This window comes from Stenella coeruleoalba, assembly GCF_951394435.1.
Source record: "Stenella coeruleoalba genome assembly, chromosome: X".
NCBI lineage: Eukaryota > Metazoa > Chordata > Mammalia > Artiodactyla > Delphinidae > Stenella > Stenella coeruleoalba.
The window spans coordinates 108,217,925-108,290,013 of NC_137152.1; positions in this window are offsets into that span (position 1 = coordinate 108,217,925).

The window sequence follows — 72,089 nt, forward strand, 5'->3', positions numbered from 1 at the left end:
TTGGGAAATTTTAGAAGACAAAAACCTGTTCTAGTGAAGGTATTTGCTTTGGAAATTAGAGACATGTTAGCAAAGGCTATGTGTATCGGAGCAGTAAAGCAAATAGGTCTTGGCTTTAATCAAGAGGTGGTGACGATGGGGAATGTGACAGACATTGAAAGCAACGTTGGCAGAAATTATAGATGGCTTTGCTTGGTGTTGGTTGAGTCCTGTCTTTTCCAAAGGGCCCAAACTGTATATTCCTGCTTTCAATTTTAGCTCTAGGAAAAAAAAATTACCTCTAGGATCATAGTCTCTCTAAAACTCTATACCTATCATCATTCTTAGTGGTTTTCATATACTCTGGCCTCTCAATTCCTTGAACTCCTTTCCACCAATGATCTTGTCCTCCATGCTGCCTCGGCCTCTCATCCTAGAATCTCATTTTCAAGCCTCCCACCCTGGGCAGCATCTCCTAACTCTCCAGCTCACCTGCCTTAGAGCCATAACCCAAGAATCCCTCAACCTCATAGGCCCCTAAAGTCTACTGATCTTACCATCTTTTCACTGCCCCTTAGCCCCTCAAATCTTCACTTCCTTCCTGGCCTTAAACTCTGTGGCCCATCCTTCTGGTCATTTTCTTGTACATACCCTCAATTCCCTTGTCTCCATCTTCCTCTCTTATTCTCACCTGGCAAACGCCCCCCCCCCCAGGTTAAATCACCTCTCCACCAGCACTGGACCTGCATCTGTGCAGCCCGTTAGAGCTGGAGAAAACATCAAGCTCTGCTGAATGCTCACACTTTACCTCCAAGACCACAAACCTCCAGGGGCTCTGAGTGCGGCTTAGCATCATGTTATGTCTCCCCAGGCCATTCTCCCACAGGCCTAGGTGATGATTTCTTACCTTCTCTGTTCTTCTCAAACCTACAACTCATCCTTACTATTCTCACTCTTGGGTGATTGATGACCTCGCTTCCTCTTCCATTGAGAAAATAACAGCAGTCAGAAGAGAATTTCTACACTCCCACCACCAAATCTAGAAACTACCTACACCTGAACCACATTCTCTACTTTCCTTCCTGTTACTACAGATGAGCTTTCTGGGTTCCTATCTAAGTCTACTCCTGTGCGCTGGCACATTGGTGTACTAGATTCCCTCCCATCTCGCCTGCGCCAGGTTATAACACCAGAAATTCTACCACCTGTCTCCTGCCTCATCATCTTTCCCTCTCCACTGCATTATTCCCATCAGTACACAATCATGCTAATATTTTCGCCCCTAAAGTGCCAACTGGTGGCAAAATGAAGGGTAGGTGGAAGAAGGGAGAGATGAGAGGCCAAAATATGCTTGAAGAGGCTATTGCACAGTTCAGATGGGAGATGATGTGGGTTGAATGAAGACAGTGGAAGTGAGGACTGAATGGAGAAGATGGAGTCAGGAGACATTTCAGTGACAGAAGAGGTAGAGCTTGGGGTCCCATTACATGGGGATAGCAAAGGAGTCGGAAGGAGAAGAGAAAAAGAGAGAGGGCACTAAGATGGTTCTGCCTGGGTGAAGTGCAAATAGCAATGTCATCAACTAACAAATAGGGAAATTGAGTTGTGTTTGAGACCTGTATTCATTTTCTAGGGCTGCCATAACGTAGTACCACAGACTAGGTGGTTTAAACAGAAATTTATTTCTTCACAATTCTGGAAGCTGGAAGTCTGAGCTCAAGGTGTCACCAGGGTGGTTCCTTCCGAGGTCTCCCTTTCTGGCTTGTCGATGGCCATCTTCTCCCTCTGTCATCACATGGACTTCCCCCCGTATGTGTCTATGTCCTAATCTTTTCTTATGACACCAGTCATATTGGAGTAGGGCCCACCCTAATGACTTCATGTGAACTTAATTACGTCTGTAAAGACCCCCTGTAGTTTCTTAAAAAACTCAAAATAGAGTTGCCATATGATCCAGCAATCCCACTCCTGGGCATATATCCAAAGATAACCATACTTCCAAAAGATACATGCACCCCAATGTTCATTGCTGCACTATTTACAATAGCCCGGACTTGGAAGCAACCTAGCCTAAATGTCCATCGACAGATGAATGGATAAAGAAGATGTGATTGACTAAGATATATAATGGAATATTACTCAGCCATAAAAAAGAATGGAATAATGCTGTTTGCAGCAACATGGATGGACCTAGAAGATTATCATATAAAGTGAGGTAAGTCAGACAGAGAAAAACAAATAAATGATATCACTTATATGTGGAATCTAAAAAAATGGTACAAATGAACTTTTATTTAGAAAACAGAAATAGACTCACAGACATAGAAAGGAAACTTATGGTTACCAAAAAGGAAAAAAGATGGAAGGGATAAATTAGGAGTTTGGGATTAACATATACACACTACAACATATAAAATAGATAAACAACAAGCACCTATTGTATAGCATAGGGTACTATAGTCAGTATCTTGTAATAACCTATAATGGAAAAGAATCTGAAAAGAATATATATATATATATATATATATATATATATATATATATATAAAACTGAGTCACTGTGCTGTACACCTGAAACTGACACAACATTGTAAATCAACTATACTTCAATAAAAATCAAACAAACAAAAAACAAGACCCTCTGTAAATACAGTCATATTCTGAGGTACTAGGAGTCAGGACTTCAAAGGAAAGAATTCATCTGAACTTTGGGGGGCACAAATCAGCCCATAAAATGGCTATATTGGTTGAGGTATTTGTGGGATGTCCAGCTGAGATATCTTCTAGTGGGGGCCAGGGCAGGAGATGGGAGTCCTCTTTGTAATAGTGAACAATAGCTCCCAGGGGAAGACTCTAGAAGGAAAGAAAAGAGGCAAAGATTGAACTTCTTGGAAGGCTTGCATTTGAGAGGCATTCAGAGATAAAGCACTAGGACACAGCAATTTTAGTAGGATAGCAGGGGCCAGCTAATGGCACAAGGAATAGCTTTGACTTCTAGAAGTAACAGTACATTTTGGTAGCTTCCGTTTCAACCCCTTCCCTGCCACCTCCCAGCCCCTGCTATTTTCATCTCGACTATTCCACATTGGCAGCACTATTTCTTCCCCCACTCTCTCACTAACACCCCACCAAATTGCTGAATAAGGCTGCATTTGCAAATTGATTTAGTTCTATTTAAAGAGCACATTTTGCAGCTAAACGAGAAACTCTCTAGGTGCCATTTGAGCGGCATTGACAGATGAATGTTCATGACCTACACATATGTACATAAACCCATACCTGCTCACAATACCCTCACACACTCCCCAGAGGGGCCATGAGAGATGTGTGGCCTTCAATAATGGCAGGCCAGTGACAAATGGCCCTGCCTTTGTCTGCACTGTGTCCATGGCAGGACTCAGAGCTGTGGAGTCCAGGGGCAGAAAATGTTTTCACCCCCAGCATTATGTCAGTTCCCCTTAATCACGGTGGATTCAGCAAGGTTGTGCTTTATAATTTTACCTGGACTGCCATTCAGTGGCCGCTTGGAGAAATACCCAAAAGAGACCTACCAGTTCTGTTAACTCTCTAGTGTTTTTAGGGAGGGCTAAATATGAAGGCTTGAGCTATATTTTATTTTCTTAATTTGTTTATTTGTTTTAAAAAAGCATGCTGAAATCCATGTTAATCGGTGTTCTTAAATTTTAAGCAGTAACGGTCGTCAAGGATAGGATCTTGTAATTGTCCGATTTATTGACCCATTTATTTAAAAGACTCATCAGAAGTATTTTCCAGAGATTCAGAAGGCGCTTTAAGGATTCTTCAGCAAGTGTTTTTTTCTTTCAGGATCCACGAAACACCCACTCCCTGTGAAGTCATTCCACATCTGCTCTCCTCCCTGCCCCTTTCCTGGAGGATAATGTTTCTGGGATACACTTCACATTCTTATCAGTCCATCTGCAATCTTACACACAGCGTTTTCTAAATTTGGGGTGAAAGGGGAGTATAGAGAGTGTTAGAATCAGGAGCAAGGTGTAATAAGGGGAAACACTGAGTTATGGAACAAAATATTCTAAAATAATAACTTTCAGGAAAACCTCTTAATTTTTTAGCTTAACGAAATGTTTTAAACTCACTTACTGCAAAAAAAAAAAGCTTTAAAAATCATTTTATTTTTTACATTGGAAAATATGAATGCTTGTTTCAGTGCAGGAGTTTCCCGAAAGTCTGAGAACCAGATTTACAACCAGCATCCATGATTTTATTGCTTCCAGTGGCTTCTTGTCTCAGTGTAAAAGCCAGATACCTTACTAGATTTTACAAGGTTTTACACAGTCTGACCTCCTGTTACCTCTCTGATCTCATTTCCTGCTACCATCCCTCCCAGTCTGCTCCAGCCACACTGATGGGCCTATCTGGAACACTGTTCCCCCCGTAGCCTCATGACTTGTCCCTGTCCTCAAATATTACCTTCTCCCCAAGGCCTTTACCTACCACCTGAAGTGTGAGCATCCCCTATATCCCTTTCTTACTTTATCGCCAAAGAACTTATTACCCTCTACTGTATCATATATGGCTCATTTCTTTATGATATATCTCCTTAGCTATTAAAAGGTAAGCTCTAGGAGGGCAGGAATTTTTGTCTGTTATTTTAGAGCTGTATCCTCAATGCCTATAATAGTGCAAAGCACGTGGTACATACTCAGTAAATATTGAATGAATGCCCCATGTTCACTGTAGCACTATGTACAATAGCCAAGACATAGAAACAATCTGTGTTCATCAACAGATGAGTGGATAACACACAGCAGTAATATTCAGCCATTAAAAAGGAAATCCTGCCAGTTGCAAAAGCATGGATGAACCTTGAGGACATTATACTAAGTGAAATATGTCAGAGAGAGAAAGACAAATACTGCTTGATCTCACTTATATGTGGAATCTAAAAAACACAAACTCAAACTCAGTAACAGAGATCAGATTGGTGGTTGCCAGAGGCAGGGGGAGGGGGAATTGATTGAAGGTGGTCAAAAGATACAAACTTCCAGTTATAAGGTAAGTAAGTTCTGGAGATGAAATGTACACCATGATGACTATAGTTAACAATAATGTATATCTGAACATTGCTAAGACAGTAGATCTTAAAAATTCTTGGGAGGGGCTTCCCTGGTGGCGCAGTGGTTGGGAGTCCACCTGCCGATGCAGGGGACACGGGTTCGTGCCCCGGTCCGGGAGGATCCCACATGCCGCGGAGAGGCTGGGCCCGTGAGCCATGGCCGCTGAGCCTGCGCGTCCGGAGCCTGTGCTCCGCAACGAGAGAGGCCACAACAGTGAGAGGCCCGCGTACCGCAAAAAAAAAAAAAAAAAAAAAAAAATCTTGGGAATTCCCTGGCGGTCCAGTGGTTAGGACTCTGCACTTTCACTGCCAAGGGCGCAGGTTCAATCCCTGGTTGGGAACTAAGATCCTGCAAGCCGAGCGGTATGGCCAAAACAAAAAATTCTTATCACAAGGAAAAAAATTTGTAACTATGTGAGGTGATGGACGTTAACTAAACATATTATGACAATCGTTTTGCTATATATACATATATCAAATCATTATGTCGTACACCTTAAACTAATACAATATTATAGTCAATTATATCTCAATAAAACTGGAAAAAATTTAAATATATTGAATGAATGAACGAGTAAATGAATACAGGTTCAACTGAAATTAGGAAAAATATGGACCATTTTTTGCATAAGGGAAATTTTCTTCTCTTGTTACATTGAAATGAAACAGTGTCTGATCTTAATAACCAGATGAATCCTTGCCATTCTTTCTTTAGTGAACTCCTATACAACCTTCAACACCAAGTCTGTGACCTTCTCCCTAACCACCTCCTGCCCCAAGATTGAAGTAGTCACTTCAACTGTGATCCCTAAGTACTTGCATATGCCTTGGTTTTAGCATTTATCACTCTATAATCTAATAATATTTATACAATAGTATTGTGATTATTAGTAATGGCAGTATTGATTTATATTGAGGCCCTCCAGAATAGAAACTGCCTTATTCATCTCTGTAGCCTCTAAGCCTAGTGAAGTGCCTGGCACACATAAGGTGCTTAATAAATATTTGGTAAATGAGTGAATATATGAATCATTGAATAAATGAATTCATGAATCAATAAGCAAACAAAAGATGAAGGCTTGTTAGTGCAAGGTTCCTATGCACACTAAACAGAGCTTCCTAAATATCCAAAGGACTACCATGGTACTTACTGCCTCTTCAGACTTGAAAAGACCAATTTCCTGGACCACCCACTGTATTGGCTTATTACATCCTGTTATCAGTAGGAAGCCTGCCTGAATTGCTTTTCCAGTAGCAGAGATGGCTTGCAAGCAGCAACTGGTAAATTCAACTGCTTAGATTATAGTTTAAAAGGAGGCCAAGTTCATGGCTTGGTTTTCATGTAGGCTAGTTCACTTAATTCTGTAGTCTGCCCACAGAATGCATCCCTAACTCTAGGCAGGTAACTTGTAAGTGTGAGCCAGTTTTCTTTTTTTAATTGTCATTGGATTATAGTTGCTTTACAATGTCGTGTTAGTTTCTACTGTACAGCAAAGTGAATCAGCTCTACGTATACATATATCCCTTCAGTGTGAGCCAGTTTTTATGAGAGCCATCACGTATGAGCCTGGAGAACTTGGTGAAGCCTGCAGGTAAAATTGTCTGTCCTGCTGATAGTCTGTCAGGAGCTTTCATCTTGGGACAGGACACCAGGTCCTCCTCATTAGGTCTCTTGGCTCCTTGCGGATACCAAGTACAAAGAAAGCCGCTCGGGATGACTGTGGGGTGAGCGTCCTTTGGGACCATTCTCAGCACAGGGGAGTGCTATGCTGTCTTGCTTGCACTGCTCTGAAATGAAGCGTGCAGCCGCCGTGGACACGGTGCAGCTCCTGGCAACTGAGCAGTTTCTTTTGAACAAATCCTCAGTGTCTTCTCTCATCCACCTGACCTGCCTTGCAAATGGTAAAGTCCTTCCTCTGGCTATTTCAAGATGATAGAGATGTTACTGCTGCACTAGAATCTGTCACAGATATGAAGTGTAATATCCCAATGTTGAATTTGGTTGAAACAGGTAGATAAGTCAAAAGGTTTTGAATAGCCTTAAAGCATCACATCCAGGGGACTAGTCTATCCTCAGCAGGAGACTATATACTTACCCCCCACTGGGAGGAAAATGAACCCAGTTACCAACTCCAACTCGCAAGGGATACAAAACAAATAGATACCAAAAATGAAAATCTCTCCTTTTAAGTAAAATGTACCGTGATGCCAATAGCAGAATATTCCTGACAATCCTCAGACTAACCAGCTGCAACATGAATAAATGAAACGCTGTGGTATCTTGGCAGTGTGTAACAGGGCTGTCGGGTCAGCGCTTCAGGTCAGCGCTTCAGCTCTGTCAGACCACAACAGCTAGGAAATTAGAAAGACGTGAACGCTTGGAGGAAAACAACATAGATCTAGTTCCCTGTGGGGCAAATGTAGAGGCTCCAAGCAGAGGAACCCAGCAGAAGGTGGATGTCTCAAAGATGAAAGTCAAGCTCACTTAGAATCACAGTCCCAAACCACTCAGGTTTATTTCAAATCATATCTTCTATACTAAGCTGAGTGAATAATAGCTGGAACCTGAAACATCTGGAGCCTAAGCCAGGAGGGAATAGACCCTGAAACAATATATACTGATTAAATTCAACTTGGTGAGGTTTCGTTCCAATGTGACTTAATTTATATTGTGTCTGGTTATTGATTTGTGGCCAGAGTGTAGCAGAGCTGTCTTTACGGCTAGTACATTTCGAAGTGCCGCCCACAAATAGGAAAACATGCACAGTTGATGTCTTCTAAAGTGCTGCGGTTCCACGGTGGAATTCTCTATGGCCATTAAAGATGACAAGGATGCAGACTTTGTTGAGCTATGGAAATGTTAAGTGAAACAGTGTGTACGCATTGATTACAGCCCTGCAGGAACCCGGTCTGTACATCAGCCAAGATCATAAACGAACTTGGAGTGACACAAATGAATTAAATGTGCATGAGATCCTGAGTCTTTTTTTTCCCAGTAGAGTTGTTTAAGCTCACAATAAAAATAAATGAAAGGGGTAAAAAAAAAAATACCACTGCAGTTCCAAACCTGTGTAGTCATGAAGCACGTATTGAAATCCAAATCCACCAACTCCAGAAAGGGAGCAAACAGTAGAAGGATGACATGGTGACACAGCAAACAAAGGGACTTGCCTAGAAACACAACACTGAGACAGTAATGGGCTCAAGCGGAATTTTAATGATACCGTAGATGAGCTGGACAGGCAGCATGCATTCTGTTTGAACAGGATTCCCTTCCCCAGAATTGAGGGGGATTATTCACTTTTCATATGCCTGCATTTCAAATCAAGTGTGTAGATGTCCGTGTTTTCAAATGAACCTAAGGAGGAATTGTGACTGGTAGAGAAATGTCAGGCCGAAAGCCCAGGGCCTGGGCTTTGTCTCTGGAGATGGGAGCGAAGGCCCTGTTGGAGGGCTGGGACACCAGAGTGACCTGAAGCCACCACACAAAAACCGCCTACCTAGATTTCCTCACAGACAGGCAGGGTCCATGCCAATGAAGCCGTGGTTGCTCTACCTACACTGCTGGGACGTCCTTTCTCCAAATAACCTGACCAGACACTCGGCCGTGCCTGGGGAGAAGCCGAGCAGCCCTGGCTTATCCATTTTTAAATTCCTTTTCCCACCTTATGTCTTTCTCCTCTTCTGCACCTTTATCAGCAGGGAAGAGGAAGGGGAGGCTGTGCAGTTCCCAGGCCTGGACTGCAGCCAACCCTCCCCCAGTTTCACATCAGAGGCAGCACCATGCGGACCACTGGACTGTTTGCGTAAGTGGATACAACAATAAGTAAGGTTTGCGTGGCTTCCCCAGGGCAGGGCTTGCCAGATTCTCTGTGCATTTTTAAGGCTTTATTAAGCATACTGTTCTCCTGATTGCATTAACTGAAAAATGGTGGTCATTAGAAATTTACTATATGCAAATAAGTCATGTGATTAAAAAAATACAGAGTGACACTTCTGAAAAATTGTGCTTATAAAGTTCACTGCTGTATTTATATTTATTAAGAGACAGATTACTACTAGAAGGCTGCTACCCACAATGCCAGTGATTACTGATATTGTCACACCATTTTCTTCATCTGTAAAATAAGGAGATTGGTACTAAATGATCTGTAAAGATTTCTTGGATTTCACTAGTTAAATAGAGTTTAGTGTGATGTAGGTGAGTTCAAGTTCACGTCCCCTTTCACTTGTTTGTGGTTTAGATTACCTGTGCCATTGTTTATTTCCCACTTTTCTAGTACTCCAGGGTTGCTGTGCTCTGCTTTAATGAGAAGTGACTAAAACAGACACACGGATAATAAACAGGGGGTCTCTCGGAATCGACTTGCAGCAGGTGTTAAGTCCACACCTCATGGGTAACTGTAAAATCGCCCGGAAGAATGGATGTGTGTCATCTCAGAACAGTGTTTGTAGTTTTTGTAAACTTTGTAAACAGGATAAGTTCAGAGGCACCGTTTTTGGAACAGCATCTTCAGTGATGACACCAACAGTGAACTGAGAGGGGACAGAATTGGGATTTCTGGCAGCTTTATGGAGAAGAAGGAAGCCAATGTAATATCTCTGCCAAGGCCCTGAATTATAGCTCTATGCAACAACTCCTCTCCACTGACTGATCAACACAACATAAACATCCATCCATGGAGGTCCTTGATAAAATGCCTGGTGGTATTGCTGTGGAGACCCTGACAGTGCTACACTCCCACATCCAGCCTCCCATAAGTGAGTGTGAGGGGCAAGATGGAGCCTCAGTCAAGGTCTTTATCTTATAGACTGTGAGTTCAGCGAGAGGTTGACCTGCACTAATCCAAAGACAGAAACAAAAACCGAAACGGAAACACAGTCGCTTGTAATGAATATTGATACACCACTCACTGAAGCCTCTGAACCAGGTGACAAAGTGATGGACCTGGTCCAAGGGGACAATGGCAGGAGAAATTGCCTGGAATAATTATCTGGCTGGCATCACAGAGCCAGCCTGTTGGGGAAGCCAGTTCTGACATTTACCCTGGCACAGCTGCTGACTTAGAATTGAGAATCCTTTGTTGTATTTAGCTGACAAGTAGGCTAACACAGGGCCCCAGACAGATCTCTGCAAAGAATGGAGACTTCCAGCAGGAGACATTACCATCGAGGAGTTCATCTAGGCATAGGTGTGGTATAAGGGCGAATGTTTACTGAGCACTTACTATGTGCCAATAACTGGCAGAAAACAGATGGCACATTCAAACCAGGTAAATAAGGAGAATTTAATGAAGAGATTGTTTGCAAAAGTACAGGCAGCATTACAGTATCAACAAAGGATGCCAAAGCACCCGGAGCTTGCATCAGCTGGGGGCACTTACCACACCCAGGCTGCAGGTGGGTGTGGAACAAAAGGTCATCTGTGCCTAAAAGAAGCTATGGGTGGCTATGGGGAGAGGGATGCAGCCGACCCACAGCATTGAAGCAAGGAGGAAGCCTGGTGAATAAATACACTGCCTTCACTCTCCTCTTGTTCTCCCTTCTCCTGTTACTGCCTCCCACCGGTGCGATCCAAACAGAAGCCGGAGGGGATGGGAGCCCATTGATGCCGTCCATTAAGACCTTTCTCCCGGGGAATTTCCTAGAGGTCCAGCGGTCAAGACTCAGCACTTTCACTGCCCAGTTTCGATCCCTGGTCAGGGAACTAAGATCCCACAAGCCACGTGGCGTGTCTAAAAAGAAAAAAAAAAAAAGAGTTGATAAGACCCTTCTCTTGGTAACAAAGCAGGTTGGAGAAGGACCTGGAGGGGCAGGCAGGGAACATCCGGCACACCCTCATGTTACTAGTAAGCAAAATGAGGCAAAATAACTTACTCGGTGAGGGAAGGGAGGAGCTGAGACTTGAACCCAGAGCAGTCTGACTGCAGAGCCCATCCTCAGCTGCCCTGTTGGATTCTTCATTTCTGGGCCCCCCTACCTTTCCCATCTCAACCCCTTCCAGTTCCCTCTACACACACTCCATGCTGTGGCCAGTGGGTTTCCCTCTGTCATACTGTAGGCTTTCACACATTCTGTTTCCACCACTGTTCCAAGAAGTCTCCTTGAGCTGAAGGAGCCGCTGTGACACCTCCCTCTTCTGAAGCCCTGGAGTGCATCGTCTGAACTCTCTGCCTGTAGACTGTGAGCTCCTTCAAGGGAACCACTTTATCCTACCATGTTTGTCTCATGCCCAGGATCCAGTCCAGTGCCAGATAGATAGTAATTAAGTCACGTTTGCTGGTTTGCTGGTTGAATTTCTCAAGCCAGACAAGGGAAACAGGAGCACTATCTCACAAAACTAAGAGAGTTGAAAAAAAAAACACGAAAAATTTTAAAGTATTTCAAAACTCACATTATTTTAGGCTTCAATATTTTATTTATACCCCAAACAGAATTCATTATAATTTTCCTTTGCTGGATTTAATTGAAACAAGCACATCAATGATATTTTCAAAATCTATTTCTGGGGGAAAAAAGTCTTTAGAAATATATGAAAACACGTATATAGGGACACACACTTTTTCTTTTGCCTCAGGCTCCAATATGGCTTGGAACTGTGCTGTTGGATTCTGTACTTAAATTTTTGACGTTTTGTTCAGCACAGATTGTTTTGTTTTAATTTGGATATTAAAAACACTGCATTAGGACTTCCCTGGCAGTTCAGTGGCTAAGACTCCGTGCTTCCATTGCAGGGGGTGTGGGTTCGATCCCTGGTTAGGGAACTAAGATCCCACATGCCGTGCAGCACGGCCAAAAAATAATAATAATAATGCATTAAAATGTGAGGTTTTGGCAAATCCTTAAATTTTGCGGCAGAGGCGAGTGCCTCACTGGCCTCACCCTAGCCCAGCCCTGAGGCCAAGGCAGTAGCTATAGGGCTGGAGGAGAGAGAACTCAAAGGGCTATTGAGGAGCGGCATCCAGGGAAGTGATATTCTACCTTTGGTACTTTCATTTCAGAATCATTCAGTAAAAGGGGTCTTGTAAGTCAGCAGTCCCCAACCATTTTAGCACCAGGGACCGGTTTCTTGGAAGACAATTTTTCCATGGACCGGTGCAGGGGAGATTGTTTAGGCATGATTCAAGTGCATTACATTTATTGTGCACTTTATTTCTATTATTATTACATTGTAATATATGATGAAATAATTATACAACTCACCATAAAGCTGAGAGGAGGTGGAGCTCAGGCGGTAATGCAAGTTATGGGGAGCGTCGGTAAATACAGATGAAGTTTCACTTGCTTGCCCGCCACTCACCTCCTGCTGTGCGGCCTGGTTCCTAACAGGCCTCACAGTGGTACCGTGGCCCGGGGATTGGAGACCCCTGTTGTAAGTCAATCATCAGCCTATCCCACTAGGCCAGGGAAATTAAAGTATCTCCCAAACAGAGGGACCAATAATGAGAGTAAGACCTCTTCATTCAGAATCTCTTAACTTCATGCCAGGTAAATGATTTTCACGTGGGGAAGCTTAAAACAAAGCATTAAACTAGTGGGGGAAGGGGGGGGAAGGGGGGGAAACTCTTTCCCCCTTCCTTATCTGATGTGTACCTTCTGGAGTCGAGGACATGATTTACAAACCACCTGCTACAGGTTCCAAAACAAAGAGCACAGAGGAAGTTTTCAGCCCTTGCCCCACCTGGAAACCCCTCAGGGCTTCGTTTTTCTTCTGGTTATTTTAAAATGTTCTTAAGATGTTTAATTAGATTAAAGAAACACCACCAAAATTGAGCTGAAAAGAAAATCACAGTGTAAAGAATCTATTTGTACCTTATCAAAATATGGTAAATTTCACACACACACACACACACACACACACACGCACGCACGCACGCACGCACGCACCTGACCTCCAGAGAAGAAAGAAGGGCTGGAGTTAGAATCTACTGTCAATGGCCAATGATTTAATCAATCATGCCTACGTAATGAAGCCTCCATAAAGAACGAAAAGGATGGGGTTCAGAGAGCTTCTGGGTTGGTGAACGTGTGGAGATTTCTGGAGAGTGCTGGGCTTTGAGAGGGCATAGAAGAGCCATACCCCTTCCCCATACCCTGCTGTATGCATCTCTTCCATCTTGCTGTTCCTGAGGTACATCCTTTTATAATAAACCAGTCATCTAGTAAGTAAAGTGCTTCTCTGAGTTCTGTGAGCAACTCTAGGAAATTAATCAAACCCAAGGAGGGAGTCATGGGAACCTCCTATGTATACTGATTGGTCAGAAGCACAGGTGACAACCGGGGCTTATGATTGGCATCTGAAGGCAGGGGCGGGGTGGAGGGCAGTCTTGTAGGACTGAACCCTTAACCTGTGGGACCACAACTACTGAGCCTGCGCTCTAGAGCTCACGTGCCACACCTACTGAACCCACGTGCCACAACTACGGAAGCCCGCATGCGCCTAGAGCCCGTGCTCTGCAACAAGAGAAGCTACTGCAATGAGAAGCCCGTGCACCGCAACGAAGAGTAGCCCCCACTCGCTGCAACTAGAGAAAGCCGGTGTGCAGCACTGAAGACCCAACGCAGCCAAACATAAAAACAATAAATAAATAAATTAATTTTTTTAAAAAAGAACTAACCGATGGGAAAATTCCCAGAAGCCGCAGCAACTACCATGTTTAAAGATGCACATGGGCTTCCCTGGTGGTCCAGTGGTTAAGACTCCGTGCTTCCACTGCAGGGGGTGGGGGTTACATTCCCTAGTTGGGGAACTAAGATCTGGCATGCCAAGTGGTGTGGCAAAAAAAAAAAACAACTGATGCACATAACTTTCCAATAAGACATGCGCACTGGCTCAACACAGATATCAGATATTTGAGTAATCCTGTGCCTGTAAATGTGCGCAGAGCGTCCCACAACCTCCAGGGTCCCCAAGTTATGAACATGAACTAGTATAGGGGGAACTAAAGCCCATTAAAGGGAAATGACTTGTACAAGGTCACACACTTTGCCGCGTGGCGGATGGGGGGGACACTTGGATTAAGCTCCCAAACAGATAAAAGAATGTCGAAGGCTACAATTCTTAGCTTCACCAGGGGCTGATGAAGATGGAGAAGAGGGTGCACCAGAGGGGCAAGGAATTATCCCCAGGGACCAGAATTTCCACAAAGGATTGGGAGTAGGTGGGGGAGGGGGAGTCAGGTAGAGGATAGGGTGGGCAAGAAAAAACTGAAAGGTACAGGTCATCCTTTTGGAAGTCTATTAAAAGCTCCCACTCTGAGCCATGAATAGTATTAAGGGTGCTTTATACACCCTGTCTTCTTTACGTTCACACAGTTACTCTACCCTACAATTCCCATTTTACAGCTGAGGAAACTGAGTGGTCAGGAGACCTACTAAAACAGCTGTTAACCCTGGTGGGAAGAGAACCCTTAGCTACCTCAGGCAGACCTGCCTCAGCAGCAACAGGAAGGGCGAGGTCCATTCAAGGTGGGACAGCAAAGGTGACCCATGCAGGAACTGGAAGCCTCAGCTTCCTGGTGCCTGCGAGAGAGCTCCTAGGGCCTGCTCAGGGATGCAACTTGGGGAAGGTCTGGACTGAAGGGCTATTTTCATTCTCATTGGGACCATTTCTGACACCCTGCTGTACTCCACCACTCTATCTTGCCCCCCCACCCCTTCCTGCTGTTATGACCTAGAGAAGCAAAGGTTCAACTCATAGTATATGACAACCTCAGAAAGGACAGACCCTCAAACTCTATTCAATCATCGGTAAGTGTATTGTTCACTGTTTGGATTATCTGCGGAGACACAAGAGTCTCCCATCTCTTTGCTTCACAGAGGCAGTATCCTGTATGCCTAAGAGCACTGATCCTGGAATCCAGGTTCCGGAGCCAAACTCTCTGGGCTTGAATCCCATTTCCACCCCTCGCTGGTCCTGCGACCTTCAACAGCTCATGTAATCTCTCTGTATTTCATGCTTTCATCTTTAAAATAGGGATACTAACAGTAGCTACCTCTCGGGATTGTGAGGATGAATTGAGTCGTTATGCGTAAAGCACATCATGTGGGCTGTATGAGGGAACTGCTATTGTTCTGAACGTTAAGGTCACATCCTGAGTTAGACTGAACTAGGAAAGCAGCCAAGACAGGTACAAAGGATGCTTGTGTGAGAGTGGGTGTATGAGGAGTAGGGAGGTGGAGGAAAGAACAGGAGGGGAGGGAGGAAAACCAAAAGGTCAGGGAGGAGGGAGGAAGAGGAAGATAAGGTGGGAGAGGAATGGACAGGGCCGGGGGAGGGGCAGGAGAGAGGCAGAGAATCCAGCAGCAAACACTCACCAGTGTGAAAGCCAGGTGCTTCTAAGCACCTACCACCGCAAACGCAGAAGTGGTGATTTGATATTAGCCAGGCAAAGTAACAAGAACAACAATGGCTACATTGCTTGAATACTATGTCCCAGGCACTTTACAGGTGTTTTATCTGTGTCAACTTGTTTAATTCTCACTCTTTTCCTAACTGAGGAAGGTTATGCTTAGGGAGATCTGGTAATATATCTTAAGGTAACTGAGTCATAGCAGTAAGTAACACAATATTGTAATTCAACTATACTTTAATAAAAAAAAATTCTTCGTGTTTTCATGAAGCGCTCACTTCCAAGGAGACTCTACCAGATGATGGGAATGAATGCGAGACTAGAGTATGGGCCCTAAACCACAGGGAGCATGACCTTTGTAAAGAGGGAAATGAACTTGAATAGAACACATAGGGCCTGAGATGACAGCTTTTATCCTCAGAGCCGACAGATTCCTAGGAGAAGGCAGTTTGAAAGATGATTTATCGCATTATTTTATTTTTTTAAATTATTTTTTAAATTTTATTGAAGTATAGTTGATTTACAATGTATTAATTTCTGCTGTACAGCAAAGTGACTCAGTTATACCTATGTATATATTTTTTTCATATTATTTTCCATTATGGTTTATCACAGGATATTGAATATAGTTCCCTGTGCTACACAGTAGGACCTTGTTGTTTATCCATCCTATATATAATAGTTTGCATCTGCTAATCCCAAACTCCCAATCCTTTCCTCTCCCACCCACCAAGAGTGGCAACCACAAGAATGTTCTCTCTATCTGTGAATCTCTTCATTTTAAAGATAAGAAAACTAAGGCCCCAAGAAGGGAAATGGCTCTCCCAACGTCATAAACCCGAAAGAGAGCGCAGGCTGTGACTAGAATAAAGTTTTCTGACGGCCAGACAAGCACTCTTTCTTCTTCTGTCCCAGTGATCTCCTTTCCTCCACGAAGTCAGTTGAGTTGAGAGGAATTCCTTTCCTGATTTGCCCAAACAAAAGACACACGTTAAGATGGAAGGCGATGTGCTCTCCCCATCCTGATACAGGTGTGCTTTCTGGCTGATGAGCCTGAGGTCTCGGTCCACAGCAAGGGGGTTTGCCCTGAGTTTTCAATTGAGAAATTATGGAAAGAAAAAACAAATGTCCACACACTTACATTTCAAGTAGGGGAATTTCATATAGGGAAAAGCAGGAATTCTCTGGAGTCTTCCCTTACACCTTTTGGAATGTTTATTCTCTTGTTTTTCCCATGCCTTTTCCCGTCTCCCCACTTCCTTCTCATGAGGGGCCCCCAGGTTTTTCCTTGGAGACTCCATTCCTGGAGGTGCTGAGTGTTTGGAGGGTCCAGAAGAGCCCGCTCTAAAATTAGGCTCTTCCCAGGTGCACATCAGGCCACTAATTCACAGGCCCCGGCTGCCCTTCACCCCAGCCAGCTCCGGGGACACCAACCTGAAGCTCCAGCAAACTTTTACAATGATGTCCTTCAAGCTTCGTCCTTTGTTTGACTGGAAATTCCTGTGCGAGCTTTTCCAACTTAAACGCCCATTGGAACAAAGTACTTCCTCACTTTTCTGCTCAGCTCTAGCTGCAGGGCAACTCTTATATACAATTTAATCACATTGCTGGGAACTACAATTATTTTGCATCTCCCAGAGGCTCGTGAAAGACAAGTGTAAATAATGGCTTACTCTCTTCACCAAACAGGAAGGTAATTGATTGACGCAATTGCCTGAAGACTGGCCTGGGAACTCCTGTTTGGTTCCACAGGGATGCACTTAAGGGCCTGGCATAGAGAATGGAAAACTCCCCCACAGAGGTTGGAATGGTCATTTTCAAGCCATATGTTTCTTCAGGCTGACTCCGAATTTTAATTTGTCTTTGAATACATTCAGTTCTTGCTCTAAAATTCTCTTCTCACGATTCCTCTTTTTTTCTTATCAGTAGGAGGATGGTTCCAGCTGCCTGGGATCTCTGAGGGACAGTTTTCATCTATGAGACCCAACAAATTCAAAATGATCCTGGGAGGCCTGCTAGCTAGCAGTTTACACAATAGATTTCAAAAGAATGATCTTGGGTGACTTTTCTAAACACATTCATGCTAAACCTGACATTTGTTTAGGAGTCTCCCGGACTCCATTAAAAGCTGTCTTCTCTGTTCGGCTCTCTTTGGTTCTGGAACTGGGAAAGGGGGATTAGGAGATTCTCCCCTCCATTTGGAGACTCTAATTCTCAGTAACTGCATTTAGAGTGTAGGGCTCTGATTGGTGGAGATTAACCACAAACAGGTGAGGCTTTGAGAGTTTTCCCACTTGTCTGAATTCTGATGTAAGGCAGGGCAGACTGTTTGGATTTCATTCAGACACAGCCTCGGCCTAAACTATCACTGTGTACACTGACAGCAGTTGGCAGAAAGCAAGGGTAGCTGCTGTTCCCAAAATGCTAGCGAGGTGCATGCTGGGGGTGGGCGAGAGCCAGGACCCACGGTCGTGGGCTGGAAAATGGCTCAGAATTCCCTCTGCTGGGGACGGCGATTCTTGGGCTGCTCTTCAAGGCTCCCAGTGCCAGGCTCCACCCTTCCAGGGACACTGAGTTTTGTCTCCTCCCCGCCCCCTGCTTTGTCCTGGAATTCCTCCACTAGAGCTTCAGGCCTGGTGGGGAGCCCTCCCCTGCCTTCCCACCATTCTCTTAAAAAACACTTCCCCTGGGTAGGATGCCACTTGAAAATGTCACCCCCTAAATTTTGAATGAGGCCCTAGGTTCATTCTCGGGAGGCACTAGAGAGAACTCAGAAGTACTGGACGCAGAAAGGGGTGAAGGGGTCTGGGATGGGGCCTGAAGACAGAGCTGGGGAGAGGGACTCTGCCTGCTTCAGGATTTGGCCAGGCCCACCCTGGCAGTCTAACAGCCCAAGAAGGCCTGGGCCTTGGCCACCAGGAGGGAAGGCACACAGGCCGGTTCCTCAGGAGCTAGGACACGTAAGTGTCCCTCCCCGCCAGCACTCTCGCTACTTCCTCTCTCCCCTCCGCCAGCTGTTAGTCAGGTAACATTTTCTTCCTATACACACACGAGATCATACCCACAAATCATTGATTTCCTTCTGGACTCCACCCTTCCCCTTTGCAATTTGAACATTGGTCTTCCACTTCCTGGCCCATTCCCCTCCTCAGCAGCCAGCGCCTTCAAGGAAGCCCAGAAGAGCCTCTTCTTCCCAAGAGCAAGGGGCACCCTCTGGGGCTGAGAAGCAGAGGCATAGGAAAGGCGACCCTGGCCTGGAGAGGAGCCGCTCCAGCTCCGGGTCCCCAGCCAGAAGGCCACCTCCCACCTGCCTCTGCCAGTACCGTGGCCATCATTCCTAGACACAGAGCCCACTAAGGGTCTTGACCCAAGCCTGCCAAAAGGAACGACTCCTGTAAAGGCCTCAGGGGCTCCTGCTGAGGATCTTGAAGCCTTTGTGGAGTAGATGATGGGCAGAGGAGCATTCCAATAATGCCAAGGGAACGGGGTCTACGATGGCTGCAGCAAATGTGAATTGGGCAGGTAACAGCTCTCTCCCAACTCACACTTCCTCCCAAAGCAATCCAAGCCTGCCTCTGTGGTCAGAAAGGAAAGGAAAGGAGCTGAGAAACTCATTCGTAGAGAGGAGCTAGCAGCTGGATGGGTACTGGTACCAGGGCACCTTGTGTTTTTTAAGATGGCAATGCTTAACCTGAGTATGCTCAGGTGAAGTTGCTGGCATCAGTGGCGGGGTGAGGGAGAGAGTGGGTAGTGAAGAGAGGCTTTTCTGATGCCACTTAAAGTACACCATGCAAATAATTGTCTTCCCAGAAGCCCAGGCCTGGCTCTAGCCTTTCCATATATCTACTTTTCTGCTCCCGTGGTCGTACTTGAGCCACAGAGGAGGGCTGAAATTTCCCTCTGAGATGCCCTTCTTGAACCTCCTCCCTTGGGAACACACAATGACGGATCTCACTGCAAAGCCACAACACTGGATACTCATTCTCTGTCCCCAGAAAACGTTCTCCCTAAACCCACAATTGGATTGCTCATGGAAAGCTGTATTTTCCTGGGAAGTGAAAGTTGTTATGCCAGAGTTGCTCTCACAAAATTTCTGAGAACAGCAAAGCATTGTCTGGTACCACCGGCATTCAGGTTTAAGACAATTATGTAACAAGTCAGCAGCATTACAAGGTTGTCTCTCATATGGCTTAGCCTGCATCACTGTTTCCAAATCTCTTAATCATCCAGAAACCTATTATATCTAGGGATTACCAAGTTAATTGAAGGGGGGGAAATCCCAGAATTCAATAAAACCTCATTGGCCCTAAACCACCGACCACACCTTTCATGATTATTTGAATTATGTAAAGGGTCATTGATACTGTGGTTTTGTTTTAATGGTAGTGAGAGACGAGGAGGGAAGTTATTGCCTCATCTTCTACTAGCAATTTTCTGGATTTAAGGGTCAGAAAATCTGGGTTCACATCTTGCTACGTACATATCAAATATTTCCACTTTAAGATGAAGGACATTATTGACCTGCCCAAGGAAAATAAAATATTTAAAGTGTACCTCCAAATCTTCCCGTCATGCTCTGGAGAAGAAAAAAAAAATCATGACAGAAAGCCTACACAAAACTAAGGGAATTGGAGCTATTATCACAAGGATCCAACCAAATTGAAGTTTCTTTTGGAAAACAATATATTTTATTTTATTTTAACATCTTTATTGGAGTATAATTGCTTCACAATGGTGTGTTAGTTTCTGCTTTATAACAAAGTGAATCAGTTATACATATACATATGTTCCCATATCACTTCCCTCTTGCATCTCCCTCCCTCCCACCCCTCCAGGCGGTCACAAAGCACCGAGCTGATCTCCCTGTGCGATGCAGCTGCTTCCCACTAGCTTTCTACCTTACGTTTGGTAGTGTATATATGTCCATGCCACTCTCTTGCTTTGTCGCAGCTTACCCTTCCCCTCCCCATATCCTCAAGTCCATTTTTAAGATTGGCAATTATGACCTGCCAATACTGCTTTTCTAAGACTTTGTCCATTTCTTCCAGATTGTCCATTTTATGGGCATATAGTTGCTTGTAGTAATCTCTCATGATCTTTTGTATTTCTGCAGTGTCAGTTGTTACTTCTCCTTTTTCATTTCTAATTCTATTGATTTGAGTCTTCTCCCTTTTTTCCTTGATGAGTCTGGATAATGGTTTACCAATTTTGTTTATCTTCTCAAAGAACCAGCTTTTAGTTTTATTGATCTTTGTTATTGTTTCCTTCATTGCTTCTTCATTTATTTCTGATCTGATCTTTATGATTTCTTTCCTTCTGCTAAATTTGGGGTTTTTTTGTTCTTCTTTCTCTAATTGCTATAGGTGTAAGGTTAGGTTGTTAATTTGAGGTTTTCCTTGTTTCCTGATGTAGGATTGTATTGTTATAAACTTCCCTCTTAGAACTGCTTTTGCTGCATCCCATAGGTTTTGGGTTGTCGTGTTTTCATTGTCATTTGTTTCTAGGTATTTTTTTATTTCCTCTTTAATTTCTTCAGTGATCTCTTAGTTATTTAGTAGCATATTGTTTAGCCTCCATGTGTTTGTATTTTTTACGATTTTTTCCTGTAATTGATATCTAGTCTCATAGCATTGTGGTCAGAAAAGATACTTGATATGATTTCAATTTTGTTAAATTTACCAAGGCTTGATTTGTGACCCAAGATATCATCTATCCTGGAGAATGTTCCATGAGCATTTGAGAAGAAAGTGTATTCTGTTGTTTTTGGATGAAATGTCCTATAAATATCAATTAAGTCCATCTTGCTTAATGTATTATTTAAAGCTTGTGTTTCCTTATTTATTTTCATTTTGGATAATCTTCCCATTGGTGAAAGTGGGGTGTTAAAGTCCCCTACTATGACAGTGTTACTGTCAATTTCCCCTTTTATGGCTGTTAGCATTTGCCTTATGCATTGAGGTGCATATGTTGGGTGCATAAATATTTACAATTGTTATATCTTCTTCTTGGATTGATCCCTTGATCATTATGTTGTGTCCTTCTTTGTCTCTTGTAATAGTCTTTATTTTAAAGTCTATTTTGTCTGATATGATTTTTTTTTTTTTTTTTTGCAGTACGCGGGCCTCTCACTGTTGTGGCCTCTCCCATTGTGGAGCACAGGCTCCGGACGCGCAGGCTCAGCGGCCATGGCTCACGGGCCCAGCCGCTCTGCGGCATGTGGGATCTTCCCGGACCGGGGCAGGAACCCGTGTCCCCTGCATCGGCAGGCGGACTCTCAACCACTGCGCCACCAGGGAAGCCCTCCATCTTTCTTTTGATTTCCATTTGCATGGAATATCTTTTTCCATCCCCTCACTTTCAGTTTGTGTGTGTCCCTCGGTCTGAAGTGGGTCTCTTGTAGACAGCATATACATGGGTCTTGTTTTGGTATCCATTCAGCTGGTCTATGTCTTTTGGTTGGTGCATTTAATCCATTTACATTTAAGGTAATTATCAATATGTATGTTCCTATTCCCATTTTCTTAATTGTTTTGCATTTGTTACTGTAGGTCTTTTCCTTCTGTTGTGTTTTTCTGCCTAGAGAAGTTCCTTTAACATTTGTTTTAAAACTGGTTTGGTGGTGCTGAATTCTCTTAGCTTTTGCTTGTCTGTAAACATTTTAATTTCTCTGTCGAATCTAAATGAGATCCTTGCTGGGTAGAGTAATCTCGGTTGTAGGGTTTTCCCTTTCATCAGTTTATATATGTCCTGCCACTCCCTTCTGGCTTGCAGAGTTTCTGCTGAAAGATTAGCTGTTAACCTTATGGGGATTCCCTTGTATGTTATTTGTTGCTTTCTCTTGCTGCTTTTAATATTTTTTCTTTGTATTTAATTTTTGATAGTTTGATTAATATGTGTCTTGGCATATTTCTCCTTGGATTTCTCCTGTATGGGACTCTCTGTACTTCCTGGACTTGATTGACTATTTCCTTTCCCCTATTAGGGAAGTTTTCAACTATAATCTCTTCAAATATTTTCTCATTCCCTTTCTTTTTCTCTTCTTCTGGGACCCCTTTAATTCGAATAATCGTGCATTTAATGTTGTCCCAGAGGTCTCTGAGACTTTCCTCAGTTCTTTTCATTCTTTTTTCTTTATTCTGCTCTGCAGTTGTTATTTCCAGTATTTTATCTTCCAGGTCACTTAGCCGTTCTTCTGCCTCATTCTGCTATTGATCCCTTCTAGAGAATTTTTAATTTCATTTGTTGTGTTGTTCATCATTGTTTGTTTGCTCTTTAGTTCTTCTAGGCCCTTGTTCAATGTTTCTTTTATTTTCTACATTCTATTTCCAAGATTTTGGATCATCTTTAGTATCATTACTGTGAATTCTTTTCCAGGTAGACTGCCTATTTCCTCTTCATTTGTTTGCTCTGGTGAGGTTTTACCTTGCTCCTTCATCTGCTCCCTATTTCTCTGTCAGTAGGTGTTCTGTAGGAGTTGTTCCACGTGTAGATGTATTTCTGATGTATTTGTCGTGAGGAAGGTGATCTCCACGTCTTACTCTTCTGCCATCCTGAAGGTCCTCTGGAAAGCAATATATTTTAGTTCTAGAAAAACTGAAGCAAACTGTCAACAGAGTCCAACAGGGACATTTCACATTTTTATTTCATTGAATGCTCGCAGCATTCCTGTAATATTTGGTTCATATTTAATAGATAAGAAAATTAAGGTTCAGAAGGAGTAGAGGACTTGGCCAAGGTCACACATCTAGAGAATGGGGGAGCTGGGACTTGGATCGATCTGTACTCCAAATGCAGTGTTCCTCTCAGTGAATCACACTGGCAGGATATCCGTTATAGGAACAGTATATATTTGTTGAATTCTCTCCTAAAAAGAAGAGTGATAGAATGACTTTTTAAAAATACAACTTATCACCCACAAGAAACTTATTTTAAATAAAAAGACATAAATTGATTCAAAGTTAAGAGCTAGTTTAAGATCTGTTAATATTAAAATGTAATCCCAATGAAATGTTGCCATTTGAAACAACATGAATGGACTTGGAGGGCATTGTGCTTAGTGAAATAAGTCAGACAGAGAAAGACAAATACTGTATGACATCATTTATATGTGGAATCTAAAAAATACAACAAACTAGTGAATATAACAAAAAAGAAGCAGACTTCCAGATATAGAGAACAACCTAGTGGTTACCACTGGGGAGAGGGAATGGGGGAGGGGCAAGATAGGGGTAGAAGATTAAGAGGCACAAATTATTAGGTATAAAATAAGCTACAATGATATATTGTACAACACGGGGAATATAGCCAATATTCTAAAATAATGCTAAATGGTGTATGACCTTTAAAAATTGTGAATCACTATATTGTACACCTGTAACTTATATAATATGGTACGGCAACTATACTTCAATAAGAAAAAGATGTAAGTGTCAGTAAAACAGTGATTCCTGATTATATAAGACAAAACACATATCACAGCCAAAGAATAAGAGGTTAAACAAGGAAACGATTATAAAAAAGTTAACAAAATCTAATATCATGAATTTTTATGTCCCAAACTACAATGCAACAACTTACATTTGAAAATAAAATGGACAAGCTTTCCCCTTTTTGCCCAGGATGGTGTGTCCCCTCCAAGCTCAATGAAGGTTCAATGAGGGCCCAAATAAGAATTTCAAGACATTTAAAAATTCCTCAAGGATTTACTTTTTTAGTGGATGGGAAAGGAGTTGGGTTCCCTTTTTAGTTTTGCACATAAAATGGTATATAACTGCTAAATTAGAGACATAAAGACTTTAGTAGATACACAACATAAACAAACCATTATCTAATAATACAACATGGAAAAGTCATTCCTAGATTATTTTAAGAATATATCCTGACACATACAGAGGAGCCTGCTGTGGACTTTGGGCAGATGAAGCCCCTTGAAAGTTGGGCATCCTGGGCCCTCCTGAAAAGAGGGAATTAGTGGCAGGTGAACGGTCTGTGTCTGGAATTTTCAGATGCCTTCACCTAAGTGAGAAGCCTGACTCCATCAGGACCTCAGATGTCTGTCAGCCCCATGTGACACCAAGATAAATAATGGTTGAACGAAACTACTGTCAATGGACTTTTGCATCGAAATTTTGGATCACAGCTCAGATTTTGGTCAGGACAACAAAACCCCAGAGGGATAAATTCTGCAGGCCCCAAGAGGGCACAGAAAGGTAGGTCAGTGCCTAGGAATTCACACAAAGTAAAACAACCTGGATAGTCATGTAAATATACTATAGGATGTGTGGCACTGGGGCATATTGCCAACATTTACTGCATGTCCACCATGTTCCAGAACTGCTAAATTCATTCTACATAGCTCTAATCTGCTCAACAGCTCAGCAAAGGACATGCTGTTATTTGCCCAAAGTCATGCAGCCACTGGATCCAGAAACTACAGTGGTGGTCAATGAATTTGGCTCCAAAGCTAGTGACTTGTTTGGGGCTTTCATGTATAGTGTCCTTAAGTCTTTCCAACTAATTCTCAGAAATATCTACTTGTTCAATCATCAACCTCATCCACACCAACGTCTTTCAGGGAATACTGAAATTCCTATCTTCTTACTTCTAGTCTCTTACACCTATTACAAATGCCAGATACCTTGTTTTAGGCCATTGGCATCTTGGTCACACCTGCTGTAGCTTCAGGAGGCTTCCTTTTGCTCTTAACATACACAGAACATATACAGACATACCCATTAGCTGTGCTTTAAAAGGAGTCCCCATCTACTTCATTCTTCCTCTCGTATCACCCACCAGCCCCACACCTGTGAGTCTCCAGGTTTTTTAAAATGTCCCTCTGAAAGACCTTGATGGGTCACACACATCCTTACCACTATTCTTACCCTATGATAGGGTTTATCACATTTTATTAAAATTCTTCAATGCTTGCCCTACTAAACTATGGGTTCAATGAGAGTCCGAATAAGAATTTCGAGACATTTAAAAATTACTCAAGGATTTACTTTTTTAATGGATGGGAATGAAGTTGGGTTACTTTTTAGTTTTGCATGTAAAGTGGTATATACCTGCTAAATTAGGGACATAAAGACTTTAGTAGATACACAACATAAACAAATCACTATATAATAATACAACACGGAAAAGTCATTCCTGGATTATTTTAAGAATACATCAAGAATATTTGTAATTAATTGATCTCAATAAAAGTTACATAACCTGGGACTTCCCTGGTGGCGCAGTGGTTAAGAATCCACCTGCCAGTGCAGGGGACACGGGTTCGATCCCTGGTCTGGGAAGATCCCACATGCCACAGAGCAACTAAGCCTGTGTGCCGCAACTACTGAGCCTGCGCACTAGAGCCCATGAGCCACAACTACTGAGCCCACACACCACAACCACTGAAGCACACGCGCCTAGAGCCCGTGCTCCACAACAAGAGAAGGCGCCACAATAAGAAGCCTGCACACCACAAGGAAGAGTAACCCCTCTTTCCTCAACTAAAGAAAGCCCGCACCAGCAACGAAGACCCAACGCAGACATAAATAAATAAATAAATTTATTATTTTTTTAAAAAGTTACATAACCTCCCTACAAAAAAATAAAATAAAACTGGAAGAAATGTCAGAAGAAAGAATCACATTAAATTTAATTAGAGATCTTAATATTTGAGATAGGACAGTTCAAAAAGCATATTAATTAGAGTGATGCTAGCTTTTATAAACCAAATAAATCCCAACATTCAATGGCTTAACACCTTAGAAGTTTCTCACTGACTGAATAGTAGAATGTAGATGTTCCTGATTGGTGGGCAGCTTTCTTTCTTGTAATAATTAAGAGGCCAAGTTGCTTCCGTTCTGTGTTTCCACCATTCTCCTAGGACCCCGGAGTCCTCCATTCCTGGCCATCAGAAGAGCAAAGAGAGAGTGGAAAAACCCCACGACTTCTCAGTGGCCCCAGCCTGGAGCTGACACAGACCATGTCAGCTCATTCCATTGCATTCCAGAGAACACGACCCCGCCTAGATGCAAAGGGGACCGGGAAACTTAGTGCCTGGTTTTGCAGCTACCTGCCAGGAGCAATTCCATACAATGCAAGAGGGAGCAGGGTTATTTTCGATGGACCAGTTAGCCACTTTTGCGACAGAGGGGCAAAGACCAAACAATGAAACAAAGTCAAACATAGAAAATAAGGTAGCATTTGTCCATGAGTTCATTGCAAGGCTGAAGGGCAGATGCAACTAGGAGACGCATTACCTGAAGTGGCCTAAAGTCAAAGTAGAGTTATCATGAAAGCAGCTCTTTTGCACCTTTCCTGTTTGCCCATTTCTGTTCCCCTCTAACCTTAAAAGAACCTAATTATAGGAATGAGATCACTAGGCAATGTAACTCCTGACTTAAATGCTCTCCAGAATGCCCACCTTGCCTTGTCTAACCTGTTGATTCTTTTCCTAGATAAAAAGAAGTAAGAATGAAGAATTAAGCAGTTAAAAATGACTAGCTCTCTACCCCCCGACAGCCCCCTTAGCAATCCTAGGCAGATCACAGGGATCAAAACAACATCTGAAGAGAGTCAGTCAGTCTGCACTCAATGGAGAATGATGCAGAACCCAATCTCCTGCTTCAATGATTCACTGAGATTCTTCCCCCCTTTTTTCCCGTTAAAAACTGTCATGGCTGAGCAGAATCTCTGGAGTTGGTCTCTGGACATAAGTTGACCTTCTCCCCAGATTGCTGGCTTTTCTGATTACAGCACGTTTCCTTTCTACTGACACTTGCCTCCGGAATTATTGGCTTTTGAGTGGCAAGCAGCCTAACCTGAGTTCGGTAACCATCAGAGCAGCTAAAGTTGTCAGACAGAAGAAAGTGGCATTCATTCATTAGTTCCAAAGGGCCAAAGGCATAATAGAAAATGAATAACAAAGTCAGTGGCTACGAGAGTACAGAGAAGCAACCTCACCCTCGCCAAAAGAAAAAAACCAGGACAAACTTTGAGGTTTGAGTCCAATTAGTTGTTCAGATCTTGGTTTAAAAAAAGGAGGGTAGGGGCTTCCCTGGTGGCGCAGTGGTTGGGAGTCCGCCTGCCAATGCGGGGGTCGCGGGTTCGTGCCCCGGTCCGGGAGAATCCCACATGCGGCTGAGCGGCTGGGCCCGTTAGCCATGGCCACTGGGCCTGCGCGTCCGGAGCCCCGGGTACCGCAAAAAAAAAAAAAAAACAAAGGAGGGTATGCTGCACAAGACCCTCTTTTTTTTTTTTTTTTTTTTTGCGGTACGCGGGCCTCTCACCGTTGTGGTCTCTCCCGTTGCGGAGCACAGGCTCCGGACGCGCAGGCTCGGCGGCCATGGCTCACGGGCCCAGCCGCTCCGTGGCATGTGGGATCCTCCCGGACCAGGGCACGAACCCGCGTCCCCTGCATCGGCAGGCGGACTCTCAACCACTGCGCCACCAGGGAAGCCCAGGGGACCCCTTTTAAGTGGTGGCACCAGGTGAGGGAAGCAGGGGCTGGAGTGACTTTTTAAAGGCACCTCACTGGGCTGGACAGCATTACCACATGCGGACAAGTTCATGATCAGGCAATAGAAGACAGTTAATTTTTGGTTGAGATGGATATGTCACAAAAATCAGTCACATACAGAAAAGGCAAAACTTCATTTGGTAAACATAAAAAAAGATTCTACATAGCACTTTCTCAGACTACAATGAAATAACATTAAAAAATATATAGCAAGAATGAAGCTAAATAATTAACAACAATGTAGAATTTTAATGACTCTCTTAGGTTACTCCCAGGTCAGGGAGGAAATGCAATACAAAATGACAGAATATTTTTAAATGAAAATATAAATAAAGAATTTCATAATACATAGAATGCTGCCAATGAAGTACTTAAAGGAGAACTTTTCACTGTAAATGCCCGTATTAGTGAGTAAGAAAGAGTGAGAGAAACATAATGAACTAAATGTCTAAATCCCTTTAAAAAAGAATAAAGTAACCTCCCTAAATAGAGAAATAGAAACGCCAAATAAAAATCAGCAAAATCGGGCTTCCCTGGTGGCGCAATGGTTGAGAGTCCGCCTGCCGATGCAGGGGACACGGGTTCGTGCCCCAGTCCGGGAGGGTCCCACATGCCGCGGAGCGGCTGGGCCCGTGAGTCATGGCCGCTGAGCCTGCGCGTCCGGAACCTGTGCTCTGCAACGGGAGAGGCCACAACAGTGAGAGGCCCGCGTACCACAAAACAAACAAACAAACAAACAAAAAATCAGCAAAATCGAAAAGATAAAGAGAACCATTTGGTAAATGAACCAATCATTGTTTCTTTGAAAATTTAGCAAATTTGGGGGCAAATGATTCACAAAAAAGAAAAACAAACATCATCAATCAGAGACGAAAAATGTGATTTAGCAACGAATAGCAGAGAAATTCAAACCACTTGGCATTATGTGCCCCTTTTCTATGTTTCCATAGCACTCTGCGTATATCTCTATTAAAACATTTATTGTGTGATACTTTAATTATATATTTATTTGTCTGTCTCCTTGTATTAACCAGGAAGCAGGAAGGGTGTTGGGGAGATGCGACAGAGGGGGCTGCCCAGCAGGAGCTGTGGCAATAGGTAGAAGAATACAGCGACCACCAAAACATAGCCTGGAAGCTGGAAGCCAGGGGAAGAAATATACCAACCTCTCCTACCTTATGACCTCTCACTTCCTGCCATTCCTCCAAAAGGCGGACTCCTACCTGAAACCAGAAGGCCAGAGAGCATTGGTGATGATTGTTTCCATAGGGGTCAGCCTCCCAGGGCACAGAGCAAGGCAGAGAAGGGCGGAGAACGGATTGGGACAGGGATAAGGGAGCCACAAACAGACTAACCAGCACACTCCACAATCGGACCATGGAGTCCATGAGAACAGCGACTGTGTCTTATTCGTTTTTGTGCCACCAGCACCTAGGGGCACTGATTCAAAAAGTGTCTGTTGAATGAGTGAATGATTGGATTGAGTGAGTTATCATTCCCAGCTACATGCTATTGAAAGCGATAACTGAGTAGCTATGAATGAGGACTTATGTAAACATATGCAATGCCAACTATGACACAGAGAATCAGCATGAGTAGACTATTCATAAATGAAACAATAGAAAAGAGAATGTATTGTCAATTATGCATCAATAAAGCTGAAATTAAAATAAGTAAAAATAAAATAATATAGAATCAGGCACCTGGCTTTGATTGATTCACTGGAGAATTTTTCCAAGAAACAATCCTTCTATTAAACAATCTGTTCAAAAAAAGCCAGAAAAGGGTATGCTAGCAAACTTGTTTTATGAAGCAAATATGGTTTTTATTTATTTTTAGTTGAGGTGACATTGGTCTGTGACATTATCTAAGTTTCATGTACACAACATTATACTTTGACTTCTGTGTACCCTACAGCGTACTCACCACCACAAGTTTAGTTTCTAACTGTCACCATACTGTTGAACCCCTTTACTCATTTCACTCTCCCCCATCCCCTTTCCCTTCTGGTAACTGCTCCTCTATTCTCTGTAACTAAGTGTTTGTTTTTGTTTAGTTTGTTGATTTGTTTTGTTTATTTTGCTTTTTTATATTCCATATATGAGTGAAATTACACAGTATTTGTCTTTTCCTGTCTGACTTATTTCACCAAGCATAATACCATCAAGGTCCATCCATTTTGTCACAAATGGCAAATTTTCATTCTTTTTTTGTGGCTGAGTAGCATTCCATTGTGTATATATACCACAGCTTTTTCATTCATCTGTTGATGGGCAATTAGGTTGTTTCCATATCTTAACTATTGTAAATAATGCTGCGATGAACATAGGGGTGCATATATCTTTTCTAATTAGTGTTTTTGTTTTCTTTGAATAAATACCCAGAAGTGGAATAGCTGGATCATATGGTAGTTCTAGTCTCAATTTTTTGAGAGACCTCCACACTGTTTTCCATAGTGGCTGCACCAATTTACATTCTTGATATGGTTTTTATTTAAATGCTCAAAAACAACAATATCAAGAAAGAAAATGATAGGTTGGTTTTATGAATATAGACACAAACATTCTAAGCAATATCATCACAAAAGGAATACACAAAACTGCTGTGAGCTAGGTACAAAAGTGTTATAAACTTAGAAACAGTTTAATATAAGATACCACATTAATGGATAAAGTCTAGGGAATTCCCTGGCTGTCCAGTGGTTAGGACTCTGAGATTTCACTGCCGAGGGCCCAGGTTCAATCCCTGGTTGGAGAACTAAGATCCCTCAAGTCGTGTGGTGTGGCCAAAATAAATGGATTAAGTCTAAAAATTATATTCATTTGTGCCTTCAAAAATATGTATTGAGTGCCTAGCATGTATCAGGCACTGTTCTAGGCACTGGGGATGCAGCAGTGAACAGTCAAAAAGCCCTGCTCTCTTGAAGCGTCCATTCTCGTGGGAGTGAGAGACAAGTAAGGCAATAACTAACTAGAACAGTTTCACATGGTGACAAGCATTCTGCCGAAAGGAGAGAGAGTGATATGATAGAGTGTGACCACAGGTGAGTGGTCACATTAGATTAAGCTATCAAGGAAGGCCTCTCTGGAGCTGTTTGAGCTGAGGCCTGATATTTCAAAAGATGGTGAGAAGACATTTCTTAAAATTCATAACTTCCACTGGCTAAACAAAATAAAAAGGTATGGAAGATTTTCTTTCTTAACAGGATCATTAAATACATATCTAAAATCAAGAGCCTAAGACCTTTCTAAAACCATAAAATAGTTGACTGTGAATTCTTACCATCATTAGAAAGTTCTCTATGCAGACAACTAGAAATGTTTGTTTGTTGATGTACTGATATTACAATATTAAAATGATTTGTTCAGTAAAAAATAATAATGATAAAAATAAAATCAAGAGCCAGAGGCACTGGAGACACTCCATAAAAACATGAATATGACAAGGATGTCTCTCATCAGTCTTAATTAACTTTGTAATAAAATGTGATTGAAGAAGAAAAATAAATGAGTTATAAATATGTGGAATGAAGAAATAAAAATATCACTCCTTTCAAATGACAGGATTACATAAAGAAGTCCAAGGCATCAACATAAAATTCATTAAAAATAATAAATATGTTCAGCAACATATATAACTGACAAAAGTCAGTTGCATTCCTAGTAAGAGTGACACAAAGCTAGACAATATAATGAAAAAGGAGATTCACAATAATGACAAAATATTAAATACTGGGTTATTCACTTAATTTGAGAGAATAAAGATATACTGAAAGAAAATTATAAAATACCAATGGGAGAAATAAAGGAAGACATGAATAATGATGCTATTTACTGAGAAGAAGTAATACTTGAGAGGCCAAATATAAAGATAGCTTGTCTACATATAAATTTAATGCAAATGAAAGCCACTGAGAGAGGTTTTAGACTTTGACAAACTTGTTAGAATAATTGGTCTGAAGAATACAATTATTGTAGATTCGTTCTTTAAGGTTTTTAAACAAATTATAGCACAGGGAGATCAGCTCGGTGCTTTGTGACCGCCTGGAGGGGTGGGATGGGGAGAGTGGGAGGGAGGGAGATGCAAGAGCGAAGAGATATGGGAACATATGTATGTGTATGGCTGATTCATTTTGTTGTAAAGCAGAAACTAACACACCATTGTAAAGCAATTATACTCCAATAAAGATGTTAAAAAAAACTATATGATATATAATTTTTAAATGCTGAAGAAAATATTAATATTCCAGAATAGAGTTGATTAATAACTCAACATACAACAAGCCAGAAGAAACAGAGTAGTAGAAAAAGAAATCACTACTTAATTAATGGATTTCAGTGTGGGGAAAAGCAACTTAGATCGATAGCTTAAATCACAGAATAAAATAAATTCTAGATGATTCAAAGTCTTAAATAAAATAAAACCTCAAGAAGAAAATGCGCTAACATTTTTACCCCAGCTACAGAAGAGGGAAATCATTTGCTATCAAATAAATGGAGGCTATCGGTTATCACGTTTTAGTAGATATTTTTGAAATGACATAAAATCAAACAAATGTTTTTAAAGCTTGCAAGATGTAAACACAAAGGTGGAAACATAATCGATGAGATTGTACTATTGGAATGTATTTAGAATTGAAAAAAAGATATGAAATCAGCATTCAGATACCACTAGAAAAGTGATCAAAGGAGCTAGGCAGCTTATAGGTTAGGACTACAGACAACAAACTACTCTATAGAAAAATGAACAGTCACCCTAGCCATGACAGAGGAGAAATTAAAACCGATGTAAAGTGTTACTGTACACCTTATAAACTAGGGGAGTAAAGGTTAAAATGATAAAACCTAATGTTTGTGAAGCTGTAGTGAATTAGGTACAGTTACACATTGCTGGTGGAACTAGAAATTAATTTGTGTTTTCAGAAAAAGTAGTCTACTGGTAGTTGACATACTTTTTGATGCATTAATCTTGCTTTGGAAAATATACTCTATAGAAATAACACGGGGACTTCCCTGGTGATCCAGTGGTTAGGAATCTGCCTTCCAATGCAGGGGATGAGGGTTCGATCCCTGGTCGGGGAACTAAGATCCCACATGCCATGGGGCAACTAACCCCATGCGCTCTAGAGCCTCATGCCACAACTACAGAGCCCGCGCACTGCAAATACTGAGCCCAGTCGTCACAACTAGAGAGAAGCCCGTGAGGCTCAATGAAGGACAAAAGGTCACGCGTGCAGCAGCTAAGACCTGATGCAGCCAAATTAAAAAAAAAAAAGAAAGAAAGAACATGGCACAGTGGTAGTATATACAAAGATGATTATAGCATTGTTATTTATAATTTTGAAAATTCAAAAACAACTCAAAAGCTCCCGCACCCCAAATAAGGAAATAAATAGTCAAGCAAACTATGGTATGGCATCATGATGCACTTTATTTTTGCTATGCAACATTACAGACAGTTGAGTGTACTCATTTTGGGAAAATCCACCAAGTTGTACTCATATAATTTGTGCACTTTTCTATATATTATATATGCTGTACTTCGATAAAATTTTATTTTAAAAATTGCAAACATATAAACTAGGTTAATAGAGCACATTGAAATGCACGTGAAATGATGTTACAGTGCTCCCTCTTTATCCCTGGTTTTGCTTTCTGAGGTTACTGCAGTCAACTGTGCTCAGAAAATATGAAAAGGAAAAATCCAGAAATCAACAATTTATAAGTTTTTTTTTTTGTTTTTTTTTGTTTTTTTTTTTGCGGTATGCGGGCCTCTCACCGTTGTGGCCTCTCCCGTTGCGGAGCACAGACTCCGGACGCGCAGGCTCAGCGGCCATGGCTTACGGGCCCAGCCGCTCCGCGGCATGTAGGATCGTCCCGGGCCGGAGCACAGAACCCGTGTCCCCTGCATCGGCAGGCGGACTCTCAACCACTGCGCCAGCAGGGAAGCCCAACAATTTATAAGTTTTAAAGTGCAGCTGGTCTGAGTAAGGTGATGAAATTTCGTGCCATCCTGCTTCATGCCGCCCAGGATCCCCAGCCATGACATCATCTGCTCCTGACATCCAACCATCGACATTGCCGTGGCTCAATGATCCAAGACCACCGGAAGCAAATGATCCTCCTTTTGAGGTATTGTCAGAAGGTCAATTGTAGCCTAAGGCTACATCACAATGCCTCCATCATCTACCTCACTTCATCTCATCACGTAGGCATCTTGTCATGTCACATCAGCACATGAAGGGTGACTACAATACAATAAGACACTTTGAGAGAGAGAAAGAGAGACCACATTCACATGACTTTTATTACAGTATATTGTTATAATTGTTCTATTTTATTATCATTGTTGTTAATCTATTACTGTGTCTAATTTATAAATTAAACTTTATCATAGGTATGTATGTATAGGAAAAGTGGTATATGTAAGGTTTGGTTTCAGGTATCCACTGAGGGTCTTGGAACATATCCCCTGCAGATAAGAGCAGACTACTGTAAATGAGAAAGTATCACACAAAATATTGGACACTCACTAATTACAAATATAAAAATGAATATATATGTAAGCACTGACAGGTACTGGAAGTGAATTGGGGTGATAAGACACTTACGTTCATTTCTTTTTTTAAATAACAGCTTTATTGAGATACGATTCACACATCATAAAGTTCATCCTTCTAAAGTATACAATTCAGTTGCTTTCAGTACATTCACAGGGTAGTATAACCATTGTCCCCATCTCATTTAATTTAATTAGTTAATTTATTTATTGGCCACACCATGCAACTTGAGGGATCTTAGTTCCCCGACCAGGGATCAAACTTGGGGCCACGGCAATGAAAGTGACAAGTCCTAACCACTGGACTGCCAGGGAATTCCCATCACCATCTCATTTTAGAAGAGTTTCATCACTCCGGAAAGAAACACTTACTCATTAAGCACTCACTCCTCATTCCTGTTTCTGCCCAGACCCTGACAACTACAAGTCTACTTTCTGCATCTGTGGATATGCCTGTTCTGGACATTTTGTATAAATGGAATAATACATTACAAGGTCTTTTTTGACAGCCTTCTTTCACTTAATATGTTTTCAAGGTTCACCCACGTTGTAACATGTATGAGTACTTCATTTTTTATGGCTGAATAATATTCCATTGTGAAGATATACCACATTTGGTTTGTTTTATATCATAGAAACTTTAATCCAATACATTAAACAACTTAGATGAATAGAAAGATTTCTTGACAGACACAATCAAACCTTAGTAAAGAAGTAATTAACCTCAATAGCCCTATATCTATAAAAGAAATTGAATTTGTAATTAAAAACCTTCCTACAGTAGGGACTTCCCTGGTGGTGCAGTGGTTAAGAATCTGCCTGCCAATGCAGGGGACACGGGTTCAAGCCCTGGTCCGGGAAGATCCCACATGCCACGGAGCAACTGAGCCTGCACGCCTAGAGCCCACACTGTCCAACAAGAAGCCACCGCAATGAGAAGCCTGTGTGTCGCAAAGAGTAGCCCCTGCTTTCCGCAACTAGAGGAAGCCCGCATGCAGCGACAAAAACCCAACGCAGCCAAAAATAAATAAATAAAATCCTTCCTACAAAAAAACCGCCAAGCCCAGATGGCTTCACCAGTAAATTGTATTAAACATTTCTATTTAATTTTAATTTCTCTTAAACATTTAAACTTGTCTTCAGCATTTAAGGAAGGAATGACATCTTGTTTCGAGTCACTTGTTGATGGACATTTGGATTGCTTCCACTATTTTTGTACTTTAATTTATATATATATATATCTTTAAACTTTTTCCAACTTTATTGTGATAGTTGACAATTAAAGTTGTATGAACTTAAGATGTACAACATGATTTGACATAGTATAAATTGTTAAATATTCATCATAATCAAGCTAAGTAACATATTCATCACCTCACATGGTTATCATTTTTTTGTGAGTGGTGAGAACACTTCAGATCTACCTTCTTAACAAATTCCAAATATACAATACAATATTGCTAAATATAGTCAGGTGGCTGTACATTATCTCCAGAACTTATTCATCTTGCATAACTGAAACTTTGTACCCCTTGACCAACATCTCCCCATGTCCTTTTCCCCCCCATCCCCTAATAACCCTCCATACTACTCTGTTTCTATGAACATGATATTTTAGATTTAGACATCATCCAGTATTTGTCTTTCTGCATCTGACTTTTTTCGTGTAGCATAATGTCCCCCAGGTTCATCCTGTCGTCACAAATGGCAGGATTTCCTTCTAAGACTGACTAATGCTGTAATGAAAGTGAGAGTGCACACATCTCTTCAAGATACTGATTTCTTTTCCTTTGGTTATATACCCAGAAGTAGAATTGCTGGATCATAAGGTGGATCTATTTTAATTTTCTTTTTTTTGGCCATGCTGCAACACTTGCGGGACCTTAGTTCCCCAACCAGGAAGCTAACCCGGGCCCCGGCAATGAAAGCGCTGAGTCCTAACCACTGGACCACCAGGGAAGTCCCTATTTTCAATTTCCTGAGGAACCTCCTTACTGCTTTCCACAGTGGCTGCATCAATTTACATTCCTACCAACAGTGCACAAAGTTTCCTTTTTTTCTGATAATAGCAATTCTAACAGGTGTGAGATGAAATGTCATTGTGGTTTTGATTTGCATTTCCCTGATGATTAGGAAAGTTGAGCATCTTTTCATGTACCTATTGGCAATTTGTATATCTTCTTCTGAGAAATGTCTGTTCAGATCCTTGCCCAATTTTTTTTTTATTTTTTAGCTATGATTATTTTTTTAACATCTTTATTGGGGTATAATTGCTTTACAGTGGTGTTAGTTTGTGCTTTATAACAAAGTGAATCAGTTGTACATATACATATGTTCCCATATCTCTTCCCTCTTGCGTCTCCCTCGCTCCCACCCTCCCTATCCCACCCCTCCAGGCAGTCACAAAGCACCGAGATGATCTCCCTAGGCTATGCGGCTGCTTCCCACTAGCTATCTACCTTACATTTGGTAGTGTATATATGTCCATGCCTTGCCCAATTTTTAATTGAGTTTTTTTGTTGTTGCTGTTATTGAGTTGCATGAGTTCCTTATATATTGTTGATTATTTCCACTTTTTAGATATTGTAAATAATGTTTCTATGGACATTCACATATGAGTTTTTGTGTTGAATATTTGTTTTCATTCCTCTTAGGTACATATCCAGGAATGGAATTGCTGGGTCATATGATAACTCTGTTCAATTGTTTGAGCAACACTGTTTTCCAAAATGGCTGCATTTGACACTCCCACCAGCAATGTAGGAGGCTTCCAGTTGCTCTACATCCTCACCAACTTTTCTTATCTTTATTGTTATTATTATTACTATTTTTATTGTTATAGTCATCCTAGTAGGTGTGAAGTGGTATCTCACTGTGGTTTCGACTTGCATTTCCCTAATGGCTAATGATGTTGAGCATCTTTCCAGGTGCCTGTTGGCCATATGTATATCTTCTTTGGGGAAATGTCTATTCAGAGCCTTTGCTCATGTATTAATTGGGTGGTTGTCCTTTTATTGTTGCTTTGTAAGAGTTCTTTATATACTCTGGATGTTCAATCCTTATCAGATAAGTGACTTACAAATATTTTCTCCCATTCTGTGTGTTGCCATCTCACTTTCTTGATTGTATCCTTTGAAGCACACAAGTTCTTAATTTTAATGAAGTCCACTTTATCTACATTAATTTCTTTTGGTGCAGTTAAGTTCCAATTAAATAAATATGGGCTATGCAAACCATTTAGAAAGGAATGATGACTGGTGGACCGGAGAACAGCAAACTAGAGACTGCATTCCGTATATTGCATTAGAGGATGTTTACTCCTGGCTTATGCCTTAGCCACAAATAAGACTTTTTGCTCTCAAGGTGAATCCTTTAGCCTAGAGCATCCATTCATTCAACAAATATGCCTTGGATACCACTACATATTAAGCATTTTGCTAGGAACTTGGGTTACAAAAATGAAAGAAGATAGTCCCTGTTCTCAAGAAGCTGACAAAGTAGGATGGGTGGTAAGACATGGAACCTCATAATTGCAACACTAGGTATCATGAGAGAACCATGTAAGGTTCTTATGGAAGAGTTCAGGTTAGGGAGAGGACACATCTGGTTGGGGGATTTGGTAAATGCTACTTTGGGCTGAAGACATTTTAAACCATGGGGGAAAAGCCCACCACTAAATGACAAAGGAAACCATAGTCACCGAGTAAATAACAGTGAAAGGAATGCTGAAATGGGTGCGGGGGCGCTTTTCCTAGATGCTCTGTCTAAATTCAAACAATACAAGATTTTTTCCCTGAAATATACACTTTTCATTCTGACCTGTATATTTGAATTAGTGTAGCTAGATGTATATCATTATACTCACTGCTGGTGAAAGATAGTCAATCCTTTTTAAAAATGTCTTCCTTATTATAAAGTTAAATTTACCACTGGCACCATCTGAAGTGGTGTGTAAAAAAATCTATCCTTGAATAAGAACTAATGAGCCTCTGAAGTTCAAGTATTCACTCAACAAACAACTACTGGACTCTTCCTGTGTATCAGGCACTGTGGGAAGAGATGGGAGAGGGAAATCACCACGAAAAAGATAGGCATGCTACATTCCCTCTGCGAGCTCACAGTCTGATAGAGGAGACAGAAACATCAATGGACAATTGCAATACGGTGTAGCAGGGAAAGGACAGGGTGTGTGTGTGTGTGTGTGTGTGTGTGTGTGTGTGTGTGTGTGTGTGTGAACATCTAGGCAAAGTGTCCAGCCTGAACTTGGGGTTGATTTAGGATACCGAAGAATGTGACGTCCAAACTAGGACCTGAAAAATGAATAGGAGTTATCCAGTTAAAGGCTTGAGCTGGCAGGAAGAAAATCTAGGCAGAAAGAAAAGGATGGACAAAGGAGAGACTATAAGGTCTCTGAGGAATGGTAAAATTAGGCAACCCCGGATAGGGAAGAGGCTGTTAACAGGGATGGAGAGAGAAAAGCTGGAGCAGAAAGAGATTATGAAGGCATGGCAATGGGGCATGACATGGTCAGTTTTCTCTTTTAGATGATCTGGCAGCTGTGATGAGAAGATGTAGGAAGGGAGCAAGACAGGAGGCTGAGAAACTTTTTCTATTGGATTTCTACTGAATTCTAAGCAAGGTGATAATACCTTGGGGTGGGGCAGCAAGGGAAATAGAAACGAGTAGTAGATTAGAGAGGTTATTTAAGAGGTAGAATCAACAAGACAGGGTGATTAGCTGGATATGGTGGGTGAGAAAGTATATTAACATTCTCCAGAGAAACAGAACCAATAGATTACCTAGAGATATGTACGAGGGGATTTATTCTAAGACTTGGCTCACATGATTATGGAGGCCGAGATATGCCGCAATATGCTGTCATCTGCAAGCTGCAGAACCAGGGAAACGGGTGGTATAATTTAGTACAAGATTGCCGGCCCGAAAACTATAAGCACCAGTGTCTGCAGGCAGGAGAAGATGGCTGTCCCAGCTCAAGAAGACAGAAAGAGCGTTTGCCCTTCATCTGCCTTTTTGTGCTATTGGGACCCTCAGTGGAAGAGGTGATGCCCGTCCACATTGATGAAGGTAGACCTTGATTCTTCTACTGATTCAAATGCTAATCTCTTCTGGAAACACTCTCACAGATACACCCAGAAATAAGGTTTTACCAGCTGTCTGGGCATCCCTTAGCTCAGTCAAGATGACACAAAAAATTAACCATCAGAAGGAGAGAGAGAGGAGTCATGGTGTTTGATGCCTACAAGGAGGCCTCCAGCAAGCACTGGTCAAAGTGCTGGGGAGGCACAAAGATGCTCATGATCTAGTCTCTTGCTCAAGGAGCTGTTAATCTAACAGCTGATAGCACACACTGTGTATCTGTGTTAATTAGAAAAAGTGCTCCCATCAAGTACTCCCAATCCCGCTTGGCAGATGGATTTCAGTCCCTATTTGCCCCTGTCAGCCAGGCACCTTTATTCACAACCCGAACAACTGTGTTTGGCAGTCCTGCTATCAGGGAAGAAACATGAAACACTAATATGCAAGGTTAGAAGAGATTGACACTGCATATGCAGTACATAAAGAACTCGGAAGAGAGGGAAGGAACATGAAGTGGAAGTAGAAATTGAACCTGACCTTGATGGCAGGGTAGGATTTTCACAGGTGAAGATGGGGATGGGTGCAGGGGAGAAAGTAGAACATCCTAGACAGAGCAGATATTGTGAGCCAAAGGGTGGAGACAAGACCAATCGAAGCAAGTTGAAGGAATAATGGTAGTTCAGTTAGTGGCTGCATAGACTAGAGAAGTAACTCTTTCCAGTTGTCTTTTCACAGGAGAAGTTGTCCTCTTAGAGCATGAGAAAAGTTGGCTGGCTTATACACACACACACACACACACACACACACACACACACACACACAAGTGTGTGTACATGTACATACCCATGCACACATGTTGAAATCCCTGTAGTAATTCTCCACTTTTTCTTTCCTACCTTCTCTCCTTCTCTTCCAAAGCACTTTCCAAGAAAGCACATGTTGTATACAGGAAATATTAAACATTAATAAACAGAAACCTCAATTAAATAGAGTTGGGAGACCAGAAGGGGTAGCTCTCATGGCCTGTGATGATAGCAGAGCCCAACAGGAAGAAGAAAGACTCCTCTTCTGTCCAGGCAAGGATTCCGCCAATGAAAAGCCATGGCCTCTTTGTTTACTACAGCCCTCCCAATTTCCCTTTCCCCTCGGTCTCCTTCCCTTGGACTTGCATGTGACTCACTGTGGTTGCAGACCCCAAATTGCAACTCTCTGCTGATCCTGAATAAACCCATCTTTGCTGGAGAAATACATGGCAATCTATTTGTTTCAGGTCAACAGAAATTGACTGCTAGCCATTTACTGATCCCTTAGTTTAGAGCAACAGAGAATAAAACTATAAAGGTCCCAGATGTGGCCTTGACTTCCAGGCTGGGAAGTTCTGAATTTGGTTAGCAGTGGGGAGGGCACTGGACTCTATTGAGTGGGGAAATACTACTCCCAGCTTGGTGTTTCAGGACAATTAATCTGCTGGAGTTGTTTAGAATTGATCGAAGAACCAACCTGGGCAGAAGAAGGAGAGAACAAAGTGTTTTATTAAGTTATATAAAAATTAATTATACTATCCAGACAAAAGTATAATTCAAAAAGATACATGCACCCCTATGTTCATAGCATCACTAGTCACAATAGCCAAGACATGGAAGCAACCTAAGTGTCCACTGACAGATGAATGGATAAAGAAGATGTGGTACACATATACAATGGAATATTACTCAGCCATAAAAAAGAATGAAATAATGCCATTTGCAGCAACATGGATGGACCTAGAGATTATCATACCAAGTGAAGTAAGTCAGGAAGGGAAAGACAAATCCCATATGATATCACTTATATGTGGAATCTAAAATATGACACAAATGAACCTATGTATGAAACAAAAAATGAATCAGGGACATAGAGAATAGACTGGTGGTTGCCAAGGGGGAGGGGTTGGGGGAGGGTAGGAGTGGGAGTTTGGGATTAGCAGATGCAAACTTGTGTATATATAATGGTTAAACAACAAGGTCCTACTGTATAGCATAGGGCACTATATTCAATATCCTGTGATAAACCATAATGGAAAAGCATATATGAAAAAGAATGCATATATATGTATAACTGAGTCATTTTGCTGTACAGCAGTAATTAACACAATGTTGTAATTCAACTATACTTCAATAAAAAATAAATTGAAAAAAACTTATTTCTACAAAAAATATGAGCTAGCTTATAATGTGGAGGAATACAATTGACCCCAACCAGACCAGTGAAGATATCTGTACTCTCCTCATAGTGGAAATGTGTTTGTTGATTAACATATATGAAAAATGCTGCCATCAAAGACCTAATAAAGGCCCCGTGAGTCAATGTTATAGGAGCCAGAGAGACTACCTCTCTTTCCAGTGATTTTTTTTCTTTTGAAGAGACAACCAAAACATACTTCTTCTTTCCTCGCCTACTATTTTTGGAACATTTATTAGGTGTCAGTTGCTTTATATACAGTATCACATTAAATCCTCACAAAAACTCGTCTTATTTTTCAGATGGAAACTAGGGCTCGGAGAACAGTAAGGACCTTCCCCAGCATTCCCCAGCTAATAAGGGGCAGAGCTGAGATTTAAACCCCAAACTGTCTGACCCCCAAATCTGTGTTTGTCTTACTGCACAATAGTCTCGCAGCCCAATTAATCAAAGGAAGAAGGGAAATTAATAGTAACCAAATCGAAGGCGAGCAGAGTTTCACACCCTAAAATACGTCTCTGGCATAAGGATTATTTTGAGCTGATTATTTTTAAGAAACAGCAGACACAGGAAATGCTCTGAAAACCAAGTAGAAGTTAACTTTTTGTAAGACACATTTCCATTTATGAGAGAAATCTCCACTTTAAGAGTGGGTCCCTCTCTGTACCAGGAAGGGAAAAATGACTCTAAACCTCTAGAAACTCTTGTTAATGGAGAAAGCAAGGGCTTAAATCTGCATAATAATCTTATCCTGTTTACTGTGTTTTTCCTGGTCACCTCCCATAATTGGCCTCCTCCACCCCCAAACCTTCTTCTGTCCTTAGCTGGAGACGATTTTTTAAGGTGGTAGCTGAGTCCTTCTCGTGGAGTTATTCAGACTTCCTGGCTCTCTCTCACGTAGACAAAGGTTGTAGATGTTATTAAACTTCCGTTTATTTTTCTCCTATTAATCCATCTTTTATTACGGGGGCCCCAGCCAAGAACCCAGAAGGGTAAAAGGGAAAATCATTTTTCCTCCCTCACAGAATCAAGCATTTTACATTGTTATGCTCAAAGCAGAGACTGATCTGCAATTGCAATTATATTTTGTTCTTTTCTGAACATACCAGAAAACTGGTTTCTGCCACTGCTTAGTATCCTATGGTGCCACGAACTGAGGATCCATTAGATGTGCTCCTCTTGGTGCCAAATCCAAGGTGCCAACCTAGTGATTCCAACAGCAATGGCAGATCACTAAGTGGGTTCAAAGATCTGAAGCTTCTGTTGCAGGAAGGGGACCCCTTCCAGGGCCCAGGAGTGGGCTCTTGTCTAACACTCGGAAATGAATTGTCCGAGGAGACTCACGTGCTGACAGAGCAGGAGACTTTATTGGGAAGGGGCACCCGGGGGAACCCAGGAGAACTGCTCTGCCGTGTGGCTCGCAGTCTCGGGTTTTATGGTGATGGGATTCGTTTCCGGGTTGTCTCTGGCCAATCATTCTGACTCAGGGTCCTTTCTGGTGGCGCGTGCAGCCGCTCAGCCAAGATGGATTCCAGCAAGGAGGATTCTGGGAGGTTGGTAGGACATGTGGACTGGCGTCTCCTCTCTCTTTTTGACCTTTCCCGTATTCTTCTGGTTGGTGGTGGCTTGTTAGTTCCCTGTTCCTTACCAGGACCTCCTGTCGTAAAATAACTCATGCAAATTGTTACTGTCTTTGCCTGGCCAGGGCAGGCAGTTTCAGTCAGTGTTTCTCCTAACACTTCTACTTAAGGAAGAATCATATTTACCTATCTATCTACACACACACACACACACACACACACACACACACACACACACACACACACACACATGCTTTGTGCTTTTCCTTCTGTGCCTATCTATGCATCCACTTGCCTCTCTCATTCTCCAGGTAAATCAGTTTGGTACTTCTACCACAGCTGAGGGGCTGAAACAACTTGAAAAATCATTTGGGAAGGTGAGGACAAAGAGAGGGACTTGAAAGTGGAGATAGTAAGAAACTCCAAACTTTAATTTCACTACCGCACTTCCAGATTGGTTTTGATATCATCCATTATTGCAGCAGAAGGAAAATTTGGCCATCTCAAGAGTTTCCAATCAATTTCCTCAATCTTAGAACAATTTAACCAAAGATTAGACATGATTAAATGCAGATCATTTCCTAGGTCTTATCCTCCATCTCTAAAGGGTGAAAAATAATGAATATAATTTTTTAACTGACAAGCCAGTATAATAATAGTAATTGAGGAGGAGCAAATGTGTCACCTCAAAATATGCCACTTTGGCATATTGATTACTTTGAATTAGAGTTGTTTGAGAAACAGACAGTGCAAGAAGTATACTCTGGCCCTCCTTTGTCTCCCTGAAAGCAAGAAATAAATCTCCCACGTAAAAGGTACCCTCTCTGCGCTGGGAGGTAGAGAGATATCCTTAACACCTAAGATAGGGAATTCAGGGCCAAGAAAGTTGTACAAACAAACTTTTAAACTTCTTCACTGACTAGCTTCCCCAAGCCCAAACCCCTTTGTTTTGTCAATTCTTCACAAATTTATTGTTTCTTTGTCTAAAACGTATAAAACCTGCTTTTTATCTTTGGGGCTCTTATACATACCACATTAAATCTATTTTTTTCCTGTTAACCTGTCTTAGGTCAATTTAATTATTAGACCAGCCAAAGGACCTAGAAAGGAAGAAGGGAAAAGTTTTCTTCCCCTACATCATCTAATTAATACTTATTCTGACGTCTTTCTTTTGGGGGGCTTCTATAGCTCTTATAGAGAATAAGGTCCACGCATCTGAAATTATCATTCCCAGCATAGCATATACTTAGAACAATAAGGCCTCTTTAGTTCTATATACTGTTTTTCAGTTCACAAAGCACATTCATATACACTTATCACATAAGTTCATATCACATAAATTCACTTTGAGCAGTTTATTATTATTCCCATTTTAAGGTTGAGGAAACTGAGGCTCAGAAAGGTTAACTGACATTCCAAAGGCCACATAGCTAGTAAGCAGAACTAGTATTCAAAACCTGTTTTTCTGGTTTTAAGATGAGTACCTGTTCCCTCAAACCCCCAGCTGCCTGTTCACATCTCCCTGCACCCTGAAGAGCAGGGGCTACCTCTCATGCCTCCTGGTATTTCCAAAAATCACTAGGCAGTCACTAAGTTTAATTCCACTGTATTGTAAATATTTAAAATTTTTTGTATACTACAATGATTTTTTGGGGGGTTTTTTTTTGTGGGTTTTTTTTTTTTGCGGTACGCGGGCCTCTCACTGTTGTGGCCTCTCCCATTGCGGAGCACAGGCTCTGGACACGCAGGCTCAGCGGCCATGGCTCACAGGCCCAGCCGCTCCGCGGCATGTGGGATCTTCCTGGACCGGGGCACGAACCCGTGTCTCCTGCGTCGGCAGGCGGACTCTCAACCACTGCGCCACCAGGGAAGCCCTACTACAGTGTTTTGACATCTTAAAACACCTTTCTGGCTGGGGAGAGACTGCCCCTCCGGGGACTGGCCAGTTCTTAGAGAGAGAAAGAACCTAGCTGGGAGCGTGTCTTTGATCTGCACACTAACCAATCCAAAGTGATATCTCTGGCCCTTATGCCCTAGGAGACAATATTCCTCTGCCTTAATCACCCCAGGGCCGGGTGCCAGACAGGTAGGGACCGCCCCTATAGCCCAAAGCCCACGGAAGTTCTTCAAAGTAGCCCATGTGAAACTCCACTGCGCTGCCTCGCCTTTCCCACAGAAACCCCAATGAAGGCCAAGGCCTCAACCTTCCCCTCCCTGCTGTCTTCTGCCCTGTGGGGTGCATGCCAGGCCTCCCGTCTCTAGCACCTGTGAGTACAATAAACGTTGTTTCCCTGAGTCTCTTCTCTTGCGGCCGCATCTGACCAACTATCTCATAAAAGAATACGAAACATTCACAAATATTTCTTGAGCAACTACGGTGTCCCAAACCATGTGCTAGGGACTGGGGCGACAATAATGAACAAGTCACACGTAGCCCCTGCCCTCAAGTAATTTATAATGTAATAAGGAAAAAGACAAGTCAACAACCTATTACTTAGCACGGTATCGTATGTATGCTAATAATAGCAGTTACCATTTTTTAAGCTTTTAGTGTGTGTCAGATTCTAGGCTAAGCACTAGGTATTGTCTCAGATAATACTCAAAACAACCCGATGAGGTAGGCTCTATTACTGTTGTCTGTTTACAGATGAGAAGACTGAGGCATATGTCACACAGCTAGCAAATGGGGCTGCCAAGATTTGAGTCTTGGTCTGTGTAACTCTTAGCCACTGTGTCATGCTGGGTCTAATAGTCGACCTTATTTGTTGGATGAGAAATAAACCCTGAACAAAAATAGTACCTCTGTATCGCTTATCTCAGACTTGAGACAGACCCATTAGTAAACAGGGATTGTGCCTCAAGGGCTTACAAGGTGACAGCAGTCTTGAGGTTATATTTGTACAGCTATCTCATCCCAACAACTTAAGAACAACGAAGACCTCCTTCTCTCTTCTACATTTGTCTATCAGCAGCAGCCCATTACCAAATCAAGGCTTGGATGTATATTAATGTCATCACATAAAATAAAAAGAAATAGAACCCAACTTCAGTCCCAGGAGAGAGGCATTTTGAAAATGGAATGACTGTCACTCATTAGTTCTCTTATTCCAAATCCATGGCCTCATAAACATCAGCAAATATTTGACAGCAATGTGATTTGTGTTGTGCATCACTATGAAATCAAGACCACTAAAACATGTGCAAAGAAAACAGTTCTCAACTTACTTTCATTGCCCGGAGACTGAGTCTGAATTGGCTAAGACAGAATGGACCACACAATATTTTCCATATTTGATTTATTTTAAAAGGAATCTCAGATTTTCCAGTGAAAATGACTATTTGGAACAAGTAAAAGTCACATTAAAACCAGGCTTGATGTCTCTTTTAAAACATCCCCTTATTTTATAGTGAAAGATTAAATAATATTAAATAACATTTTCAGAAAAAGAAAAATAAACCCTTACCCCTGATCCCACAGCCTGATAGCAACTGTATATGTGTGTGTGTGTGTGTGTGTGTGTGTGTGTGTGTGTCCCTTGTAGCCCTGTCTGTACGTAATCATGATCTCCATAATTGCATTCATAGTGAATATACAATATGGTGCTTTTGTTTTTGTTTTTTTTTTGGCCACACCATGCGGAATGCGGGATCTCAGTTCCCCGACCAGGGATCAAACCCGTGCCCCCTGCGGTGGGAGCACAGAGTCTTAACCACTGGACCGCCAGGAAAGTCCCTTGCTTTTATCTCTTGACATCATACCATAAGTATTTTTGATGTTGCTACATAGTCTTCTTAATTACCATTTAAATTGTTTTCATTGGTGGCATCAATATTACATAAAGTAGAGCGACCATAATTTATTTAACCATCTCCCATTGGTTTTTTCTTAATAAATTTATTTACTTATTTATTTTTAGCTGCATTGGGTCTTTGTTGCTGCACGCGGGCTTTCTCTAGTTGTGGAAAGCGGGGGCTACTCTTTGTTGCGGTGCATGGGCTTATCATTGCGGTGGCTTCTCTTGTTGCAGAGCGTGGTCTCTGGGTGCGCAGGCTTCAGTAGTTGTGACACACGGGCCCAGTAGTTGTGGCTCATGGGCTGTAGAGCTCAGGCTCAGTAGTTGTGGTGCACAGGCTTAGTTGCTCCGCGGCATGTGGGACCTTTCCAGACCAGGGCTTGAACCCGTGACCCCTGCATTGGCAGGTGGATTCTTAACCCCTGCACCACCAGGGAAGTCCCACCATCTCCCATTGTTAAACATTTAGGTGGATTCCAGTTGTTCAGTATTATAAATAATAGAGACATGAACACCCTCATTCATGTAGGGTTTTTTCCCTTACTTTTGGATATTTCCTTGAGATGAATTCCCTTCAATGGAGTTACTGGGTCAAATTATGTGGAAAAAAACTTAGAGCTATAGAACCAGATGGATTGTTGTAGGACATATCTCTTGCTCATCCTTCAAAATTTAGCTCAAAGTTTCCCTCCTTCCACTCCTACCTGCACTCCAAGCATGGTGAATTACTCCCTTATTTGTACAGGAGCTGTACCCTGTACATACCTCAATTACAGCATTTATGGTGCAACATTTGTCAATTTATTTAACTTCTCGAAGCCACAGCTTCCTTTTCCACAAAATGGGGATAATCATACCTAACTATGAGGGCTATTGCAAGGATTAAATGAAATAATGTATATAAAGTCCGTCATCACATAATATTCCAATTTTGTGTTTACCTGGCTACTTGACTGTGAGCTTTTTTGTTTTTTATTTTAACATCTTTATTGGAGTATAATTGCTTTACGATGGTGTGTTAGTTTCTGCTTTATAATAAAGTGAATCAGTTATGCATATACACATATACACATATCTCTTCCCTCCTGTGTCTCCCTCCCTCCTACCTTCCCTATCCCACCCCTCTAGGTGGTCACAAAGCACCCAGCTGATCTCCCTGTGCTATGCGGCTGCTTCCCACTAGCTATCTATTTTACGTTGGGTAGTGTATATATGTCCATGCCACTCTCTCACTTTGTCACAGCTTACCCTTCCCCCTCCCCATGTCCTCAAGTCCATTCTCTAGTAGGTCTGCGTCTTTATTCCCGTCTTGCCCCTAGGTTATTCATGACCATTTTTTTTTTTTTAGATTCCATATATATGTGTTAGCATACGGTATTTGTTTTTCTCTTTCTGACTTACTTCACTCTGTATGACAGACTCTAGGTCCATCCACCTCATTACAAATAGCTCAATTTCGTTTCTTTTTATGGCTGAGTAATATTCCATTGTATATATGTGCCACAACTTCTTTATCCATTCATCTGTTGATGGACACTTTGGTTGCTTCCATGTCCTGGCTATTGTAAATAGAGCTGCAATGAACATTGCGGTACATGACTCTTTTTGAATTATGGTTTTCTCAGGGTATATGCCCAGTAGTGGGATTGCTGGGTCGTATGGTAGCTCTATTTTTAGTTTTTTAAGGAACCTCCCTACCGTTCTCCATAGTGGCTGTATCAATTTACATTCCCACCAACAGTGCAAGAGGGTTCCCTTTTCTCCACACCCTCTCCAGCATTTATTGTTTGTAGATTTTTTGATGATGGCCATTCTGACCAGTGTGAGATGATATCTCATTGTAGTTCTGATTTGCATTTCTCTAATGATTAGTGATGTTGAGCATTCTTTCATGTGTTTGTTGGCAATCTGTATATCTTCTGACTGTGAGCTTTTGAGGGGAGGGATTATGTCTTGGTCATCTCTGTGTCCCCAGCACATAGCACAGTGCCTGGCACATAAAAGCATCCAACCAAAATATTTATTGAATAATATGGATAAATGAATGAACATATGAATGAATGAACTGTAGTTGAAAGAAATTTACACTGCCACCAGCACTGTTTGAAAATACCACTTTTGTACTAACCTTACCAGCATTGAGTACTTAGTCTTGATATCTATAAAGAAAAATAAATTTATTTTTCAGCATATCCAAGGCTATCTCCCTTCACTAATGTGAAAAATAAATACTACTTGGGTAGCCAAGACATGAAAGCAACCTAGATGTCCATCGACAGAGGAATGATTAAAGAAGATGTGGTACATATATACAATGAAATATTACTTAGCTACAAAGAAGAATGAAATAATGCTATTTGCAGCAACATGGATGAACCTAGAGACTATCATACTAAGTGAAGTCAGACAGAGAAAGACAAATATCATATGATATCACTTACATGTGGAATCTAAAAAAAAGGAATCAAATGAACTTATTTACAAAACAGAAACAGACTCACAGACTTTGAAAACAAACTTATGGTTACCAAAGGGGAAACATGGAGGCGAGGGATAAATTAAGAGTTTGGGATTAACAAATACACACTGCTATATATAAAATAGATAATCAACAAGGACCTACTGTAGGGCATAGGGAACGCTACTCAATATTCTTTAATAACCTATATGGTAAAAGAATCTGAAAAAGAATGAATATATGTATATGTATAAATGAATCACTTTGCTGTACACCTGAAAGTAACACAACATTGTAAATCAACTATACTGTAATATAAAATAAAATTTAAAAAAGTACTACTTGGGGATAAGTTTCAGTTTTTGCTCTGCTGCAAAAGATTGGGAATGCAGCTCATAACTGTGGTAGCCACTAGGCACATGTGGCTATTTCAATTAAATTTTTTTAATTTAAAATTTTAATTAAAAAATAGATTAAATTTAAAATTCATTTCCTCAGGCTCACTAGTTGCATGTCAAGTGCTCAATAGTCACACGTGCCTAATGGCTACCATCCTGGACAATGAGAAAAGTTCTAGTAGGTAATGCTGGTCTATAATCTAAAAAGCATTTCCTGTTTGATTTTGAAGGCATTTTATGATGAATTTGCAGTAAAACTTACTTGAAAATTACATTGGCTAATTTTTTATTAAATAGATTAGGTTTAAAAGCCAGTTACTATCCCCTGACATCTACCAGCTGTGGGGTGGGAGAATATGGTCATGGAGCCCAGGAAGTGGTCAGGAGAAGCCAGAATGATATTAAAAATTTGCCATACAGTACCTCAAAAAGTTAAACATAGAATTACCATATGACCAAGCAATTCCACTCTTAGATATATACCCTCCAAAACTGAAAACAGCTACCTAAACAAATACATGTACACACATATATTCATAAACAGCACTATTTACATTAACCAAAAGGTGGAAATAGCCCAAAGGCCCGTCAATGGATGACTGGATAAACAATTTGTGGTATACCCAGACAATGAAATATTATTCAGCCATAAAAAGGAATGAAGTAGTGATACTTGCTACAACTTTTTTTTTTTTTTTTTTTTTTTTTTTGCGGTACGCGGACCTCTCACTTTTGTGGCCTCTCCCGTTGCAGAGCACAGGCTCCGGACGCGCAGGCTCAGTGGCCATGGCTCACGGGCCCAGCCGCTCCACGGCATGTGGGATCTTCCCGGACTGGGGCACGAACCCGTGTCCTCTGCATCGGCAGGCGGGCTCTCAACCACCACACCACCAGGGAAGCCCCTTGCTACAACTTTGATGAACCTTGAAGACGTTATGTTACGTGAAAGGAACCAGACACCAAAGGTCATATATTGTATGATTCCATTTATATGAAATCTCCAGAATGGGTAAATCAATGGAGAAAGAATTGAACATTGGTGTTTTCCAGGGGCTGAGGGAAGAGGGGAATGAGGAGTTATTGCTTAATGGGTATGGTGTTTTCTTTTGGGGTGATGAAAATATTTTGTAACTAGACAGATGTAGCGGTTACACAAGGTCATGAACGTACTAATGCCACTGAATTGTTCACTTTAAAATGGTTAATTTTATGTTATGTGAATTTCAGCGCAATAAAAATAATTGCCATAGGCGTTCCACAAAGTGGACCCTGGCACACAGATAAACTATAAAATGGGCAGCGGTTTCTTCAGCTGCGTTTTTGCAGAGCAAGGAAGTTGCAGACTAGGGGAGGTGGTCCTTGGAAGGTGTCTGGTCAACAGCAAGTCTCTCTGGATAATCTGTTGAAGATGAGCAGTCCCCAGGACATATAGCCCAAGGTACTGTATATGGTTGGGCAGAGCTTGGTCCATGGATTCAAGGAAGTCCATCCTCTCCCTCTTCCTCTCTCCTTTTCTTCCATCACCCAGTTCACTCCAGACATACCTTCTGTGAATTTTATGGAACAAACACAGTGTCTGGTATAAGTTTAGCAGAGTGGAAGCCATAATTGGGAGGGCAAGTAACAGGAATTTTCCACCACGGATTAGCTTTTAGCTACAACCAGGGAGACCAGGTGATGGAACTGAACCTGGTGGGAATGAAGGGACCTTTTCTAGCTTGGGGTTCCTGTACCAGTTGGGTCCCTTTAGAACCTTGGATTAGAAGGCAATATTGAGATGTCCTTGGTCCTGTGTTGGATCTCTGTGTGAGCCAATTCTATAGCTTAATTCTATTGCCTTAATTTGGTTCCCCAAAGTTCTTTCCCTGGCAGTGCACTGCCCTGGCACTCAGGCTAGCCCTGGCTCTGTTAGTGATTTACGGGGTAACTTTGGCAAGTTCTTTCTCCTATACTGGCCTCAGTTTCCTCATCCTCAAGAATATTGGTCTAAAAGGCCTTGTTTTCATGATAAGCTGAAAGTGTACCATAGCATTCATGAATGTGCAGAAGCTAAAACATTTAATATTTTGCTCCAAGCCATCACCCAAATTTGAAAGGCCGAATGGCACATATGCCATCCAAGACTCCTTCACAGAAGAAAACGTTTTATATGATTGTGATAATTCCTTGATGCTCCTAGAGTATCTTCCCTAAAGGACATGAATGAAGTCCTGCAAAGTCCTTCTGCCTGTCCTTTGAAACCTAAATAACGCTACTTCATCAGCAGGTGTGGAGCTTCATCGTTCAATTTGCATCGAGCAGTCCAGACTTTCCTGCCAGCCTCCCCTGTGACCAACATTGCGCTCCCAGATCAAAGACACACCTCATCTTGCCAATTGATGGTAAACAGGGTGCATCCTTCAGCTCGCAGACCAGAACCAGCAACTTCGGGGAGAAAAAACAAAAAAGGATTGTGAAAACGAGCCTTTCTGCTTTTTGACTAGAACAGAAAAGACAACTGGGTGCCCACACTTCCCCGGTGGAAATAAGATAGTGAACACCGTGTGGAGACTAACAGAGAGCTGATAGGGCCCCAAAGCAGCCGAGATTGTGCTAAAACTAGACTCGTTATCTGGGACTACAAGCAAATGATGGAAGCCTCAGGAAAATGTCTACCCGGGAAGCCTGTTTTGAGTGCTGCTTGCATTCTTTTTTTTTTTTTTTTTTTTTTTTTTTTTTGCGGTACGCAGGCCTCTCACTGTTGTGGCCTCTCACGGGCCTAGCCGCTCCGCGGCATGTGGGATCTTCCCAGACCGGGGCACGAACCCGTGTCCCCTGCATCGGCAGGCGGACTCCCAACCACTGCGCCACCAGGGAAGCCCTGCTTGCATTCTTCGTGAAGTGTTTCCTTTTGCTTCTCTCCCTCCTGTAGAGAAAAATAATTCTCAAAAGTATTTGCCTGATTCAACTCTATCTAGAGGAATTCCCCTGAAGAAGTCTTCTGTCCACATGAAGGCCAAACCATTAAAGGAGGAACAGGCTGGGCTTTGTGGTGCTCACAGCAGCAATAGTTGAAGTGACAGGCCCTCAAGGCAAAGAGCCCAAGGGGACTGAGGCGCCCACGGGGGGCGGTCCTCCTTTCCTTCCCAGCAGATCTGCCTACAGCTTGTTCTGCTTGCCTGCGACTCTGGAGGGCCCTGTGGCTTTAAGAAAAGCTCCCCACTCCCTTCCTTTGCTTTCCTACCTGCTCTAACTACAAAGTCCTTTTTGAAGCCGAGGGAGGCATTACCTTCCTGGATGGAGTCAGGCTTCTACGAGTAAGTTCCATAAGTAACATCTCTCTCTTTCTCTGAGCGCAACTTCCATTTCTGAACATGGCTCTGGTTCTTTTAAAGACATATCATGCTTTGCCTTCAAATAATTCTGTCCCATTAATTCAAGCATTTCAGCCTTCTCCTCACCTGAAGTTCTCTCTCCCTGCCCACCCAGCCCCGACCCTGAACATATTCCCATGTCTCGCCACCATGTAAACCTGTAATCTTTTTATGCCACTATCCATATTGGTTCATAAAACAGAGGTATGGAACACATTAGAAAGAAAAATGGCACCTGTCAAATACCAAAGCCTATGAAATGCCTGTGCAATTTCACTTTTCACCTAGTAAATATCCAATTATTTTCCAGAATAGCTCTTTCCAGAATTCAAATCTGTTTCCATTAATATTAAAAGTTTAGAGGTCTGGGAGAACAGGAAGGGGCTGATTAAAAGCAGACGGGGTTCATTATCTGGTTAGTCACAATCCAGCATTTCCCACCCCCATTTCCCACTCTCCCCCGAACCCCAAAACGATGTTCTGCCTCAGAAAAGGTCACACTAAGATTCTGCAAAGAAAACCTCATCCTACAACATACCTAAGGGTGTAGCTCTGTTTTGGAGGGGGTGAGACTGGTATCTTTATGAAAGAAGTTTTTTTCATACCATTTCGCCCCCAGGGAAAGAAAATATCTTCCAAAGTATTGCCTACCGTTCTGTTGCACAGAGTGGATGGCCAGTGTGCGCATTAGAGCCAGACTCTGTCTGAATATTAATCACCGAATGTTTAGAGTTGGAAGTGCTCCTTGGAGATTCCCCGCTTCGTTTAGTAGATAAGGAAACTGAGACCCAGAGAGGGGAAGGCATTCGCTGACATCGCACCTCCAGTTAGTGGCAGAGCTCGAACCAGGACACACATCACTGCAGGCAACGCTGGTGTGTGGGAAAAATGCAGAAAGGGCTGGAATTGAATGAATTGTAGTCATTTCTCAATCCACTACATCTCCATGGGCCACATGTTAATCGCTCATCTTTTATTGCTCCCCCAGAGAGCTGACTCAAAGGCAAAGCCAAAATGGGTATTTTAATGCAAAGCATATCAGGAGGCCAGAAGGCCGGAGGAGGTGTTGTCTCAGGCTGCCTGGCCGCACTTGGCTGGGAAGGCTTCGCTCCAGGCCCTGGGAGATGGCTCATTCAGATGCTGCTGGTGCCAGTGCCAAAGGGGAGCCCGGCAAAAGGCCAGTGCCCGCCCTTTCCTTGAGTCCAAGTCTAACGAGCAGGGCAAGTGGAGTTAGGCGGCATGGCCCCTGGAGGCATGGAGCCCCTTTCTCAGTGACATGGGGTTGCCCAGAAGTCTTTTAGGGATTGCAAGACTTCTAAGGTAAGGCTGCCATGCTAAGACTGGCTTTTAAAACGTTGGGGGCATTTGGTTATCAGCAAGATTCAAAAAGAGCATAAAAACAGGACACAAGGAGAACTGGCTCAAAAATCAGTGCCAGCCAGTACCTTTTCTATACACAGGTGACTCTGGTAGTGTCCTCTCTCCTTCCAGGACTAGTCAAAGCCATCTCCTTAACCCCTGGTGAGAATGTAAAATGGTGTAACCTCTGTGGGAAACAGCATGGCGCTTTTTCAAAAGGTTTAACATAGTGTTACTATGTGAGCCAGGAATTCCACCCCGAGGTATACACCCAAGAGAACTGAAAGCAGAACCTTGACCAGATACTTGTACTTCCGTGCTCATCACAGCATTATTCACAATAGCCAAAGGGCGGAAGGAGCTCATATCCATCAACAGGTGAATGGATAAACAAAATGCGGTCTATCCATACCATGGAATATTATTCTGCCTTAAAAAGGAATGAGGTACTGATATATGCTGAAGTGTGGATGAACCTTGGAAACGTGCTCTACTGGGTTCTCTCTCCGTGCCCTGCGAAGGGCGCAGACGGGTGGGTTTGGCCGTATTCATAAGGCATGGCTGGAACCTCTCGGAGACTTTGCTCAGAGCACAAGGCCCCAGTAGACTAAACAATGGCTCCTGACACATAACTGTTGACATACTTACCAAGCCTCTCCGTGCTCCCCTAACATTTGAGGGGCCCAGAGCAAGAATACAAACAGAGGCCACATATCATATGTCTAAAAATTTAAAATTATAAGTCAAGGCAACAAACTGTTAAAATATGTTCTATCTCTTACTTTGACAACTATGATTTATAATAACCAAAGCAATGAATACGTGTCAAGTGACGGTTTTTATACTTTTGAAAGTCAGCACAATATCAAAGAGGACTGAATTTATGATTGTGCGTATCTGGATGTTCTTTTGATGGGTCAACAATGTTTGGATGAGTAATAACTTACGGACATACATAATTGGAGAATTAACTTGTACTTTTTGCCTTCATTTCAGCAAAATCACTGTTTGTATTACATGTTGTTATGGTCAAGATTTTTTCATGTAACTTGTGGAATTGTCAGTTATGGTCTAAAGCAGAGGTCAGCAAAGTTTTTCTCTTAAGGGTCAGATAGTAAAAATTCAAGGCTTTGCAGACCATCAGGTCTGTGTCTTAACTACTCAACTTCCACTGTAGCCCAAAGCGCTGCTAGACAATATGTTAAAAACAAAAAGGGGGGGTGCGGCTGTGTCTCAATCAAACTTTATTTACAAAAACAGACAGCTCACATGTGGGCCATAGTTTGCCAACACTGGTAAAGAATTAAAAAATAAAATGTAATTGTATTAAATGTATAAAATTTGAACATATTTTCATCAAAAAAACCATAAAATAAGTGTAAAAATTCTTTAATTAAAATTTTGTCGTGTTTTCCAGAAGTCATTTTTTCTTAAACATTCAAAATACAAAACAAAAAGGCAAAATAGAACTGATAAATATAATTATCAAATTTTAAAATTAAAATTATTTTACTAGAGCTGAGTTGTCATTTGATTCAATCTTGTTACATATGTTTATCAAAATAAAACTATTTGCAATTCTAGCATTCAGTGTTCATTGGAATCATGCTACACACATTGCACCTAGACCTACACAGTCACAAATTTAAGAGTGATATGAATTGTTTAATATTGCAAAATGTTCCTTAGCCGCCAATTCAATTGTTGTGAATTTAATGCTAATTTGCAAAGATCTGCAGAACCATAATTTGAAAGCCAGGAAATGGACTACTGGGAAACAACTTGTTAAGCAAGAATCTATTGCCTTGGGCTTCCCTGGTGGTGCAGTGGTTGAGAGTCTGCCTGCCGATGCAGGGGACATGGGTTCGTGCCCCGATCCGGGAAGATCCCACATGCCGCGGAGCGGCTGGGCCCGTGAGCCATGGCCGCTGAGCCTGCGCGTCCGGAGCCTGTGCTCCGCAACGGGAGAGGCCACAACAGTGAGAGGCCCGCGTACCGCAGAAAAAAAAAAAAAAAAAAAAAAAAAAAAAAAAAGAATCTATGGCCTTTATGTTATCAGAAAATAAGGATTTGATAAATTAATTTGTCTTTTTTGTTTTTAACCTTAACACTCAAATCCTTTCTGGACTCTAAAATAGTGTCCATCTTTAACATTGGCAGCACAATCCAGAAGCCTTCACACTATGCAGACATGTTTTGCTCTTGTTGTTGGAGCACGAAATAGGCCAGGAGATACGAAGAAGCGTTTTCTTGGAATATGACTAGAGTTATTCATGAAGGGGTTATGAAGAGTTACCCCTTCATTTGCATAAAAGAGATTGGCTATCAACTGGTTATCAATTTAGCTTTGGTTTTGTTGAATAGATGTTTAGAATAATGGGTCCCAAGTTACAGAGGCAACCATGTGTTCTTGTATATGATCATTTATTCACTCATCGATTCACTTGGCATTTGAGCTATGTCACAGCGGTGTATCAGAACTGGCTCATGTAGGCTTGTGAGAACCAACTGGGGGCATCTCTTCCCAGCTGTGGGTTTGGTGACATCACATGGGTAGTTTGAAGTCAGCGGTGGCGGGACTCCTTACACCATGGAAATCAACAAATGCTACAAACCAAAGCTTTCCATCACCCACTCCCCCCACAGCCCCCAGAGAGCCATTTATTAAGCATTTACCTGTATACCATTGGCTAGGTGGGACCTTTTACACTATAAGGCCTGGGGCAGAGGCCCTTCACGACCAGATGTAAGTGCAGTACTGGCCTTATCAGAACTGGCTGCATGACTTGCGGGGCTTATGCAAAATAAAAATGTGGAGTCCCTTATTCAAAAATTTTTAAAGAATTTTAAAATAGTGAGAGTGGAGAATTAAAACTAGTGCTGGGCCCTTCTGAGCCCTGGACCTTCTAAAGTTTTGGTTGATATCCATGCCCTCCCAGGAGATTTGGGCCCCCATGAATTTGTTTGCTTTGGTCAGGATGTAAGGGAAGCTTTCCAGCTCTTGCTGACATCTGAGATCTCAGCAGAACCATCGTGGTGGGGGCCGGCGGGGATGCGGGTGCAGGTTACTGGGGATCCAGGAGTTTGCCCCAGGGCTCAGGAAAGGGACGGTGAATCCAGTGCTTCTACAGAGGAAAGTAACCTCGGATCACTGAGAGAGAGGAGGAGGACAGAGTTAGGAAGAGACTTCCTGACCTCTCACAGAAGAGGCGTCACATACATTTGAGCCACATAAACGGGGAGGCAGCCTGGCCTAGCAGAACAGACGGGGGCCTGGCAAGTAGACAGATTCCAAGTTCCTGCTGTGTGACTTCGGGAAAGTCACTTAACCTCTCTGTGCCTCGGTGTCTTCACTAACAAAATGTTGAGGCTTGCAGGTGCTCAGTAAATATCTACCCCTTCATTTGCATAAAAGAGATCGGCCATCAACTGGTTATTAATTTAGCTTTGGTTTTGTTTAATATCGGCCATTATCAATTTCCCCTCAGAAGAATTTCAAGACCTCCCAAGAATCCACAGGGTTCAAACAGAATGCAAGTTGTCAAAACAAAATCCTCCTGGCCCTTCAGGGTACTTGAGGGAGAGCTGAAGGAGGGTCTGTTGGGCATCTCACCTTCCCGTCCCCTCGGCTCAGGACTGCATATGTGGGATTGCTTGCATGAGATTCCACAGGTCCTCCTGGGGGAGATCAGGGAACATGGCCAAGGTCTCTGGAGTCTTACCGTTATCATCTCAGTAAGAGGTTCTGGGATGGGGGTAGAATTTGATGCTGAGGAAAATAACTTTTCTCTAGCACAGGGGAGACATGATGAAAGCTGTCTTCAGTATCAGAAGAGCCATCTTGCAGAAGAAAGCAAAGACTTGATCTTTGTGACTCCAGAGCAACAGGCAGAAATTACACACACATGGATCCTAGCTTAATTTAAGAAGGACATTGCTAATGGCCAAAGTGGTTCAACAAAGAAAAAGGCTGGTCAGACAGTAGTAAACTCCCTGGGCGGATAGTGTTCAAGGCCAGACCTGTGTCAATCTGTTAGGATGCTACCAAAAAGTTTATTGGCCACATAAGCAGTCGGGACAGATGGTCCGTCTAAAGATTCTTCTAATACCATAGGAGTCTATATGAACACATGGGACACAATCAAATTTAAGGCTCAATCTCATAGGCCCTAACTCACTTTATGGAATTAAAAACTCTAATTACTCTGATTGCACGCCACTTTGGGAGTACGCGATTATCTTTCCCTCAGCCAGTTCAGAACATTCTGCACATCTCTTTTCTATCATCTGATGTTGCAGTCAAGGCGTGATTCTCTACTGATGGTCAAACAAAGGCCTCCAAACAGTGTGACTTCCCAGAGGTCATCCTGAATGTGTAGGGAAACTTGAAGCAGAGCACAGGTTTCCTGACTCACAGCCCAACTCCACTGACAGCCTACGCAATGCAAACCATGCTCCATTGCCCTGGGATAGAAGAGGCTCACTTGACCAATTTGAAAATCCTCTCCCTGTGTGCAGATGAGTAGAAAACAGAATATGAACTTTCCAAGTTCAAAGTCTATTTCCTACCGGGGAAAATGAGACATCTGGTTGGTAGTTAAATAAGATGGATCCTGAGGGATGTTTGACAATGAGTTGCTTTTCTAAATTCACCTTTTAGTAATTTAAACATACATGCATCAGAAACATATGGAGTAAATGTACAAAAAAGCTGGGAATGCTGCTGGATTGGCAGACCACGAGAGGATCTTAGAATGATGGGGTAGAAGGGATTTCCAAAGGACTGACAGTCTATTCTGTGTTCTTGTTCGTCTAGATATCTTGCCTTCATGAAGCAAGAAGTGTGTAGTGAGGGCCAGTTGTGTTTTCAGCACCTGTGGTGGGTGCCAGTTAATGAAAAACAGGCCAGAAATGAGTAGGTTTCAGCGAGATAGTCATGTGATCCCGAAGAAGAAAGTATCCTATGGGTTAACCCTGTTCTGGTGACATGCAGCTACGAGGACCGTCAGTGGGCCAAAGCGTTTACTGTGAGCCCCATTGTCTTCTGGGAAATGGAGCAAACTTCCATGGTGCACACGGAGTATTATGATATAGGGTTGCGGTGGGAAGGGTGAGTGTGGGAAGTATGCAAAACATATAGACGGAAAGCCCTCGGTTAAACGGCTTGCCACTCATTGAGTTTTCTGATTAAGCTTCTGTGGGTCATTCAGCTACCTGAAGCAAAGATGTGCCCTGGAGGCCTCATAAGCTCAGGTTCTGTCTCCCTGAGCGCGTGTACCTACGCGCATGCACACGCGCGTGTGTGTATGTGTGTGTTGGTGAATCACTCATCAATGGATGTTTAGAAACACAGCCCTTTACCAAGCACAGGCTGTAGGTCTTAGAGTCAGACTGTCAGTCCTGCTGTCAGCTCACTTGGACGGAGGATCGTGAAGCCCTAAATCCAGGCTTCCTCTGATAGCCCCAGCGGAGCAGAAGCAGGCTTGGGGGAAATCAGATATTTTCTCTCACACAGCGAAGGGGCAGAAAGCAGACTGGCTTCAGGAATCTGGGCGGAATGAAAGGAATTTCAATAGGAAAGTGTGATTACAAATGTAAGGAGTTATAGCTGTTTCTGGAAAACAAGCAATAGGAAATTATGGACCACAGATTGAAAAAGGCACTGATAAAATGAAAATCTGAAGTATGACTGTATCTTTTAATTCAAAGAGTAAATATCTTTGTCTATTTGCCATTCCTCAGATCCATCATTCTGTGCTCTGGATTTCAGCAAAGAGAGCATTTATTTATCCCACTGCATTAGAGTGGGCTATGTACCTGTATGTCTGTTTCACCAGGTTATAAGTTCCTGGAGGGGAAGGAGCATATTGTAATCATCTTATCCCCAGTACATGGCAGATACCTGGCCCCATACTTTAGAAACCTCACTCTTGCCCTCCTCTGGCTGTTCTCCCAGGAACAGGAATCCACTGGACCAAAGAAATATGCCCAACCAGAGTCCATGCCCTTCCCTTCTAGTCCATACTGTGGATACCCAGGCCCCGGGAATTTCCTGCCTGAACGGCCTTGTGCCTGCTCCCAGGGCCTGTGCAGGCCACTGTTCCCAGTCCATCCTCCTAGGAGTAGAACACCCCACCAGTGTGCAACATCCTTGGACAGGAGGACCAGGGCATCCACCCGCATGTGTGAGGCCCTCGTGGTACAGGACAGAGATGCAGTGGGGGGAAGGGGACCAGGAGGCCAGGCTGGGGACTGGGGACCTGCAACTGACCTTTTTGGGCCATCACGTTTGGCATGAAACGCTGAAGCATCCAAGAATTTTAAACTTGACCCTAAGCTTCCAGATCGTTATGAAGATCTGCTTCATTTGTCAAGGTAGGAGGACACAACACATCTTATGAAACAGTGTTAGCTTAATTTATTACTTGGAAATCTTTAGCCATATGGTATGTGGGACTCCCTTTGTACCTTTGCCCTGGGCCCCATATATGTTAGGGACAGGCTTGGCTGCCATACAGTAGCTACTCAGTACATAATTAGCTGAATGGATATCATGGGCTGCTGTTTTCATTTCAGATTTACATTTCTATCACGGAGTCTAAATGTGATTATATTAATAGGACTTACCCACTTATTCCAAACTAATTCATGCCACTAATAGGGCATACCAAAGACGGCTAAAGTTTAGGTTAATCAATGTAACCTGAATATCCCTACTTTCCTGCCCCCCTGCCAAGACACACACAAAATTCAAGATAACAAAAGTTTTACTGTATTTTCTGTGTATCACCTTCAGGGATTGTTCTAGCCTGCAACTGGGATTCTCGTCCCCACTGTATGACCCTTTACGAAATCAATCAGCGCATGTGAATTCTTTGGAAGTTTTTCTTTTGCTCGCATACAAAGGCTTTAGACAGATGGTGTCTGACTACAGATCTTCCAGCCTTCTGTGCAAGGCAGACCCTCCTGGGCTCCTGCTTGCCACTTCTACGTGTGGGGCACGTGTGGGAAGTTTGCTTTTTTTTTTTTTTTTTTCTTTTTGCGGTATGCGGGCCTCTCACTGTTGTGGCCTCTCCCGCTGCGGAGCACAGGCTCCAGACGCGCAGGCTCAGCGGCCATGGCTCACGGGCCCAGCCTCTCCGCGGCATGTGGGATCTTCCCGGACCGGGGCACGAACCCGCGTCCCCTGCATCGGCAGGCGGACACTCAACCAGTGCGCCACCAGGGAAGCCCAGAAGTTTGCATTTTAGTAGAGGTTTTAGAGGTGGTAAGAAGCGTACACTGGCAGAGAGGAGAAGGGAAGAGGTCTCCGCAGCGGAGCAGGAGTGTGGACAGAGGCAGCGGCAGGATGAGTGAAGGACAGGAAACAGAAGAGCTTGACTAAAGCAGCGGATCTGGAAGGGCACCTGACTGCTTCACAGGCCTGTCCTCAGCAACGCGCCCAGCGCCTGACACACAGGAGGAGGTACCCAATAAAGATGTACGGGATGAAAAAATGAATGAATTGCAGTTCGTTGGTGTGGGGAGTGCAGCTGTGAAAGCGAGACAGGCTGAAGTGTTTGGACTTGGCACTAGAGGCCACAGGGAGCCACTGAAAGCTCTCGAACAGAAGAGTGATTTGGTAAATGAAGTGTTCTAGGAAGATGTATCCGACCCATCGAGAGGAGAAAGCAAGAAGGAAGGGGAGGTCAATAATGGAAGGTTTTACTGATTCAGTCTGCTTGGCCCAGTGTCATGCATTTCTCCCATGATTTTTTGTCAGGTGAAATCTCAATGCTGGAGGAGAAGCTATGATCATGAGTCTTCATTCAGTTTTCCAGGTACTAGACTTTGCGTTACTCTCCGTTGTAGTGCATGGATCTGGAAACAAGTGCCATCTACTTAGCCCCAAAGGCCCCACCTCCAAATTCCAATAGGAATGTTAGAGTGGGGGTGAGGGCTTCAGCGTATGAATTTTGAGAGGACACAGACATTCAGTCCATAACACCCTTAAGAGATTACCTGCCATTAGCTAACAGACTAGAACAGCCTTTTCTTTTGTTTTATTTACCCTTAATCAAAGTCATTCTTTGGATACTTCGCATAATCGCCCTCTAATAGACCAAGGAGGAACTTCATCCTCAAGATGCAGCCCAGGCCTCCTCCCCCAGCCTTGGGGCTGCCCACTGCCCACCGGGTTCCACACCCTATTCTTTACATACCAGGAACACACTCCCCCTTCACACTGGGCAAACGTGCCACAGAACGCGTTTCTCCTGATGGAGTGAGACAGAGGCCTTAATATTCTGGGGGCCAGGAGCTGCCCTTCAAAGGAACCAAACTCATATGGAAAGGTGTTTATGTCTCATTGCAGGGGACTTTTCTCGCCTGCAATATGAATCACCAAATGCACTTTAGAGCCCAGTGTCTTTTGCATTAACCACTGGATTTCTGAAGAAACGATGTTCCCATAGGACCAGTTTGCAAATACACAACAAATTCTGATAGGAATATTACACGAATGCCTTAAATTGTTCAGAGCTCCCCACCCTATTTACACAAGCTAATAGAATTGGCGCGCATTCCGGCATTAGCACTGGAGCATGCACCATGCTTGATCAGATGAGGGAGATGGAAACAGATGTGCATGCTGGCAGCTAGTGACACCTGCACGGGATTCAGCATCGAGACGACTGTAGCGCTCAGTCTCCAAACCTGGGGATCAGGTTCCTAATAATAGCAGCTACCATTTACTAAGCACTTACTATCTGCCAGGCCCCATGAGACACTGCGTGGCTGTTCTCTAATTCCATCCTCACAGCCACTTTGTGAGGTAGGGGCTTTATCATATGATTTTGCAGAAAAGGGGATGAAGCTGTTATGTAAATTAGAAAGACCAAGCTAGGGCTCAGATCCCAAACCTGACCAACCTCTAGAAGCACTGTGGCTCACTAGCTATAAGAACTTGGGCAAGTCACCTAGCCTCCCTGACCTTCAGTTTCCCCATTTATAAAAAGGGGATAATAATGGTACCTACTTCACAGAGTTGCTGGAAAGATCCGATTAGCAGATAGCCTGGCACCATGTAAGCATTCAGTAAACGGTAACTATCCTTAGTGTTATTAACATGACTAAACTCCCCACCGCTGGGCCTTATGACTTCCACCTTTGGGAGTCATCAATAGACCCTGGCTTCCTCGCCCAGATTAGGTAGTTCAGAACCAAAAGCACACATACACACCACTATATATAAAATAGATAACCAACGAGGACCTACTGTATAGCACAGGGAACTAACTCTACTCAATATTTTGTAATAACCTATAAGGGAAAAAGATCTGAAAAAAATAGATATAGATGTATGTATAACTGAATCACTTTGCCGTACACCTGAAAGTAACACAACACTGTAAACCAACTATACTTCAATAAAAATTAAAAAAAAAACCAAAGGGGTCTTCCCTGGTGGCGCAGTGGTTGAGAATCTGCCTGCTAATGCAGGGGACACGGGTTCGAGCCCTGGTCTGGGAGGATCCCACATGCCGCAGAGCAACTAGGCCCGTGCGCCACAACTACTGAGACTGAGTGTCTGGAGCCTGTGCTCCGCAACAAGAGAGGCCGCAGCAGTGAGAGGCCCGCGCACCACGATGAAGAGTGGCCCCCGCTTGCAACAACTAGAGAAAGCCCTCACACAGAAACAAAGACGCAACACAGCAAAAATAAATAAATTAATAAACTCCTACCCCCAACATCTTCTTTAAAAAAAAAAAAAAAACCAAAGGGCACAAATAGTAACAGTACTAATACAGATGAGCCATCGCTACTCTGTGGACTTCATTATCCTAGGTACCATCCCAAGAACTTGGATTTCTAAAAGTATCTTCTAGGGAAAAGAACTAGGAAGGAAATGAAAGGAATGGGATGGGTTAACATAAGAACGTAAGAATCCTGTCGATTCTCAGTGTGTTGTTGTAATTAAAAGCAAAGATCCAGCCTCGTCCAAGAGACTGGATTGCAGTTTTCCCTGTGGCAAAGCAGCCAGGGCTGAGCTCACTGGTACAGCCACTGCACCCACTCAGCTTGGAATTCCACAAGAAAAACAACTTCATCAAGCCAACCAAAGCCATCTGGCCTAGGTGTCTGGGCCTTTGTAGATATGTTTCTGCTCAAACTTGAAAACGATGCTCTAAGTCACCTACACCTTCAAAGCCAAGTTGAAAAAGGCCATCCATCTTCCTATGGCAAGTTGGAATCCTTTGCATAAACTAGGAGCAAATTAGGACTGAGACCAATGTTACCTTAGGCCCAGCTTCTCAGGAAATTGCAGATACTATTATTTTGAGGATTAGAGTTCACTTATTACATGGAATGCAAAAACACTTAAGATTTTAGAGAGCGGAAGTATTACAAAAGTTATGACAGCTCTAGACCATGCATCATAACGGCAGAGACGGTGGGGCTGGCCGGCATGACTGACTTAGACTACATTTTTCCAGGAGTGATCATTTCCAAAAGGTTAACAGTTTGCTCTCTTGTTCCTTCCTTCTTCCTCTCTGCCCTTGCATATATTTCAAGGCTCAGTCTGACCCTCTCTACTTCCGGGAAGCTTCCCCTTACCAACGGCTATAGTTTTCATCAGCTGAACGACGTATCTAGCACATCATCATGCACTGCATTGTGCTGTTTCTACTACAATTGTCTAGGGCTGATATTAACACTAATCGCTATTTCATTAGCTGTTCATATATATGTGTCTTCTCATGCCATTTAGTCCTTAAAGACTGGGATTGTATAGGTCTAAAAAATTATGATTTATCCCAAATGTTTCCAAAAAGGCTTCAAGATGGATGGGCCTATTGTCTTAGAATTATTTATATCTTTCTCAGAATTTAGTAGAGTTATACCTAAAGCAAGGAAGTTATGAATGCTTACTGAGTTGGCAGGATGAAGAAGAGAACTTCACTGATCCATAGAAATCCAGCACATTCATTTGGGTCCTTAGCCTCACACTGAGAGCCGAGGGAAGGCTCTCCACCACCCCCTGCCCTGCCACCTTCCCTGCGTACCCCAGGCTAAACGCGTACAGCAAAGGCAGACATGACCTAGAAGTCCACGGCACAGGAAAGGAGCAGTACGACAGGGATTGGAGGATCCGCAAAGAATCATCAGACTTCAAACCAACAAGATCCTACTGTACAGCACAGGGAACTATATTCAATATCCTGTGATAAGCCATAATGGAGAAGAATATAAAAAGAATGTATATATATGTATAACTGAATAACTTTGCTGTACAGCAGAAATGAACACAACAGTGTAAACTGACTATACTTGAATAAAATAAACTTAAAGAAAAGAATCATCAAACCTCACAGTTAGCTTTCTTCTCCATGACCTTCAGTCTTCAGGACTTTCAAATAAACCTACAGTTATTGACAGCCACGTGTCCCTTTAAACAAACATCTGGGTTCACGAAAGCAGTAAAGCCTCCTTCCTGTTCCCCAAACACATTAGGCACTCTCCAGCCTCAGGGTCTTTGCACTTGCCCTTCTCTCTGCCTGGAAAGCTCAAATATCCCCATGACTCATTTTCACTCTCTCAAGCTTTCAGGTCTCTGCTAAGATGACACTTTCTATGTCAGGCTTCTCCTGACTACTCAATGCCCCAGCCCCCAAATTCCCCATCCACCCACCCTGCTTGAGTTTTTCCTTAGAACTTTTTCCAGGGGCTTCCCTGGTGGCGCAGTAGTTGAGAGTCCACCTGCCGATGCAGGGGACACGGGTTCGTGCCCCGGTCCGGGAAGATCCGAGAGCCATGGCCGCTGAGCCTGCATGTCCGGAGCCTGTGCTCCGCCAACGGGAGAGGCCACAGCAGTGAGAGGCCCGCGTACCGCAAAACAAAACAAAACAAAAAAAGAACTTGTTCCACTTGACTTAATGTACATTTATTCTCTTTTAGAATGTAAGCTCCATGTGGGCGGACGGTTACTTTGTCATGTTCCCAGCAGTTAACATTCTCCCTGGCATGTTATAGGGGTCAATAAATATTTGTAGAATGAATGAATGAAGTGAGAACTTAAGAGGCAGAGATGGGATTGGAGCCCTAGTCTAACTGCAAAATCCATGCTCTTTCCCATGTACCAATGTGCTTAATACCTGACATCCAAGGCTGTCAGTAAAGTACACAGAATAGACAACTATCTAACCAAGCACAGTCAACTAGGAGATTCACTTTGGATCTCTTTCTTGTGGCTATGCTTCCTCCCACTCCATCCCTTTCCCCTTATCTTATAGAAATTCAGCAGCAGCCACACTCAGACTTTTCTCTGGAGGTCAGCGAAACATAGTCTGGGCAAGGAAGCAGTACTGCCCTGGTAGGGGCTGCAGGGAGGAGGGGCTTGGGGCAGAGCCAGATACAGCTTGGACCAACTCAGGAGGCACAGTCAGCCCCCTTGATCCGGATGTCTTTGTGTAGGCCCAGGTCGAGTAGATCCTACCTATAGCGGGGATGGCGGGGGGTGCTTCAAGGCTGACCTTTCCAACTATGACTAAGAGACCGACTTCTCAACTCCAAATCTGGATTCCCTCTCCAGCACCTACTAGACTAAAGCCAGACTTTTTCCTGTCTTTCTGCTCTGCCCACTTCCACCCTCGACCACAGGCCTCAAGCACCCCTTTGATCAATTGACTTGGTACTTCTGAAAGTGACAAGGTGAAGTGTCTAAATTTATCAGCCTGATTACCCTCAAGGACCATAACCTCCCACATATGTACTGGCAAAGGGGGATCTGTATGAGGGGAGAGGACCAATATGAAATTAAACAATAAAAGAGGCATGGGAAACATGCAAGCTCCGGGGTAGAATTCTCTAGCTAGGGTTCTCAACATGTGTTCCCTGGACCTCCAGTCTCAGAATCACCTAGAGGGCTTTTATTTGATTTTTATTGTAAACCACATCTTTTATCATTTTTTTTCTGACACGCCACGTGGCATGTGGGATCTTAGTTCCCCAACCAGGGATTGAACTCGCGCCCTCTGCATTGGAAGCGTGGAGTCTTAGCCACTGGACCACCAGAGAAGTCCCCAAGAGCTTTTAAAAAATACAGAATCTCAGGTCACAAACCCAGACTCATGAATCTGCATTTTAACCAGCTCCCCAGATGATTCCAAGATGCACTAAAGTTAGAGACCCATTGCCTCGATCAGCCTTAACCGCTTAAAGCACTGACTCTCAACTTTGGCTGCACATCTGGGGATCTCAGAAAAGTACTGGCTCGTGGGTCCTGTTCCTAGCATTTGTGAGCCAGTTGGTCTGGGGTGGGCCTGGACATCTGGGAATTTTAAAAGCTTCTCAGGGGATGCTAATGGGCAGCTGTTGCTGTAAACCAATGGCGTAGAACAAACCCACCTAGAAAAGAGCTCATCCTGCACTCAAGGGCGTGTGTGTGTGTGTGTGTGTGTGTGTGTGTACATATGTGTATGTATATATATGTATATTTGTTAATTCCCTACTGAGTCTGAAGTATAAAGTAACGTTTTCTGAGCAGATTTGGGGTTCTGTTGGAGGTGATCATAGGCTCCCTCAGGAGAGAGAAGGAGTGGGCTGACTGGTCCATTGGGGAAAATAATCATGTCTCATCACTCAGTTGCCTAATTACCCTCCAAGATCACGACGACAGCTACATCCCTGGCACGGATGACCTGGTAGCGCCCACCTTCATCACTGTGGCATTTGACATTTGTACCATTCAAGCTTTATCCTCTCTGTTGGGCTCCTTTGAGGCTCTCTTAAGATGTGGTGATCAGTGTAAAGGTGAATATCCAAAGAGCTGACTTTTGTTTTTCTACTGCCTGCCACCCCCAAAGAAACAAGATTTGCCTGGAGTAGCCCCCAACTTCACGGCTTCAAGCCTCGTAAAAGGCTCCAGGTCCATTTATGTGTCGCAGCTGTGAAGGATGAATAGCCATCCATCGTCCTGTGACTGGAGTTGCTGCCTGTTGTCATAGTAGGTAAGCAATTGTATAAATTACCTCTCATCCAAGTCAAAAAATAGGTTTGCCAAAATGATTTCTTCTAGAATTGTAGAAGTGGAAATAGTGTGCACAGAGAGAAATTGAGTTTGCTCCAAGGGGTACGAATGCACCATTAAGGAAGCCTCGAAAAGAGATTAGCAATCCATCTGGTGTGTTTGCACATCATTTAGTGTCATTTTGGGGAATTTCTGAAGCAATGACAGTCACGGTGGGGACAAAGAGGAGGAGGCTCCCCTGGCCACTAAGACCATATACGGACTCAGGGGCTGTGGTTATTAGGGCACCCAGCGGGGCCGTGCTCTGCCAGCTCGGACCTCAGCTTGCTGAGAACTGCAAAAGCTCCAAAGTTTAATGAAAATCAATGCTTGGATTCCAGTGCCAGGAGATTTGTTAAGGCATTGTTATAACTTCAGACCACATTCTCTAAACAAAACGACTCTCCATATCCTTAGTTATATCTCCTCTCCCTCTCTCTCTCTCTCTCTCTCTCTCTCTCTCCCTCTCACACACACACACACACACACACACACGCACACACACACGCACACACACACACGCACCCTCACCAAAGGAAACTGATCCATGGCTGGACCTATCTTTTTTTTTTTAACATCTTTATTGGAGTATAATTGCTTTACAATGGTGTGTTAGTTTCTGCTTTATAACAAAGTGAATCAGCTATACTTATACATATATCCCCATATTTCTTCCCTCTTGGATCTCCCTCTCTCCCACCCTCCCTATCCCACCCCTCTAGGTGGTCACCATGCACCGAGCTGATCTCCCTGTGCTATGCGGCTGCTTCCCACTAGCTATCTACCTTACGTTTGGTAGTGTATATATGTCCATGCCACTCTCACACTTTGTCACAGCTTACCCTTCCCCCTCCCCATATCCTCAAGTCCATTCTCTAGTAGGTCTGTGTCTTTATTCCTGTCTTACCCCTAGGTACTTCATGACATTTTTTTTTTTTTTAGATTCCATATATATGTGTTAGCACACGGTATTTGTCTTGCTCTTTCTGACTTACTTCACTCTGTATGACAGACTCTAGGTCCATCCACCTCACTACAAATAACTCAATTTCATTTCTTTTTATGGCTAATATTCCATTGTATATATGTGCCACATCTTCTTTATCCATTCATCTGTTGATGGACATTTAGGTTGCTTCCATGACTTGGCTATTGTAAATAGTGCTGCAATGAACATTGTGGTACATGACTGTTTTTGAATTATGGTTTTCTCAGGGTATATGCCCAGTAGTGGGATTGCTGGGTCGTATGGTAGTTCTATTTGTAGTTTTTTAAGGAACCTCCATACTGTTCTCCATAGCGGCTGTATCAATTTACATTCCCACCAACATTGCAAGAGGGTTGCATTTTCTCCACACCCTCTCCACCCACTCTCTCTATTGTTTGTAGATTTTTTGATGACGGCCATTCTGACCTGTGTGAGATGATATCTCATTGTAATTTTGATTTGCATTTCTCTAATGATTAATGATGTTGAGCATCCTTTCATGTGTTTGTTAGCAATCTGTATTATCTTCTTTGGAGAAATAAGACCTATCTTTTTCTTTTTCTTTTTTTTTTTTTTGCGGTACGCGGGCCTCTCACTGTTGTGGCCTCTCCTGCTGCGGAGCACAGGCTCCGGACGCGCAGGCTCAGCGGCCATGGCTCATGGGCCCAGCCGCTCTGCGGCATGTGGGATCTTCCCAGACCGGGGCACGAACCCGTGTCCCCTGCATCAGCAGGCGGACTCTCAACCACTGCGCCACCAGGGAAGCCCTATTTTCTTTTTTGATTGGAATTGGAAAGGCATCATCAGGTTGGAGAGAGTCTCCACAACGAGTATATAAGGTACATGAGGGAAGGAGGTTTTGTCTGTTTTTTCACTAGTTAGCTCCATTGCATCGGTGAGTGTCTGACACACAGTAAGCACTCAGTAAATATCTTCTGTTATTGTTGTTAACTGGAAAGCAATCTGACTTTAAAATCCAGGTGATGGTTGTAAGTCCATGCTCAGCTGCTCCTACAGCCAACAGGGAAAGGAATAGGACCCCTCCAACCCTACCCTGAGTCTCCTGGTCTCGGCTCCACTTACTTGTCTACCTCTGCTACAAATCCAGGTTGTGTGAGCATATGGGATGAGAGTCAGAGCCCATATCCCAGTCCTGAGCTGGCTACCATGACGAGGTGGCGTGGGGAGGGACGCACTGTCTAGGACAGGAGATCAGATTTGGATAAAGAGGACAGTCTGCGTCCCGGGGGTATTCACTGGTAGGCACTGTGTTTCTAGCCACACAGAAAGGCAACCCAAATGGGCTGATGCACACAAGCAGACGCTTATGCCCCCAACCGGGCCACCAGGACAAGAGCTTCTTAATTCCCAGAGCCACAGAACAATTCAGAAAGACTTGGGAGGGACCCACATGACACAGAGCACCAGAGCCAAAATATTTCTGAGCGCGTCTCAGAATACTGCCTGTTGAGAACAGCCAATTATTTATTGACTAGAAATGAATTTGATGAGCATAAAAGTATAGGAATGATTTAGAAAATGATTTCTATAAACTAAAAACTTTATTGTAAAGATAGTGGAACAATAGCAATAAGAAATAACAGGGGCTTCCCTGGTGGCGCAGTGGTTGAGAATCTGCCTGCTAATGCAGGGGACACGGGTTCGAGCCCTGGTCTGGGAGGATCCTGCATGCCGCGGAGCAACTGGGCCCGGGAGCCACAACTACTGAGCCTGCGCGTCTGGAGCCTGTGCTCCGCAACAAGAGAGGCCGCCACAGTGAGAGGCCCACGCACCGCGATGAGGAGTGGCCCCCGCTCGCCGCAACTAGAGAAAGCCCTCGCACAGAAACGAAGACCCAACACAGCCAAAAATAAATAAATTAATAAACTCCTACCCCCAACATCTTCTTTAAAAAAAAAAAGAAAGAAATAACAGATTTGGGGGAGAGATGGCAACCATATCCCACGACCCCCATGTTTTTCAGTTTTTGCATTTTCCCTACCTCCCAGACCCAATCTATATTCGTACCTTAATTACATACACATATATTTTAAAAATCACTTATTATGTCTTATTTATACAAGTAGTACATATTCATAATGCACAAATTGATAGGCAAACAGACAATTAAGACTGTCTATAATCCTACCAATCAGAGATAACCACTGTTAGTATTTTGGTGGATACGGTCCAATTTAAAAACTACACACACAAATGCAGACAGACCCCAAACATCCTATTTAAGAAACTGCCTTTTTTGGCTTAATAATAGATAGTAAACACATTTCCATATCAATAAA